Source organism: Crinia signifera, chromosome 6 (assembly GCF_055691185.1).
Source record: "Crinia signifera chromosome 6, ASM5569118v1, whole genome shotgun sequence".
NCBI lineage: Eukaryota > Metazoa > Chordata > Amphibia > Anura > Myobatrachidae > Crinia > Crinia signifera.
In genome coordinates, this window is record NC_139222.1 from 89528626 (window position 1) to 89600714 (window position 72089).

Below are 72089 nucleotides of genomic sequence, written 5' to 3' on the forward strand. Positions count from 1 at the left end.
CGCCCCCTCTATTTGTTTTAGAGATATATATATATACATACACACACATATACATATATACATACGTATATACACACACACACACACAGACACATTTAGGGCAGACATAAGCCCGATTGTGAAAAGTGATAAAAAAAAATTAGAGAATCTCAAATTACCCCAAAAGAACTATAACCAATAGAAAAATCTTTCCCTACTACCCATTGCAAATCTCCAACCTCTTCTTTTTTACATCTCAATGATACGGGAACAGCACTGGACACTCTTCCAATGTCTTGTCAGTAGCAAACCATGTCCCTCCCCAAAGGAAGTCCCATGTTGGTAACAAGAGGTAGAGAGAATGGGGAAAGCCAAAATATATATATATATATATATATATATATATATATATATATATATATATATCCGATGCAAAAGGTATTTCCTCCATACACTACTTTAGTGATTACCATTTGCAATAGAAATATAATAAAGTTTGCATGAAAACGCCACCTTGCCCTAAAACACAGGAAGGGTTTATAGTATCACCAAACATCTGACATCACAATTCTGACATTTATTCTGACCTTTTTCTGTTGTTATCATGCAGCCATTTGTATTATTGTGAAAAAATAATGAGATGTGGCCTAATTAGTACTGACTGGAGAATTCTGTGTGTGTGTAAGGCAGGCATTCCCAACCACGGTCCTCAAGGCACACCAACAGTGCAGGTTTTGTAGATATCCAGGCTTGAGCACAGGTGACTTAATTAGTATCTGAGGGATTCTGATTAAACCATCTGTGCTGAAGCCTGGATATCACTAAAACCTGCACTGTTGGTGTGCCTTGAGGACCGTGGTTGGGAATGCCTGGTGTAAGTGTTTCTCTATCATCCTAATGGAGATGGTTTGGAACCAGAGAGTGGATAATAAAGACCCTCTATCTACAGACTTTTTATTCCTTACCATAGTCATCAAAAGGCTATTCCACCGCTGGGTGTGCAGCCAAGTGGATTTTACCTTTACAAAGACTCAACTGGAGGACTACCGTATAGATCAGTGATTTTCAACCTTTTTACTTTGCGGCACACTAAATAAGATTTTAAAATTGCCAAGGCACACCATGAGATCCCCACAGGGCAAAACACATTGGCCCCCACAGAAAAAACCAAACCTATTGGCCCCCATATAAAAAACAATCACACTGGTCCCCACAGGTAACACAAATAAAATACATTGGCCCTTTAAATGAAAAGAAGAGACCAGTAAATAACAGTTGAACTGGTGGTGGCTGTAAACTAGTTTGGGCATCCCTAGATCTGGAGGCACACTTGAGAACAGCGGTTGAAAAACACTGGTATAGATACTACAGTCCACCATTAAAGCTTTATTGATTTACCACCTGATTAAAGCATAATATTTAACAACAATATGATACATTATATCTTACATAGAAAAATTTACATAGCATTTCATACATTTCTCATTATTTCAAAATGTATACATCCAGGAGAGTTTGTCTGCCATCAACAACTTCAAAATCCAGAACATCACACAGTTTTATAGATAATTCGCTTTAAAAATTATAGATAATTTATCTGAGAAAATAAATAATTTAGACATTTGAAACAGAAGGAAAACATATATACTGTATATATCTCATTTGTAGAGGGAGATACTGGGGAGGGCTGCATGTATATCTTGCAATTGCATCTGCTGCAATATTATTACCAAGGGAAGTAGCAGAGCAATGAACCTACTTACAGTATATGCAAAAAGTACATCTCATTAATAATAGCAGATTAAGTCTCATATTACTAGTACTTTGGATGCACTGAATACTGACATAAGTAACAGAATTATCAGTCACAGATTCCTTGCAGTGAAAGCAATCCAACAGTATTTGCTCTGGAACCTCCAGAACATACTCCTCTATTCTCCCTTCTGAAATGAAGATCATAGTCCAGATGCTGTGAGGAATAAATCTGGGGAACGTACTGTAGGTTGCATATAAACACTGATCAAACACATGCAGCTATACCTTATGTTAAATTTAATAGGATGAGAGAATCAGAAAGTGAGAGATTTGGTAAGAAATTGCCAGGGTTTTTAAAGCGGCAATCATTTACACTACAATATCAGTTTGATTTGCAGTGTAAATGATTGCCGCTTTAAAAAACCTGGAGATTTCTTACCAAGCTTTCTGATTCTCTCATCCTATAAAATGTCACCCTCTCTGTAAAAACAGAGTGGCATTATGCCTATGCATGAATCCTTTACATAAACGTAAACATAGTGCTCTGTGGCATTACATCAGTATAGACTAAGAACACTCCTGTAATATCAGGGATAACACTCTCTCTTACTATGGCCTAAAAGGATATTATTAACAGATGCATCAGCGCACTGGCTCCATGTATAAATGTAATCAACATTAGTATCACCCCAATACAATATTAGGACTGATACTTATTAGGTTTCGGAACCATCTGATAGTATTCTCTGTTTATTCAGTTCTACATTATTTTTCTCACCGCTGCTGATGACTTCTAATACCCATCACATAGGAGTACTTAGCCTGGGTATTATATAAACGAAAAATGTTTGCCAGTTGACATTTTCTAATAATGAAAATGATCGTACCAGTTTTTTTCTCAACAACCAGAAGTTATGTCATCGTTATGTCGTCACCCTATGTATGTCGTCACCCTATGTATGATAACATCACAACACAGCCATATACCTTACATTTTTATAGGTCTTCTACTCGTTGGACTAGATTTGTACACTGTACTTGTATAATTATTTGCTAACCTTATAAGGTTTACAGTGAATATTTAGCAGATTGGAAATCATGAGAGAAAAAAAAGTAACATTTGTAACACGTCCAACTCTCTCCATTAAGTAAATGAGGAGGTTCATTGATAAATAGATTTACAAATGTTGCAAGTGTTTTCAATACAGTGAAATGACTAAGAAATTGAAGGCAGTCATCAGAATGTTACATTGTTGCACCAGCTAACACAGGTTGGCAAAATGAGAATCTGTGTTATAATAAGATTAACAAATCTGATCATATACCAGGGCAACTTACAAAGTTTGTATGTAATGGAGGTGGAGCTATTGCTCTCAGTTATCAGCCACACTAAACTGAGCAACCCGTGAATACGAACAATCTGAGGAGCATAGACAAAAAATTAAACCTGATCTTTTTTCTTATTTTTGCAAATCCTGGCGGTTTTACAATGGGTACGGGTCATAGCTTCAAATTGGTCGACAATCAAAAGGTTGCCACATAGAAAAGGTCGACATGCATTAGGTAGATCTGGTTAAAAGGTCGACACTAACAATAGGTCAACATGAAAAGAGGTCGACATGAGTTTATCATGTTTTTTCGGGTGCCCATGTCAACACAAGTCAACATGGACTCCATACAAGTGCACTATCAAATTCTCCCTCTATGGTCATATGGATAGTTAAAAATGAAAAAATAATAAAAAATAATAATAATAATAATAATAATATGTGGAAACGCACCTTTTTTTGCATGTCCACCTTTTGACCATGTTAACCTAATGCATGTCGATATTTTCACTGTCGACCTATCGGCAGCACCGTTTACAATCTATCATTGAAATACTTTATGGAAGTGTTATTTTTAAGTTTCAATCCCCTCTAATAAAATGAATCTGATTAAAGTTAATAAATACTTTGTTGTGTATCTCTATTTCTCTCATTGAAAAATCACAGAGTAAGATCTCGAAAAGGCGTCTGTGTGCCGAAAAATCTAATTTGTTGAAGTGTTCAAGGCCAGTTCTTCAAGTCAATGCTAAGCCACTTACAACATAAGTGAGTTGCAATCCAAAGCATATGGCATGCCAATACAGCTTCCACTAGCATATGGCATGCCAGTACAGCTTCCACTAGATATGTAAAACAGTATTTGTGATGTGACCGGCCCAGAACATTATACAGGACATTCTGATCCATTACTCATTATTTTCCCCCTAAACCAACTAAGTTTTTTTTTTTTTTTTTACCCGGTGCAGCAGCATAAAATGCAGAGAGCAGGAACCGACCATAAAATAGATGAGAAATTATAAAATATATGGAGACTATCAAAAGCTTCAGCCCAAGTAGCAAAAATAAAAATATAGAATGTGTCTCATCCTTCTAAAAACTAAAATAAATCCAAACTCTGCAGCCAATCAATACATTAAGGAAAACAAAGACACGACAGCAGAGCCTTTAATTTAACATGTTGCAATGCTGACAAACCTACACAACGATGTGGGGTCATCTGGCAGGGGGCGGAGAAGACTTCTGCTGTTCTGACGCAGATTACTGGGATCAGAACCGACGAGTAACAAAGTCCTGGATGGTAAAGTCAGGACAGTCATTTAACCAGGGTTCTAAAGAATAAAGTGTTACTTATAATTGTCAACATTCCTCCATCAGGACAGGAAGAGCCCCCCTCTGGTCCGTATTCAGCAGCCTGCTGGCAGGACAGGTTATGTAGAAGGATGTGTACTGTCCAGTGATGTCTGCTCTTCTGGCATCCAGATCTTATATACAATCCCAATACGCAAGAAAAACTTTCTCAGCACAGCACGGAGCTCCGGAATCAGGTCAAACTGCATGATCTCACACAGGTGTGGGTAATACTTAGAGGCGTGCGCTTTAAACTGTGGAGAGAAGAAAAACACGATTACAGTATAACAAAAGATACTTCATTATTAGACATAGTGGGGCAGATGTATGAAGCAGAGATAAGGGAGGGAGAAGTGATAAAGCACCTGGTACTTTATCACCAGCCAATCAACTCCTGACTGTTAAGTTACAAGCTGGGTTTAAAAAGGGACAGGAGCTGATTGGCCGGTGATAAAGTACCAGGCGCTTTATCACTTCTCCATACATCTACCCCTGTGTACCATGGGAAAAGATATGCACTTTAACCTTTTTGGTCATCCATTGGGGTAACACTGATTAGTCTACATAGCCCACTGTTCCAGAGGTCAGCGAGACCCCTGCTAACTCGCTGTGCTTCATGTGTGTAGAATTTGTGGTCCCTCCTCTAAATGTTAACTATCACTAACTCTTGCACCTAGGTTAATAGTGACAACACTTATCATTTACCAGCACTAAATTTGACCAGACAGAGCTGGTCATACCAATGCCATGATTCTACAAGCCCAGGCTAGTTCTATTAGCTCTCTCCATGAGAATAAATGGGTGCGAGCATATATGTCAGATTATGGAAACTGCAACAAACAGACAGCCCTACCTATTCTTATGAAGAGTGCATGAAAGTGAGTTCTCATTAGCAATTGGGTCTGGAGAGGTGCAGAACAAGTCGTGTCATTGATATGGGCAGATAAGATAATACTCTGCCAGAGAAGGTTGTGATTACAGATTCAATTGATACGTTCAAAAAGGTTTAGACAAAAATAAAAAGCATCCAGGGTTATAAATCATTATTTATGTACTATATTGGATATCTGGTTTATAACATATAGGTAAGTAACTTCATTACAGATTGAAGGGACTGGCAGGGCAGGAGAAGTTGGAAAGGTAATTTATGAGAGTGCTGGAAAAGTGGTTTAAGTGAGTCTGGTGTAAATAACTATACTGGAAGTAAACAAGTGGTCTACCACAGTCTACTGCAAAGTATATCTGGTTGAGAAAGAGGGCAAAGTGGAGCTTTTCCAGACTATAGGACCAAGAAGTAAAGAAATAGGTAATGAGGGTAAAGTGTGGCTGGTTCTACCCAGAGGATTGCCAGGAAAGGCCAATGTAGGGTTGTTTCGGAGTGATGGACTGCAAGAAAACGAGAGATAATGCAGTGTTACTAGTTCTTGTAGAGCTGGATTAAGGTCAATATGGCTGTAAATAGGAGGACTGAAAGTAAAACAGAAGATAAAGCAGATCTGAATCTTATTTGGGGACACAGGACAAACACAGATGGAACTGGTTCTGATGGACTTTGTTGATCCTCTATTTAACGGTCAATGCAGAAACATTATTGCACAGAACTGTGGAAGGCCAATACTGCTAGAAGTAACATACCTTTGCATCACTAACTTTAAGGGTTTTGGTCAGAAGTAACAGTAACAGATTGGTCCAAGCCTCTCGATGGCTCTCAGAATTTACAGTAATAAAGTAGGAAAGGGCTTCGCTGCATACACTAAAATGACAAAAAGATTAACTCAAACACACATTGGTTATAATTCCAAAAATTAGCTTAATGTCATTGCAATGGGTTTAATTTCATAGTGCTGATCTCATTCTTCATGTTGAAATGATGTCTTGGCTTTCTATCCGTTATGAAAATTTTTTGGGGAATAATATCAAACCTTCTAAAGAGGACAAGTATAGACATTGTTCATAACCAATCAAATTCAAGCTACAATTTTTCTGGTACAGTGTTGCTCAAACCCAGTTCTCATGGAATCTAGAGGTGGTACTATTTATTTCTCAGGACACCAGACTTCGAGAAACACTGATCTAGTACATCTTTAGTCTTCATTTTAGCACCCTGCTCCTTGTAAAATCCTTGCAGTCCCTCCTTCCTGCCTGGGGTGTCACTCTCTGCTGTGGTGTTTCTACAACAGTCTGATTTGTATGTCAACATTGAGATACAAACCAAACTGTTCTTGAAGTACCACAGCAGACTGCGACACCCCAGGCAGGAAGGAAGAAGGAACTGCAAGGATTTTACAAGGAGCAGGGTGCTAGAATGAACACTACATCTTACAAAAAGAGAACAGGTCTGTGATTGGTTACTATGGGCAACTTTTCACTTGACACCTTTAGATGGTTTGCTGAAACTCTATTGCAAATACTACTTTAAAAAGGTATATTTTTAATTTCACATAATGTTTAGATGATGAGAGCGGTGGTTCAGACAAATATTAACAGTAAAGGACTTTATTGCTGCTTACCATAACAGTCTCTTCTCTATGTCCTCCCAAGAGGCTCTGCGCTGCTCATCTGTGTACATCCGGAAGAGAATGCGTAAACAACAGGCGAGACTGCTGGTCTCTTGCTTCAATAGATTGGGCTTGGATTTTCCTTTAAATCCTGATAAAGTGTGCAGAAAGTTCACATGAAAGACGTTAGCGCTATATGTTAAAACTTTCAGTGGGCAATAGAGTACATCGGTTTTGGAGTGTACAAGTTACTCATAGGAATAAAAAATGTAACCTACAGAAATCCGTTCAATCTGTATGGACAGAAAACAGACTAAAGGTCCCCATAGACGGTCCGTTTAACGGATCCGTTTGGGACTTAAATAGTACACATCGCATGGCATGCCTTGTGCATGCAATGTGATCCGATGTGATTGTAGCTAGTACAAAAAGTATGAGAAGCACATACTTTTTGTACCGTACTATGTGATGCGCGGGAGCGCGCATCGCATAGTACAGAACGGAGCCGGACACAACGGAGCGTGTATGCGCTCCTTAACTGCTAGATACAGTAGGCATAACAATGTCTGTAAGGCAGCAGGCCATTTTGGAAGAAAACCGGGCCCACACATTACAACTGGTAATGCGAGGGCCCCACCTGTTATAGGAATAAGCTTTGTTTAAAAAACAGCAAAGGGAGCAATGTTGTAAAAGACAAGATAAACAGACATAATGAGATATGTACGAGAATGGGATTTTTTAACTTATCTTAAAATAATTTCTACAATCAAATGGGAAACATTGAGTGTCCCAGCTGGAGTATGTGCACCAAATATGTAACATGTACAATTCAATTCAACTGCATGTAACACCGAACAAGGCTTGGCTGGGCACTTATCTACCACACACCTTGCCCTGCACATATTTGTATGTAGAAAACTTTTTTTGCTGGCTGCAATGTGCCGTTTCCGAATAGGAAGGTTTCGCTGACTAAAATCTCCTCCTAAATCCCGAAAAAGCACTACTTCTAATGCCCTACCATCATATGGGATGCTTCAATTTCTAGCAAAGCCTCAATTCACCAACACAAATAAGAACCATTATTACAGGAAAAAAGGTTCTTCAACCAAAGTAATGGTTACCAAGAGCTTTACAGATGGGCATGTGGTGTATCCCAAAGAACATTTGATTTTTCAGCCACAGGAAACATCCCAAATTTTCTCAAAGGGAAGTACACCCAGAATTAGTTTCAGCCAGCAACTGGAATACTTCTAAGCAGTTTATGAATCTGTAGGATTGGGAAATTTGCATTCTGACCATGTGGCAGCACTGTAATATAGTGTACAACACAAACTGACTGAAATCAGCAGTTTCATTGGCTACATTTCAATATTCTGCCATTGTACCTGCTCTCCACAGCGCCGTCCTCTGTTCATTGTTAGAATTAAATGCCTTGGCGAATGAGTGAGATTCCTGTAGACAATCCAGCAATTTAAAGAGATGCGGTGTGGACATAAACCTGTACATTCCTTGGTGCTCCGATTCAATGTGGATATCATCCTCCAACGTGTCTCTCTGTATACAGAATGTACTGCACAGTTATATACAGTGATATTTATGAGAATGTAAGTATTTATAATATCTCTCTCATACATCTATATATATAACACCTAAGACTTTAAAGCTAATTATAATTCCCCTGTGTGAAATGGCCAGCGGTTAGGTGAAGGGGGTGCTTGCACTTCTATTTTTGTAACCTCTGGGAGACATTGCCAGTATAAAACACATTTAGGCTCCATCGCCACTGTTGGGGGCCGAGCCTACTCAGAGTGGGACCAGCGACTTCCTGGAGCCTTTTCTCTGCATCTCAGCCCTGCAGCAGAACGCCAGCTCCTCCTGAGATGCCCCAGATCATCTTCAAAAGCTGGTATAGGGGTGTATATAGGGGAAGAGCCACTTTGAGACCTCTTTGGGGGGCTCTCTTTAGCACCTGTACTACTTACATATATTAAATAAACTAAAGCAAAAATATTATACTAAGCAACCCCAGTATCCCTTATGAACGAAGAGAAAAGGATTTACAGGTAGGTAATTAAAATCCCATTATCTCCAACATGCACACACAATACACTACCACCCAGACCTGTGCAGCTGCCAGATGCTCGGCGTCTTCTTTCTTGCTGGTAGCCGGGAAAAAGACAATGTTATCGATGGTCTGGATTAATTCAAGCTGCACAACACACTTTATGAGGAGACCGGCAAACAGCTTCTGGTCAGCTAGCCCTGGATAGAGGTAGGAGGTTATAATCAGTAGCTAGATATTACACTGGACACAGATAGGAGGTGGAGAAGGCAGACTCACTCTCACTGGGCTTCCCCTTCCAGTTCTCCTCTGTAGTATTAGACTGCTGGCTGTGCGCCCTCTCAGAGGGGTTTCTGTCCAGACTGCTAAGCGACTGACGATCAATATCTAAATCCTGCACAGGGACAGAGGGAAATACTGTATGGCGCGAATGGCAAGCTCCCAAACCAAATCTAAAGTGTTAATTCCAAACAACATTTAACATTTTCAGCACAGAACATAACTCACAAAGCGTTTATCTGAAGCGTCATCGTCAATCCTTGATGGCCTCCAAGTTAATAATCTGGAAGATAATTAACAATCTTTACTCATTTTTCTTTCAAAGCAGAAAATACAAATAGATCACCCCAATACTTCATAGAATCTCTGAGTGCTGGGACATAAGTGTCCTCTGAAACTAGCATGTAATTAAGGGTATGAAATAGGACATGACTACAAAATACCAGAACCTACCAAATCAGCAATGGATATCTATACCAGGTTGAACTAGATGGACGCAAGTCTTTTTTCAGCCTTACCTACTATGTAACTATGTAACTATGTCCATCTCACATCCACCCCATCACTATGAGTGCCTATATTGTAGCTCAGAATAGAGTCTGTAGTTCTGATAAAGAGAACACACAGAAAGACCACTTCATAATGAACTGACAGGACTTACACACTTGGTATTGTGGTTTTAAAGATATCCAACATGCAGTTACACGTCTGGTCCCAAACCTCAGGACTAAACTTCTCCCCGTTGAGAATTACCAGGTTCTCCAGACAGTTTGTGCCGGATCGAGCTAGCTGCTCATTGTCTGTAATACGCAAATAGAGGATTAGAGGATTAGACCATGAAACAGTATGATATATACAGGTGCACAGTAATTCTCACAGAAAAGCATGCTAGTTTGTAGGGGGATGCCAAAAACCCTACCACTGGCCCTGTCTCTGCCTAATAGAGGGATGGTAGGGGGGTTATTTAGGTGGAATAGGGAAATAATTTCCCCCACCTCTGCATGACCACTTTAAGCCCTGGATACAGATAGATAGATAGAGATAACTGGTGTGGGAAGAAACACTGCTTGTTTAGTTTGGTATTACCACCCAGGAAGGCTAATGGACTATAATCTAAGAAAATAAAAATTACACACCTAGAACTGTTACAACATGGGTACACTTGTCTAACTTCTTGGAACGGTTGGGAAATACCAAGAGAATTCTCATTTTTCATGCCGTATTGACTACTCCACCTACTAGATAGGTTTATTTAGCAATCTGCATTTATTTTAACACACAATTTTTGGAAAGTATTTGGAGCTGCATTATTAAAAATGCCAGAAATTGAATTGTGATTATGAAATACACAACACAGTACGACTGGTGTAATGGCTAGCATTACTGCCTCACAGCGCTGAGGTCATGGGTTTGATTCACACCATGGTCCTAACTGTGCGAAGTTTGTATATGTTACCTGTACTTGCATGGGATTCCTCTGGGTACTACAGTTTCCTCCCACAAAAATATACTGGTAGGTTATTTGGCTCCTAACAAAATTAACCCTAGAATGTCTGTGTGTGCGTGTACATGTGGTAAGGAATATTGATTGTAAGCTCCACTGCAGCAGGGACTGATGTGAATGATCAAATATTCTATGTAAAGTGCTCCGGAATATGTGTAGTGTTCACGCTAGGCTGTTTCAGCGGGCCGCTGCGCCATGCCCGATTTTTTTAAGGGCAGAATGCGCCCTGCCCCTCTAGCAGCGCCCCGATAAAACAGCCTGCTGCTTGTCCCGCCGGAGTGCACCGGTGAAGCCCAGCGCCGCCGTAGATTGCGATGCATGGCGCTTTCCTGGCAGATCAGGGACGTAGTCAGTGCCGGACAAGCCCCATTCAGTGATGCGGCGGCCTGGGCACGCCCTCATTTGTGCCACGCCGGCCCAGGCATGCCCCCATTTGTGACACGGCGGCCCGGGCACGCCCCCATTTGTTACACGGCGGCCCGGGCACGCCCCCCTTTAGTGACGTCGGCATGCCCGGTCCGCCCCTCCAGCGCCCTGCCTCGTTTGGTTCCTATAAGGAACACTAATGTGTGTGCTATATAAGAAACTGTTAATAAACAAATAAAATAAATAAGTACACAGCTTTGATGTTCATGAGACCACAAACAACTTCTACTGAATGCAGTTTATGACAGACCTTACAGATGCCATATTAAACCAGTCCAAATAAAGCTGGGGTGTAGAAAATTAAGGTTTAATTTGGGACAAAAGGATCCTTCTGTTTGTTACAAAGAATATATTTGAACCAAATCCCAATTCCCCATAAACGTAAGGAACTGGAATCACCACATAGGAATGCTCTGCCAGATCAGTTTAGCCTAGTTACTAGGAAAGATGGCAGCTAGCAAAAAACACCGCCCCATTAATAAGTGAGCCTAAAAAGACGATGTGTACATATTGTTAGCCTGCCTAAACTCCTGGCTCAACAATGATAACATCAAGAGAGGGATGGGGGAAGGAGAGTCGATAATTCGCACACAAAAGACTTGGATCCCACTTATTTTAAGGGATTCTAAGTGGCTGCCTGTTTATTCAATGGTTGTTTGGCGGGGGTGCTATCCGGGCAAATTGGGTACAATATAAAGAAAGAAGAAAAAGATTTGCACTATGGACGCACTTCTTAGGAGAGAGTAATTATCTGGTTGGGTAAGGGGGGAGGGGGTTTCCGTATTCGTTTAGCTTATAGGTGACCTATAAAGTTCCAGTGTCCGAAAGAGTAAAATAGAAAATTGGGCTTGGTGAACCTCTGCCATCACACAATCTTTCAGACATCACTGATACAAAGGCATACACCGATTCACAGAGACAACCATACCTTGTTTAACACACCAGTGTAATTGGGCAAAGATATCGGAGAGCAGAACACTGTTCAGGGCCTCATAGAACTGAGTGAAGACATCACAGATTGCGTAAAGTGCATGGTTACAGGTAGTAGTCATCCATTCAGATTTCTAGAAAGGTAGGAAAATAGCATAGCACAGATCAAAACAAAAATTACAATACAACAATACTACATCATTAATTTGAATAAAGTAAAAAAACAAACAAAAAAAAAACATTATTTATCTATAAATGAAAAAATCTGTTTGTCTGTCATTTTCCCAGAGAGGTTTTAGACTAAGGGGGGAATATTCAATATGTTACCGATATTTTCTGACAGGGGATATTTCGGCACTCACCTTTTCAATGCTGCCTTTAAATTACAGCATTGAAGGCTGTCAGATCTGACTTTTTTTTCGTATCAGTCGGATCTGTATTGTTGGAAACCAGCAGATTGTCAAATGTGCGGCCATTTTCGCCGATCAACAGACTTTCCGATACTCAACAGTTGAAACATTAATTTTCCGACTGCCCGAACCCATATTGAGTGCTCCCCTAAATATTAACACAATTGGTAATTTAGGAGACTGTGTGTAGAGCTCCGCAAGGAGCTGTGCGCTGCTCTAGGCAAGTAGGCAGCATCAGGTGCATTTGGCTCAATAGCAACTGATCAGTCATCAGGGAGCTGTGAGTGGCGCTCCAGGGGAAGGTGTCCCCTGCACTACTCTCAGCAAGTCAGCAGCAAAACCTTAAACCTATTTTTGGAACATACAATCATATTATTACCTAATGTCATGGCATCGCACACCCTATAAAAATCGCATGCAATATACTGGTGTACAATGCCCATAGAAAAAAGACATAAAAAAAAAAAAAACGCATGCAATGCGATTTCCCTATGGTGCCATACGTAGGAAATCTGGGTGCCGTGCTAGGAATGGAAGGGAAAAGAAGAAAAAAAGGTTTGTATTGGATGCACTCCTTACAGTGATAGAGTATTTCTTGGCAAAATTCCTTTTTGTTTAAAAAGTGGGGGCTCCTTTTATCTTTATTGGGTATATGCAGGATAAGGAGACAGCCACATGAAGCGAAAATAAGGGGTTAAAAAATACACATTGGCAAACAAACAATGGTGTTTTTGAAAGAGAAAAGATCTGTGATTTAAAGATTTAAAATGTAGGTAGAGAGAGCCAAAGACTGCCGGTGCCTAGATATATACAGGGGTATATTCCCCACCAGGGTGTGTTCCTAACAGTGTTATAAGATCACACTTATAATCTTCAACAATTTAATGTGTAAAAAAATGCTCATTGTGTCCGATATTACACTTCAGATAATGGTCGCATTTATAGTATCTACTGATGTATATCAGGAGTTGGGAGGGTAGAACAAAAGTGTCCTCTGCTGGACGGGGCAATTGATAACACTCAATTAATTATATGTATTGCCACGACAAGATCACCCCTTTAGAATGGGTGATATACGGTGTACCCTCAACTTATATCGGGTATACTCACTCCTGTTATGCTTATATACTGTCAGTTATTAGAACAGTGATTTAGATATTATATTGGTGATCTTAGCCGAATCACACATCAAATAGTTGCCTTTAATTGGCTTTTACTAGTGTAGAGCGGCTCCCTTTCTGGGATAGGCACTGTATGTTTATCAAAATACAGTCTCAGGTTGTTGCCTGAATTCACCACATACAATGCTTGTGTCTATTTAACCCCATTATCACTGTGACTGGAGGTTAAAACATACACCTTTATTGTATAATATCTCAAGAGATTTCAGTATGGAGCAGCAGTGCCCTCCGGTGGACACATTAAATATGACACCTCATCTGTCATATATGGCTACACCAATCTGATATTTATGATATAACTGGTATGGGGTATAACCTGAGGTTCACAGGTCAGGTATGCCCTGTATTGGTAGGTACGCCACGTGTGAGTTGCTCAGGTGGGAACACACAAACATCTGGTATCACAATATTACATATGGAAAATGAATCTCCTAGGCTAAGCACCAAACAGTCTATTCTCTGACCCTACAGACAGACAGGACACGTGTTTCGCTGAGTTTAGCTTCTTCAAGCGGTTAAAAAATTGGGCGCCGTGCTAGGAAACAAGTACCAAAAAAAGTTGAAATGCAAATAGCCGGATACTCACACTGTGCTAAAATTGCAAAATTAGATTTTTTTTTTTTTTTTAACAAAAAAATTTGCAGGATACCATGCAAGGTGGAATGGTCTCCGAAATCTTTTATCTTGCTATGTGTGTAACATGGATATCTTCCAACACATAATAAATACAGTTTTCAAATTGTTGAATTGCTGACATGGGGCAGATCCTTGGAGAGTGATAAGCTACCAGCCAATCAGCTCCTAACAGTCATACCTGTTACATGGCATTTAGGAGCAGATTAGCTTCTACTTCTACTCCGCTCACATTATCTTTCTGTACGGCTTAGTACATCTCCCCCTAACACAGATACTAGCATTGCAAAGTTTACAACATTTTGTTCTAAACATTATACTGTAACACTAATTGTTTGGTGCCAAAGACGTGCGGAATAACATCTTTACAATAGTATTTCCATTTGGGACATGGATAATTATGAAACAATCACAATTGGGGAAAGCCTTCCTCTGATCTTTAGAATTCCTTATGGTTTGATTTTAAATGTGCTATTTGCTTGGTACAATATATCTTGTATTGTTATCATGGGTCTTATTCTGCGTTATTCTACAAGTTTATGAAGTTCATGGTTTATAAAAGAAGCGGTTCATTTGATTATCAATTTTTGACAACTCTGCTTATATTCGCTCCATCAATATACTGAAAGACCCATAGGAATCAGAAGCAGCCTTTCTAAGTGCTTCATTTAGAGCATTCAGTTGGGACCCAAGTCATTTTAGAGGTGCTCAAGAGTTTGCCAGAAGTTTAGTCAAGGTTCCAAGAACACGTAAAGTGTCTGTATTCATATGGAATTTAGAATTTCCATTGGAGCAGTCTATAAAACAAATGGTAGCATGGATGGTGGTGGGTGACACATATATGAAGACACTAGGTGAATAGTAATCTCTGGTAGCCAGTCAAAGTATATACAAGGATCCAACAACATTTTCTATCTCATTAAATAATTTCTCACCTCCGTTTGCTGTTCTGGAAGTTTCATATTGTCAAATATCCGGAACACGATACGGAACAAGTCATGCCACCAGTGGTTTTCAAAGGTGTGGCCGTAACTTTTCATAATTTCAAACATTACAGTGAGGCCTCTGCAGGGGAATAATATTGACCATGAAAACAAGAACATTATCTTATCAGCAACATGGGTATCTTTATATCAAAGGTGCCCCAGTATTCAGTTGAGATACAGATCCACTAGTCCCAACATAAAAAAAAAAAAGTCCATAAAAGGTGAAATAAATCTTTCCAACTGAGAGCGGCATCTGAACAGAAACTGTATTATGGACATGCTGATGACACATGGGAGGTATTCAATTTTGCAGATCCACGGCAAGACAAAAAAAGAAAAAGAAAAAGGGGGTCGCGGATCCACATCTTTTTCTGCGGAAACCAACGCTAATTCTGCAGACGCGAATCCCATCCGGTTTCCTGTCAAAAACTGCCGGGATTGAATACTCATTGAATACCTAGATATGTCCTATAAAAGACTAAATGGGAGTATTAAACTATAAACAGCCTATAGAAACGACAGGACAAAATTGGTTGCTATGGCCCACTTCTCAGGAAAGGCTGCACGGCCGTAGATTTGACGGCAAGTTTTCTTATTAAGGGTGCTGTGATATGAAGAATGTATACAGTATGCAGTGTAGCCCAAAACATTCTGCTAAGACAGATACCAGCTAAGTACTAAGAAATACCTTGTTCGTATGTCCAGTTTGCATCTGTTGATGATGCAGGAAAGCTCAAATAAAATAGGAAACCAACCACGGACCCAAACTCTGTCCCCAGGAGCCACATTCATATCATCGCTGGTGTACTCCCTCAGTGCCTGCAAGAGACCATCACTATTAATGGCTAATTACAGTAAAGAAAACTACAAACCTCTTTATGGACAAACTATTTTCAGATAGCGACCACTCCTAAAATTTTCATTAGTTATTTACAGACTACTTTGTGGTTTTAGGTTTTTTTATGACAACCCTAGACGCATTACATTCTTCATACACAAGGAACACATTATACAAAACTCTTCTCATTGCAATGACACTTTCCATCTCGCAACTAAGTGTAAACCTACAAATAACATAGAAGAGCGTGGGTGTGTGGTGCTATACAAACAGTAAACAGGACCTTGTGTAACTTTAAACAAAGATTTTGAGGGGTAAAAGAAAGCTCATAAGGTGCCCATGCATGCACCGATCCCAGCGGTTGTTCTGGGCTAAACTAGCATCCATCGCATGCCTAGTGCATGCAATGTGATGCGATAAAAAGACAGTACAAAAAGTATGTGCAGCACATACTTTTTGTACTGTGCGGGATCGGTGCGTGTATGGGCACCTTAAGAAACCCCTAATACAAAGTGCGACATAATTCTCAATTAGAAATTAAAGTTGTTTTAACACAGTGCGATTTTGCTTGCGATTTGATACCAATTTGGATTATATATTACATTACAAAGTCTATTTTCCAGTTCGTTTTACAATAAACAGGAGTGCGCATGGGGTTCGAATCGGCATCGAATGAGGCTGAAAACCATTCAACGTCCACTGGATTTCGATTTGATTTTGACTATATAGTCATGAGCTTCACTGTATGAAGTCTAAAATCCCTCTTCCACATGTCTCCCAAATTACTAATAATCTGAGAGGCTTATGCCGGCAATACATTGACGAACAGATTCCCAGTTTTGCGGAGATGACTATCAGCATTCCGTTGGATTGTTAGCAAAAATTTTTTTAAAGATCCCAAACTCACCTATCCCAATCATTGTTTTCGGAATCAATGAACTGAAAAATTCCAACATATTGATTTTCCACGATCCCTGGACAGAGTCATTGGCAATACACCCAATACTTGCCAAAAATATGGGACCTAAAACATCTATCATCATCATCAATAATTTTAACTCAATTATCGGCCGGTATTCATTGCCCCATCTTGTTGAGAAGGTAGAGATTTTCTTTATCAACACCTTCATTTGTTTGTTTATTTCCGCAGGTGTTTATCAAATTTGCTCAACCAGAACATCTCCTAAACCACAAATAAAAGGTGTAACCCGCATTACCAACCTGCGGCTTCTCAGAGGCGTACTTTGCACAGTATCGGATCAATCGGATGGCCTCCATGCTGGTGTCTGGAAAAGCAGCGTTGCAAGCAAACTCAGAAAGACATTTTACTGCGTCCTGGAAAGAGTCGATGGCCGATGAGAAGTGATGTTGAAAAACATTTGCTGAGAAAAAAAAAAAACATTTATTACAAGAATAGATTACATGAAAATGAGTAGGAAGAATTACATGAAATACACAAGTATTTGATGCATATTCTGCTCTATAAACATAAGAGGAAAGTAGATGTCCTTGGTGTTACACAAATAGAACACAGCAGCAGTAATGCGGTGTGCTATGACTAAATAAATTAATCACATTAAAGTGAGTCCTGACACACACCAAAACTACAGCTGACAATTTAATCACATATTTTCTATTAGACAGTTCTACATCATTTTTAATCAACTCTGCCAATGATATTCATAACCTGCTCTTTATTAAAGAGTATTATGTTTAAAATATTTGTACACCAAAGACAATATATTTCCACTTCTTTTGTATATAAGCCATTTAGATTGTTGTGGAATCAGAACCCCTTAGTACTTATGAAAAGTATTTAAAAAATAGAGGGGACATAATGCATAATAAGAGGATAACTATTGCGGAGGAACCTTTCGCCCCTTTAGATCTACCAGTAACTTAGTCTATTAATGCAGTTACCACCTACTACTACAGACTAACTTAAAAATCCACATGGGAGGGAGGACAGAACACTGCTGTATACAAGACTCACATCCCTTAGCCCATACAGTGTGTGAGATGGCGCAGATCTTGTGAAGAGCGGAGAGGTCGGTGGGGATATATTTTGAGATAAGTGAAGAGATATAAGTCGGTGTAGAGAGAGCAATGGCTTTGTTTGTGATTGGAAGTATTTATATTGATTGCGGTAATATGCATACTGAATACAGGAGAATAGCCCCCACCCCCCCCTCAACAAACACACACACACACACACACACACACCTAATGTAACTGTAAACAGGGGGTAGTCCATCAACACACATCTCTATCCACTGACAATGTGGCTGCATAGAGGAGGGCTACTTCCCCTAACACATACACACAATGTAACAATGTAGCCGTAAACTGGGGGTAGTCCCCCCATCAACACACACCTCTACCCACTGAGAATGTAGCTGCATAGAGGGCTAATCTCTAACCCCCCCCAGCCTCAAACTTCTGAACGTTGTACACATATGCACACGCAAATACTTACTGACAATGTGGCTAGCGGTTTGGAAGGTTAGCTCTACAATATTTCTGTTACTGTCAGAGGCCGCCTGGTAAAATACAGCAAATATATTTTTCCATCCTGAGCGAATGTTCCCTGCCTGCATATTAACCATCTGGGCAATGCAGCGTATCACCATGTCCCGGATCGTGGGGGATCTGGGAAAAAGGAATGAATGAAAATAAAGTAGGTTAGACATGGGAAACAGGACACCCAGATATGCAACATCTCTCCAGTTTCAATCACACACCTATTCTTCTTCATAATGTGCTCAAAAGGACGCAGGAAATCCTTTTGGAAGCGGAAATTAGCGAGTTCATCCTTTTCCAGAAACTTCATGGATAACTGTCTCAGGGAATCCACAGCAAAAATAGCCACGTCTTCATTAGGATTGCAGCCAACCTGTACAAAACACAGCCATAGCCTTTTCTTTACAGGTAAAGAAGTAGATCAGGGTTACAGGACAGTGTATAGTAAGGGCCACGCCTGTACTATAAAATCAGCAATCTCGGAAAATGTAGTGGTTTAACTACAAACATAAAAGTCGCTACAATTCAGGGAGAGATGCTTCTAGAAGTTAGAGCCGTTTACTCCACAGGGAAAAGCTCCAACCTGCAGACTTAAAGCAGTAATAATGTCTTCAAGTACACAATGGAAGAAAAAAAAAAAAAGACCTAAAAAACACAATGCAGCTCTCTCACCACCAGAGCGGCTTTTATTCTTTGGGTTGACCAATCTGGCATTTTGCAGAAATCTCTTCTCCGATGTTCCAGCTTCAAACTATTACTGTCCATTGTTTTTTATTTCCCCCCCCCCCCCCATATTTCTGAATGAGAAATAGCTGAGACACCCACTTTCAGCCTCCATACACACAGTAATAGGTCCTTATATGCCACCATTGGCCGCATCATATAACCTTGCACCACTCTATGACAGGAACTTTATGGCCTCCTATATGGCCTATATGCCTGCGAGACACTAATAACCGGTACGTAGGAGGGACCATCACTCTGGCAACACCCAGACACACTCCATACATTCTAGAATATACAAAAAGAGGAAAGGGACTGTTTTCGGGAACGCACAAGAAGAGGTTTCTTTAAAATTTAACTTTTAATGTAATATTCTAAGACTCCCTTATACATTTTTTATGGGCGGTAACAGTGTAAAAAATAAACATATAGACGTACATACACAGATTGTGTATCAAGGTGATAATAAAGAAAGAAAATTGTGTATTAAAATATTAATGTCACTCTGAAAAATGTCTAATTTATTCAGCATAGATTGGTGTCGGTAATGGAGGGTTTACCAGCCCTGGATTATATCTTTATTATTATATAATGAATCCGGACTAGTAGTTTCCACATGAGATACTATGAAGTTTGTTACACAGCCCTGATATTCTGTTATTATCCCCACCTATCAGGGGCAGAATATCCAGTACTTAGTGGGACATGTGTCAGTGTTCAATTGGTCCAATTAAAATTGTGTTTCAGACCACACCATATACTGTGCATGAGGCAAGCATATGGCTTAACTGCCACCTATCAAATATTCTTGTTCCTGTGTGTATCACACCATCTATAGTATATTCCTGTGTGTCTCACACTTCATAAAATATACATAGGGGCTTTGCTGTCTATTGGGTATTCCTGTTGTTATTGTAGCAGGAAGACCCAAAACACTTAAATATCACCTTTTTTCTTTTTTTTTTTTTTAAATGCCACCTGCTAGGCGTTTCAACTCCTATAGATCTCCTAACATGAACAGCATCTCATATCCAACATAACATAACTCCTATTTGTGAGTATTTGCTGCCTTCTGCTGGAAAAAAAAAATCAATATTTCACTTTGGAAATTTTATGCAATTTTTCTCCTATGCTGACACACAATCAACATTTAGCTGACAGACATTTCAGTTGACATTTAACCGACACGTGTTTCACTGGTTACCCAGCTTTCTCAAGGCCCCTACATTCACCTGGAATGACAACTGCAACTCTGCTACACATGCATCCCAATTGCATCTGTACAAATAATCAGTAGTGCACCCACCAGTAAATCAGGACAAATATCTCCACAAAAACATGCTATCAGACATGAAACTGCGAATGAGTACCTTGTTGAAATGGTCGCCGATCACTTGCCATATCCTTGACCACTGCAGCCGGATGCGGTTCATGTTGTAATAAGAAATCTCCACTATTTTCTGTAAGCTGAACATGCGCGGCTGGTGGATTGAGGCCAGTTCATCCATTGAGACGGCACATAGCCAGCGGACAAAGTCAACTGTACAATAAGACAGAGAGGGTCAGATTCTACCACCTCAACCAGCCTCATTATAATGCTGTACAAAGGGGATGTCTAGCAGCAAAGCACATGAAGATGAACCTTACACAGTAAGTCATCTTATAGTATTATACTATACAGTAGATCCATAGCAAGCAAGTACATACCTATAGCATTTCCATCTAGCCGTGTCGATCCAGTAAATATCCTGCAAAAAATTATTACATGGTATTACCTAAAGTAGAGGTTTAACTGTAGGCTAGCTGCAGCAAGAGCAGATTACTGGGGCCAATACCATAAATATTACTTACACAGCAAACACAGGGAGAAAACCAAATGCTTATAAAGACTAACATTTACATGCTGTGCATCCTAATTTGCTGTGAAAGTCTATCAGAAAGAAAAATGTTTAATGGCTCGGAGCATAGGTTTAAACAATGGCTGAAAATACCTTATTCTTCAGAAGGGATGCAGTTCAAATCCCAATGGTCAGAATCCCGGGGTTCAAGATTCCAACGTCGGAATCCTGACCGCCTAAATCCCAACACTTTCTCACTCCGTGGGTGTCCACGACACCCATAGAGGGAGAATAAATTAGTGCGTGGCGAGCCCGCAAGGGAGGGCGATCCACGTCGCCCCCTTGTCGGGATTTCTGCGTCGGGATTTCATATCAATCCCCTTCAGAAACATGGCTTCAACAGTTACAACGTTAAAGGTGCATACACACGTTACGATTTATGTTACGTATGATATTATATACTATTTCCAAGGAACGTCTAGGTGGTCGAAAGCATAAGATTTGTGCTTAAAATAACATACAATGTGCATAAGATATCATACAATATGAAGTCACAGCTGTACTACACTATACTATCTTATGCTTTCTAGACAGAATTGAGTTGCATGTTCATCCGAGCAGCTCCCTCCCATACGACGGTAAGATATAGTGCACTATCTAACATACTATTAAAAACTGGCTAGATTGTTCACTATCTAGCACACTAAATCTTACCGTGTTTACGCCCTGCACACATGGTGAGATATAGGCTAATGGCCAATTTTGACTAAGCAATTGACATCACGAACTGTAGCGCATACTTGCCTACCTGACCCTCTCCATGCGGGAGAAAATGCTCTGTTCCTGGGCTTCCCTGGTAATGTATGATTGCCATCACCTGTGGTGAAACACCTTTACCTAGCTCCCCACAGGTGATGACAATCATACATTACCAGGGAAGTTCATAAACAGAGCATTTTCTCCCGCATGGAGAGGGTCAGGTAGGCAAGTGAGCTGTAGCAGCCAAAGGCAGACGGATGAACACAGTTGGGGAGACACAGCAGAAAGAGGGCGGAGAAAGAGTGGATGATAGCTGCCAGCTGGCTGCGCAGCATGATCTCTAACATTACGCTACACAGCCGCACATGTTTTCCGGCAGCATCTGAGCCAAGTGCTGCTGGTGCTCAGTGCTGACCAGCAGAATGGGATGAAATGCGCATGCACATTTCAATCCTGAAATCCCAGGCGAGAGTTGGCCTAAATCCCAGGATCCCACTGATTATGATCTCAGATTTGATAACCCTAGTTGCTTGCTTATTTTCTGAATTCGTACCAGGTGAATTATCAGGGGTGTAAATAGGGTCTTTATACAGCAATGTAGAACTTCTCTGAGACGAGATGTTCCAATCAGCTAGAAGTAAGTTACGGTTTAGAATGACTCCTTACAATGCACATTCCCTTTCATTATTATGGATCGGGGAAACTTGCCAAATGATGCATTTATCATGTAAATTGCTAACAGCCCACGGAAGGGACAAGACCGTGTTTGACTCTAAGTGCCAATAAAATGACATGTTCTTGGGAGAACTGGTAATTACAGCATCTGCAACCAATCAGTACAATCAGAGTGGAGTTCTATCGCATCCCAGGAATACTGTAAGATCTATCCTAGGAATGGCAATTAACTTACCACTTACTGTGATATGAGTGTACTGTTTTGTAATCTTTAGGGAAAAAAATACAACATTGCATTCCCTGCTGCCTTGTACTTCCATAGGAGAAGTCACATGCAGTGCTCCCTTGTGCCGCACAGGACCTTCCCAGCCAAGCTGGCCCAGCTCAGAATGAATCAGAGAGATTGCTTCTGCAGCAGGGGCGAGTCGGAGGGTCTGGTGCGATGTGCACGGGACCATGCATTGAATCAGACCTGCTGTTATTCACCTTTGGTTCTTTTCCTATGATTGATTGCTGTAATCACAGGGAAAGAACCCAAACTGCAGGTAATTCACCCAGTGTATGGGGGCCTTAATACTCTGTTACTTCACTTAGCTATGGTTAACACATTGGTGAAAATTCAGTAACATATGGGGTACATATCCTAAAGCTTCTAAAAATGAAGAACTGATGTTGCGGCTAGTAACCAATTAGATTCTATCATTTCTTTAATGCATCCTACAAAATTATAGAAAGTATCTGATTGGTTGCTATGGGCAACATCACCTCTTTTAGTAACTTCACCCCAATGTTTTTGCTTTCATGCCAGAAAAAAAAAAAAAAAATGACAACGGAGCCATCCTTGAAAACAAACACACACACACACACACACACACACACACACACACACACACACACACACACACACACGTGTATTAGCAGTTACTGGAAAGAGCTTTGAATTAACATACAAATCCTTATCAAGTTGTATGTTCTCACCTATCTACAGCTACAACCACACTCTGTGAGCTGGTCTCTCCGACAGATTCTTGAATGCTGGCCATCTGTTTCTTATCAACTCCACCACCAACCAGATTGCCTATGAAGAAGCATGTTAGCAATTGAAAGACATGCAGAAAGGTCAATGCCGTCACCACGGAATGTATGTAATAAAACATTAACGGTTATTTATTTGACACTGGAAGCTCCATAAAAGTCATCTTATTTTAACATAAATTTAATAGAAAAAAAAAAAACTCACTGAGTCCAATCCCCATGAACTCCTCTCCTCCAGATGTGTAACTCTTAATAATCCCTTCGCGTTCCCGCCCGGTTCCAGAGATGTAACGCGTTTTAACTCCTGTCCCAATCAGCTGGGCAAGCTCCAACTGGCTGATGCACTTCAATATCTAGGATACAGGACAAAATTACATCTCTAAACATGGGGACTTAATATAGTTCACAAACCAGACCAAGGACAGCATCCAATCACCGTTGATGGGGCTATCCAATTAGCCCGATGCTTATCTGGGATTTGAGGATTTTTCAAATGCCTGGAATATAGCTTTCCTTTTCAGTGATCTCGGTTGCGAAAAAACATAGGTCAGTGATTTCACAGATCTTATGTATTTTCGCTAGATAACGGTAAAAGGTCTCTGACACAAAAAATCATCGAAAAAAAAATGCACAAATAAGATACCCCTATAATGAAAGAACAATAGGTCCAGCACTGATGTTAATGGTGGACAATCAAATAATTTGTGGGAAATAGTCATAGAATCAAGTGATATGAGAATTGAGATTTTGTAAAAATAAGAATTTTTTTTATTAGCGGATTCATTATTATAGTATAATAACATAATAATAAAGCAAATGTGCAATATAATATAAATGACTTGCTTCTAAAAATATGAAAGTGACAAATCTATTAATGAACAAATAAAGAACATAAAAGTAACAGAAAATTGAAATGAATGTAAAAATGATTCATTTAAAATTCAGAGGTGCATGGTATTGTATTCATCGAATGACGGGATGCTGTACAAACCTCATGCCAGGAATTGCCCAGGTAATTGCCATCAGTGTGAGCCACAGTGATGAGTGTCTTGATGGTGTCAATGTTCTTCTGCTTCATTTCTGTGATACTTGAGCTGGCGGTCAGCAGAGAGAAGCGAGCGAGGGCCTGAACATACGCATCTTTCTCCAGCTTCCAAGGGGAAAAGGGAAACCGGTTACTTTTATGTATCTAGGAGTAGCTCTTAAGAAAGAATTAGTATTTGTAAAGAACCAGTTAACAGACAAATGATATATAAAATCTATGCTAATGCTAATGACGGGCATCTTTTTGTGGGTCAAAAAGCAATGAGACTAGGATACAGGAGTAGACTGTTTGGATTCATTGAGTCTGCAAAAAGAACTTTTATTGAAAAAAGCTGTGGTTGCTACATTGCAGTCTCCTGGTGCATCCAATCCCGGGTGCAAATTAGGTCACAGACAATGGTCCTTTTGATGGTTGATTTGCAAGGCTTGAATTTCGTAGCCTTGCGAATCCCCCAGATGCAGCACCCATGAAACACTGGGTGTTCCCATAGGCAATTTCCCCGGCCCGTTTCCCCTCGCCCCTCCACACCCCCCGCCCGGACTTGTGTGCGAGTGCTGGCCCACAGCGGCTGCACATGCGCATTAAACCCTAAACGCAGTCACAAACAATCGCTCCCCTATGAGAACGTGCGGGGGACAGATTGATTTAGAAGAGCCCCCAATGTCTAGCTAGATAATAAATAGGTTGGCCTTACAAAAGGTTGCCACCAGCAAAAAAGGTCAACTTAGCTCTTCAGGCTTTTTTTTTTTTTTTTATTATTTGGTGTCCAACTGAGCATGTGGACCCCCGATCAGTGTAGTGCATGTGCTTACCATGCTTTGGTACTGAGGGTACTGCTGTGAAAAAGTAACAACTAGGTGATGGGTGTACCGCAAGATACATAGAACTCAACCATCAGGTGATTACACATATTGTGCTCAGGGCAGGAGAACATGTGCAGGATTTCTGCAGAACTTTGCATCAGAACCACAGAAATGGTTCCTGAACAATACAGCCACTAAATGCTTATGTACTGTATACAAGCGCTGGAGTCATTCACCTGCATGCCGAAGATACAGGAAACCCTGATTGCACAGCGTATCCCCTCCAAACACAGATTAGCCACTTCAGTATCATCACAGTCCTGGAGTCCAATGCTGTAGGCAGCCAAAAGTGGGGTCCAAACAAGCTACAGAGAAAAATATATATGTCACAGCATTGCAATACTTTCATTAGCTGTACGGCATAAAATTACCTCAGCCACCAGCGTCATATCTTTTAGCAGGCTAATGTGTTTTCTCTAAATGCATTTATAAAAGAATTGGCTACTTACTTTAAACATTGGTCTCACATGCTCCAGGTGGGTGGCACTGGTGAACGGTGCCTTTGCGTGGCTCACGGCTTCCATTAGAGCCTTAGCCGTTTTTGCCATTTGCTCCATCTCCATATTGTATAATAACCTTCGCTCCTTCTCACTGGCTGCACCTGAACGGGGAACACACACATAATAAATCAAGGAAGGGTTTTATCCCCCTGAACATGGTTCCACCCCATGAAAGGGGCTGTGTGATATATAGATGCCTTACAGAGGGTACACACTGTGAGATTTCTACTATATTGCTATTCAAATTTAAAATTTGCCGCCAGGGGCAAAGAGCCCCTGAGGCGTTGAATAGGGCGGAGGGGTGACTGCCGGGCAAATTTTCCCGAAGGGAAAATTGCGGTGAAAGTGCAGCGAATCCTACCCAGGATTCGCTGCCAGCCGCGATTCTACCCATTGAATATCTGCCTTAGCGTAAATAAAAAAGAAAAATAGCCTTGCCGGGCAGGACTATATAGTAGAAATCAAAAACAAATTAAATTCCAGATCTAACAGTGTGTACCCACGTCTACCCTCAGCATAGACTTAATACATCTATTCAGTGCTAGCCATTACGATAGCACCAGTTAATGGGAATAGGTTACAAATCTAATGAAGCTGTCCCTACGGTAATATTACATGTAAAATACTTGTGAAATTGACATAATATTGTGTATGGTATTAAACACTAACTTGGCTTTGTGGACTTGTTGTTCGAGGAGGTTGGATTGTGCAACTCAGGAAGGGTTGGGGGGGGGGGGTGTCGGTGGTAAGTGAGAGGGTGGATAAAATTAAATGAGGTCAGTAAGACAGAGGAAGGTGTGCAATGGTGGGTTTATCTTGAACAATAAAAATGACTCCTCCAAGGAGGATTGGTGGGGGGTGGGGATAGTCAATTGGGCTCACAGGTGGGATACCTCCGCGTCTCTCACTTGGGTACTGTGTGAGGAGGGGGTCCTGACCATGTGGTCCTGAAGTCAAGGTGTAATGTCTTGATAGGTGTGGGACCTTTGCTGTGTGCAGGGAGAGCCCTTGCGGGGATGGGGGTGATCAACAGATCCCTTTCTACCATAAGTGGCAATTGCTGCTTTTGTCTCCCCCTGTGTTCAGCTAGGTCAATAGTCTGATCTGTTCAGGCTGTGTCCCGGTGGTGTCCGGTGCCTGTCAGGTGGCTATAAGTGTAGTGAGGGTGTATTGGTGGGGCAAGGAGCGGCGTCCCACTCCTTGCCTCTTACCCTTTGTGGACTTGTTAGCAATTGTATGTTCCTTTGACTCCTTCATGGCAATCTTCTTATCCTCAATTTCATCAAAAATTGCAGATAGGTACTCCTCCGGGAGATCCTTGCTGTCATTTATACCTCGGTTCATTTTAATGTATTGTTCTTTCGTCATTTTATTTTTCACCTGTGACAGACACAAAGGATTCTGGGTTTCCTGGTCTTATGTGGACAGAAACATGTATAGGGAGATCTTCCTGAGATACGTACCTGGGGGCTGTGCAGATCTGTAGTCAGCATTATAATGGAAAAGGCCAAGACATAGGCAGTGTCTGCACTGGCAAATAAAGTCTGTCTGCAGAAGGAAACACAATACGGTTTTATGAAGCATAGTTCATTTACATCTAAACTGATACACAGAGTAGACCACGTGAGAAGTCAAAGTAAAACTCATAAGGAAGCCTTATACTTTGACATGTGCTAGTACTTCAAAGTATAATTCCAATAAAATTTAGCTTTGGGAGGAACTAAGGGAACCCTCACTAGTTCTCCATATGGGTGTGGATCGTATTGTCGACTAGACTTAGGTCAACGAGGTTCTAGGTCGACATGTTTTTTTTCACCGTTTTTTTACCCGAATGTCGACACAGTCGACATGGACACAGTTGGAAGTAAACTGCAGCCCCTCGCATCGCTCGCAATGCTTCGGGCACAGTTGGAGGTGAACTCGTTGCGCTCGGCATACTATTTTATTCTCCCATCACGCCCTAGTGGATGGTAGGGCATGAAATAACGCCTGTCGGCACGTCTGCTCAAAAAACAGTGAAAAAACCCATGTTGGCCTTGCGACCGGTTGACCTAACCCATTTGGACCTAGACACCTGTCGACCTTCATCCATGTCGACCTAGAACCCTGTCAACCTTGTTGCATGTCGACCTAAGTCGGGTCGATAATACGACCGTATCCCCTCCATATGCAAGCAGGTCCCACACTCTCTCTAATGGACTATAGCACTGTGGGGTAGATGTATGAAGTAGTGATAAGGTAGGAGAAGTGATAAAGTGCCTGCTGCTTGATCACCAGCCAATCAGATCCTAACATCCCTTTTTAAACCCAGCCTGTAACTTAACAGTCAGGAGTTTATTTTGATAAAGTATTAAGCACTTTATCACTGGTTCATAAATCTACCCACAGTCCTTTCTGCTAGTGGGGCTCATTTGTCCATCAAACTATAGTAGTAGTCAACCAGATGGATTTATTCTTAGTACACTAGCCCTACTTAACAATATAAAAATGAACTCAATTCTATGACTTAAAGCTTACGTGTACTGTAGTAAAGATAAAACGGTTTTCAAGGAAGTGTGCATATAAAAACCCAAACTAAAATTTGGACACTTTTGGAGGTTACCCTTACTCCATACACAAACTTTCTGAAAGATAGCTTTTACTTTATCTTCTAGTGTGTACACTTGATGTCGTTAACGATAAGCACCGTTAACGACCCCCTCCCTCGTCCAGCATGTCTGGACAAGGGAGGTCCTCATCAATGATGGCCATGCTGCAGTGGCAGCACAGCCATCGCTACCCATGCCATCGCTTACCTAGGAGCCGGAATCGGCAAGTGTGTATGCACTTGCCAATGACGGCACCTCCCGCCGACCTTGGCGGGGTCACCTAATGTTTATGGGGCTTCAGTAATGTGCAGATATTGCACATGGAGGCAAATCACAAATATTAGCATGATTTTGGTCATGGATGATCATACCCCTGGTTACACTCCAGGTATCGTGCAGCAAATTTTTCCATAAGACGATCGATTTTCTGGGCTTCACCAGGCAGACGGAACCCTTCTAGGAAGAGGCGCAGAGCGGAGACAAAGTCCTTATCACAGAAATCCAGTTGGTCCACATAGGAATACATCACTTCTCTGTTAAATCGGCTGTTTTCCCCCAGAAACTCCCCTATCATAGTCTGGAGCAGAAAAGATGGTGATAAAACAGTTTATAAAAATAGAACACATCACAAAGCATTTAATACAATAGAGCATGTACAGCAAAAATACCACCTTTAGGTAGTTTAAAATTGCCCATGCATTACAGCATTTGTATACGGTTTGCCACAGACACAGATTACCACAGTGGTAACATTATACCACAATCAAATGCCTGAGGCACCCAACTACCAATATACATCCTTCAAAAACATTCATGTAAAAGGTTACATATGAAAGCTCAAACGGCCTTAGCACCTGTGTGTCAACTGTTTTTGTCGACTGAATATTAACCAACACTGCAGCCTGAAAGGAAGAGGGATTGGCTCTGAAACGTGTACCCCACTGCTTAGGTATAGTGACTGGGGGGGGGGGGGGGGGGGAAATAAATTGACTTTTCACCCGGTAGACCGGACAATGATGGTATAGCGTTCCGGGCCAAGCAGAACTCCTGCACCAAATATAAGAGCTTTCAACTAACATTTTGTTTCAGCATCCACTGATCAAGCATGAAGCCACAATGCTCTACAAGCTGAGACCCCTGCAGCAGCCTAAGTCCACGTCGATTCCACAGGAACACATGCAGCAACCACTGGTGACAATGCCCGGCGTGACAACCAACACACAATGCCCCAGAGTCCACATGTAAATGGTAACACCCATTGTCTTTGGAGGCTTAGATTTGTCAGTCATAAAACCTTTAAGCACACCTGAGAGCCACGTGCTTGCATGGCGGTCCCATTTTAAGTTTTCAATTCTGACAGCAGTCTCACTATATCTACAAAAGTCAGAAAATCTTTGACCTTTAATTTACACAAATTACAGATGTCATTGCAGTCTATGGGTTACAGGAGCGCTGATGAGAGATCTTACAACCAATCTCTAGTAGCTGCAGTTATTTGGGAGCCTTTTGCTGCATGTTACCACAACGGATGTGGTACCACTATAGGACAGCCTACTTTCAGTGGTGCTATTATTGCAAACAAGCATTGTTAAAAATAGATCCAATTACCTGGAGCGAATCCGTGCAATATAAATGGTTATTTACTGTGGAACAAATCTAGATAAGACAATATATAAATAGGCCAGAGGTTCCTAATCATGGTCCTCAAGACCCCAATGGTCGATTGGCACAGGTTCTATTCTCCTTTTGGAGGGGACCCCCTCAAGGGAGAATAGCCCCCATCAGTCGGGATCCCCCCTGTCGGAGCACCGTCAGTCGGAATTCCGACATCTGGACTGTTAGGGTGCCTTGAGGACCGCGATTAAAAACCTTTGCCCTTATAATTTTGCTTTAGATACACGACATACACTCAATAATCATAGGGCCTGATTCAGACCTGTTAGTTAGGCTGCTTACGAACAGGTAAACACCGCCCACCCCTCGCTTGCAAATTCCAGAACTTGCATGCGAGGGGATATGTACGCTTGCACATACGCTCGCATGCGTCCGCACAGGCGAAAATTCATTTGATGGTCAATGACCATCGAATTAGTTTTTTCTAGACTGACTTATCTTGACCGGAGACATCTTGAAGTCAGCCGCCCGCCCCGCGCAGGCATGGTCAAGCCTGCGTGTGCAGGAGGAACGCCCATAAAATGATGGGTGTTTCCCTGCTTGCCCCCTTACCTCCCACTATGGAGCTAACGGTCCGGAAAGTGTGAAACTCGCTGAAGCCGTTTCCGCATGTGAAAAACCGACCATCGGGGACGAATTCGGAATCAGCCCCATAGTTTCAAATGTCAACGACATAAAATAAAAAAATAAAAAGATACTTACAAAGTCCAGCCGATCCTCCTGGTGCAGGAACTGTGCAATGTCCTGGGGAGTAGAGCCCAACATCGTCTGCTCTTGAAGATATTGAATTCCTCTTTTTGGTTTCTTGTTGAATCTAAGTGTAAGAACATTAGCTCAGTATCCAACTATAGTTGGAACGTAAAGGGATGCGCAGTACATGATCAGTAATACAGCACTCATCTACTTCCCATGATCCATTGAACCATACATTAGTCAATCGTACGAAGCAGTAATAAAACCGCTATAATAGAACTTGTACTCACAACTCAATTCCATGCTCAATAATCTCCTTCTGTTGTTTGATCACTTCAAACTGTTCCGGGTCATCAGGGACAGAGGTTTGGGTACTGGTGCTGCCAATCCCAGAGGACACCGTTGAGTCCAGTGAGCTAGCGCTGCTTCTGCGTGCTGAGATTTCTGGGGTTTTATTTTCACTACTCTCAAAATCAGAGGATTTCTCTTGACCTGAACATAATCAGTATATGGCAGGATTCATAGAGAGTCAACAACTGGATGAAGACATATTTGCAGAGACAAGAGGTAACATCTAACAGGGTTCGGGTTTGCCAGAAGTGCAGGATGGCAGCTGAACCTGGAATTTTTTTTGAAAGCGGCAATCATTTACAAAGCAAAGCCACGTCTTGTAAATGATTGCTCCTTTAGAAAAACCCCAGTGTGCGGCCAGCATCTGACATCTCTCACAAACTTGGACCCTATTTAATTTGCTGTTTATGTAATACACCCAAACACACAAATACTGAACCCCAAGTAATAAAGTTTCTCTGTGTCAAGCTACCCATTATTATGTCAAATAGGTCATTAGAAAAAGCATTTGAAACTACCCACATTAGTCAATATTAACCTTTTGAGTGCCAACATCTGAGAGAGAGATGTGCAAAATATCTGCTAAAAATGCCAGCGTCGCTCACATTGGTTATATAAATAAAAAAAAAAAAAAAAAAGGATTATGGCCGAGATTTAATGCCGCCTGAGTTCAGGGCAGTGTGAGATGTCCGCTAAACTCAGACCTTTTTTTTAAAGGGGAATTAACTTACAAGGCAAAACCATATTTCTTATATAAGGAACCTTAAAGGGTTAAGCTTCATATGATAAAATGATAGCTTATGGATTATGGATTCCCAATGCCCAATAGCCTGGCCTGAAGGGAGAGCCAACAACACTTTTCTCTTACCAAGGATGGACTGGTGGTTAGGATTTACGTAAAGGTCCTTGCTCCACTCTACCATACACTTCAGTATGGACACCAGACACTCCAAGCCCTTCTTCCGAAGACTGAGCTCCTGAGGTCAGACACAAACCAAAAATTTACATTAAAAGTGTGGAAGAAAAAAAAAAAAATCCACTCTTTGAACTTCCAATATACAACACATCATTAAGCTTGTTGCCTCTCATCTACCGCTAGGATGTCGACCAGGATACCATATAATTCCTTCCTGCAGCCACATACAATGCACATCCGTATCAGGCTCGCTCTTCCATTCCACTGGTGCTTCAGTACACACACACACACACACACGTATTCCGGCAACAAACATTGCACATATCTGGACAGTAACCTCACACAGCAACATATAACCAAGCAGGTCCAGAGAACACACAGTAATGTAACACAGCAACATGTACCAAGTACAGAGAACACACAATGTATAGATGTCTCCTCATACATCTAGATTCAATATGCCACACAGCCATTTTTTCTTGCTATTTACGCTGCTTTTTTTCTCGCTATTTATGCTGTTTTTACTGAAATATAAATGAACTTTTGTAAACTGTTTTTTTTTTTTATTATTTCTCTCATTGGGGGCAGATGTATTAAGCCTTAACAAGAGATAAATGCAAGGGTGATAAGGAGATAAATGTACAGCCAATCAGCTCCTTACTGACTTTTTTCAAACACAGGCTGTAACATGGCAGTTAGCAGGTTATTGGCTGGGCGTTTATCTCTACTTATCACCCCCTGGATTTATTTCTTGTTAAAGCTTAATAAAGCCACACAGCCTGTAACATGGCAGATAGCAGGTGATTGGCTGGGCGTTTATCTCTCTATGGGGTACAGATGGGGCAGGGTATGGCGACGCCAGCCGCCATCCCCCACCAGCGCCATATCTATAGTGAGAAGGGGACGCGAGCGAGCGCGCGCGTCCCCTTCCGACTGCGCTTCCAGCCGCTCCCTCGGGTAACCCTGGGTCCCCGCTGACGGACGTGCGTCAGACGCACGCGCGTCTCAGTCGGATGGTTAGGCAGGCCGCTGGCGGATCGCCAGCGCTGACGTTCTGGCGATTCGCCAGCAAGGAAAAGGCCTGCCCCATCTGTATATTCAATTAGTGTCGAAACTGCCGTCTTGCCGAAAAGACGGCAGTTTTCGACATGAATACATCGGAAGGGGTACCGATGTATTCAATTTTAGCTTTTTTTTTGCCGAAAAGCAGGTGGATTGACGGAAGAGCCTCCAATTCACCTGCTTTTGATGGAAACACAGCCAAAACTGCTGTTTCTCTGTCATTTTCAATCCGGCATAACAAAATGCCGGATTGAGGCAAGGAGGACGGCACCGGGTGAGCAGCAGTAGTTTACACTGCGCCGTCCTCCTGTCCCCCGCTGCCCGCACCCTCCCGTACATATCCACCGCCGAGCTGGGTCAGAGCAGCTCACCCGGCTCCATCCAGGCTCCCTTGCTGTCTCCCGTTGCCGCGCTCACCCGGTCCGAGCGCCGGCCGAGTGAGTGTCAATCATCGGCCAAATGCGACATCAGGATTTGGACGATGAATTGAATAATGGATGCCGGATCCCTTCCAGCAAAATGGATCCGGCATCAATTGAATATATCTTTTTATCACCCTTGCATTTATCTATTGTTAAGGCTTAATACATTTGCCCCATTGTTTGTAATAAATATTATATATTTTTTATATATATAATTTTATTTCTGGTATCTATTTATATTTATTCACTATTTATACCAGTCTCATAACATATATACACATGAAACATAGGTCGCAGGTCCAGATAAGATTATTCCCATTCATTTAATTCGCCCACCACCGCCTACTCTGGACTATGCAGATGCCCCTTAGATAAGTGGGGAGTCTGTTATCAGAGACCTTCATTTGAGATCCTTACCGTTTGCCTTATAACTTAGCACTGATATCCATCTCTTTGTACCCATATCTGATCCATTGTTTAAGTTAGCAAGAAGTATTCAAACAAAGCATATATTGTATTCTGACCAAACAATCACACTAATATCAGATACAAGGCGGTGTCATTACATGCTTTTACCTCACTTTTCCTACTAACCAGCTTTCAATGCTACACACCACTGATCTGCCAACACCATCTGGCCATCTACCTCCGCTCTTGGATTACTTCGATTACCTCCTCCTGCCCTCCCCCTTTACTGACCTGCCGATCCTCCATCCTCTTAAGTACTCACCTGTAAAGGGGTCATTCCAAGCTCATGGCCACTCCTTCCCTGAGCGATTTTAGACAAATCATTTACAAGTCGTTCAAATATATTAGCAGCATTTAAGTCACAGTCATAATTCACGTAAATGTCCACCACACACTGAGCATCTAAATCAAGAGAAAACATCACATTAATAACAGATTTATCATATAGGTACTGTCTATTAATTTCAAACATTACCTGGCAGTCTGCAGCCATATCTGCCTTAAAATAGTGAAGTCAAGCATAGTCTTTATCATTATTCTTACATAGGGCTATTTTTTTTTTTTTTTAAAGTATAAATCAAATGCTATATTTACTGAGTAAATAGGAGACAAATGATAAAGGGCCTCGTCTCCAGCAAAGAGATCACTAAGCATTATTACGGTCTCTCTAGGTGACAGTGGGAAGGTGAATTATAGCAAAATAACAGTAGTGCCAACTGTAATATTGGGCACAAAGTATGCCTGGTGGAGCCACCAATTACTAGATACCTGCACAAATCCTTGTCAGCGTCTGTATCACCATCCACTTGTGCTCAAATGAACTGGTTGAAGTCTCCAATATATTTAAAAAGATTTCTTTAAAAAACACCTAAAATAAAAAAACAGGATCAAATATTAGAAAACAATTTTTTATGACATATGTCATCTCACTACAGTGGTCCTTGAGACACCCTAACAATACAGGTTTTAAGGATATCCATGTTAACCTACCGGTGACAACCAGCAGCACAGTCAGTTTGATATAACAATTTGTGCACAAGCAGGGATATACTTAACACATGGACTGTTATGGGACCTTGAGGACTGAGTTTGGAAAACCCGTGTCCGCACTACCATTCCACTACTTACCTCTACTTGCATTTTTAAGTGCATCTTAAAATTGGACAGCAGACTGAGGAATATGGCTAGGGAGAGTTCAAAGACGTCAGGAACGGAGGACACCCCATTTTTAGATAAGGCTACACAGAGGTATTGCTTGATTGCATTGATAAACATTTCATGAGTCCTAAATACAGGGCCGGCATTCTGCAATACTGACAGGAGGAGCTGGAGGGAGATAATCTTGGAACGCAGCTCATGTGACCTGGATGTGTAATAATAGAATGAATCATACCTTCATACCATGCATAATTAACATGTAACATACTGCAACAGATGGCCTACATTTAAAAAATGCTGAATGTGAGCAAATTAGTAGAATATAATCATATTATGTAACAAGAGAAAAGGGGTCAATGGACAATTTTATACGCATACATTTTGAATTACCCAAGCATTTAGAACTGCCCAATAGAATGTGCCATATGAGTATTTCAGCCAGCACTGGGCAGTACGGATGGTGTAATGGTTAGTATTTCTGACTCACAGCCCTGAGGTCATGGGTTTGATTCCCACCATGGCTCTAACTGTGCGGCGTTTGTATATTCTCCCCGTACTTGCATGGGTTTTCCTCCCACAACCCAAAAACTATACTGGTAGGTTAATTGGCTCCTAACAAAATTAACCCTAGACGGTCTGTGTGTGTGCACTAGGGAATAAAGATTGTAAGCTACACTGGGGCAGGCACTGATGTAAAGTGCTGCGGAATATGCGTGCGCTATAGAAGAAACTCTTAATAAATAAAGAAAGAAATAAATAAAAGGAGGCATCGAGGGATAGTCAATGTGGGACGATATTATAGACAGTTGGAAAAATCGGTACACATAAATTCAAATTATTGGCCACTAAATTGTGGAATCTGCGGCCATTTTCACAGAGCCACTTGTTTTCTGACTGTCGCTTAATTTCTGACAGTTGGATAGATTAAAAAGGTTGAATGTAAATTTGACCTGCTTTTGTCGAAGTGACGATATTTCCAACTATCAAAAATATCGGCACACATTGGATACCCCCATAAACAGTTAATCACATCCAATCCCTCTCGCAGAATTCATTGGATGTTACTGGGGATAAAGAAACTCAGTCAGGATATGGCACATTCATTGTTAGCTACTCAATCTCCTATAATACCATACTGCTGGACACACACTTGTTTTTCAAACAAAGATCTGCAGGACAGAACCATAGTAGAACAAAGAGAAAGTGGAGAGAAAAAAAGGGCTAAAATCACTGAAAGATAGGATTATAAAAATGCTTGTGCCAAGAACATTGGTGTAAAGAAACACTGAAGTGCTTTGTTATTTATTTTCAAATATGGTGCCAAAAAGTCAGGTAAAGTCCTGTCATGGGACCTCAATCGGATATAGTATGATAGCCTTTAGCAGTCTGCAGATAAAGTAAAGAATTACACTGGCTTGCTCAAGTGCCATCCGTAAATAAAGCAGAGGAATGGAGCAGGATTGTGCAACAGTAGTATGGTAACATCTTTTCTCTTTAACACTTATACATTCATAGAGCCACAAGTGCAACTTCTAGGACCACCAATGCAGAGTTGCTTAACTCACCTGGGGTCTGGTGGTCCATCCCCTAGGGGTTTCATGGAAAGCTTACAGAGGGAACGGAACACAAGAAAGGCGTCTTTCTGCAGGATGTGCGAGAACCTAGCACCAGAGTGTTGACCATGGAGAGAATCAGTTTCCTTAAATACAGCGAAAAAAGAAAATGTATACTGGACGCCTCACTACTTTTCAATCTTTTATAATATATAAATTATATTACTTTCAGACACACTTATTTAAAGTTACAGACTAGAGAAGGCAAGAGCGTACACACTTAATATGACGCTTCAATTTCCCTGGCCAAACAAATATAGGTCCAGGACATCTCCACCCCAGATATACAGATATAGATAGAGGAAAGTACCAGGTAATCAGTTGAAGACACCGACCGCCCGTCATCCGCTATTCCATTAGTCTGGATGTTCTCAGGAGGAGAGAACTCAGTCGGTTTTGGATTAGGCATAACATTTTCTGAAACGTTCCCTTTCTCTTCCAGCTCTGTGGAGTAAACGTGCACATTTCATAAGAGCAGCTGCAAAGGGTTAATAAGATAACACGTAAAGAGGTGCATCAAGGTAACCATGTATATTTTTTATAGAACGCACTTGGATGCCATGACACACTGTTACTCCCTTATAACTGCTTCATACATCTTTCCGGGTGCCAGTCGGGGTCCCCACAGTCATTTACCAGACGTTGGGATCCCGACTGTTAAAATACAGACGCACGGGTTCCCGACGGCCACCGGCTATTCTCCCTCGTGGGGGTCCACAAGGGGCTTTGTTGCGCTGACCCAGTACCACACCCATCTTTCCTCCCCCCTTGCTTTGGTCTGTTCTTTCCCACACATATATTTAATTATAGATCTGCACTTTGGGCCTTATGAGAAGATGTACAAAAAACGAGCAAGCACAGAAACTGAAAATTTGTACAGCGTATGCAAACAAAATAAACTATATATATACTTGCTCGGACATCAGCACAGTACACAACTGGTCACATTGTGATCATACATATTTACCACTTCTAGTCAGTGACATATGTGTATATACACATCCATGCAAGCTCTTTTCTAACTATTCTTCTCTGCTAAAGTTTCTCTCTAATGGTTTGGATGGTTTCTCACTGTTCTTCTCTTCTAAATATTCCCATCTTTTGTGTGTCTGATCTGTATGAATAGTTTACCCACTTTTACTTCTCTGCTAAATTTTTTCCTCCCTTATCTAGCCATGGACTGCATACACAGTACATGATTCACTTGGCTGTTAATCCGGATACACTATGGCCCGTATATACTGTAGCCTTAGTACTGACAGTCAGAGACCATGACATATTTATTTTCTAACTTTGCTTCTCTACTAAATATTCCTTTTTTTTTTCTCCAGGTGTGCATGGTTTCCTACTTTTCTTCTCTGCTATATACTCTGATCTTTCAAATATATGTGGTCTGGATGTGTGGTATTTTCTAGTCTATACCTTCTCTGCTACATACATCCTACTTTATACACTTGTTGGTGTATTATTGTACTTTTATATTTTATGCATATATATGTACCATTTTCTGTATCTTTCCATGATCAAGTGGCTTTATTTGAATATTATTGTACCATTATAATTACTGTGCTTGTGCCATTTATCTATCATCTTCTCTTGTATGCATGATTTTCCTCCTATTCTTCTCTGCTAAACACTCTGACCTTTTTTGAATGCCTGTGTTCTGTATGTGTATGTGTATTTCCCCCATCTAATAACTTCTCTGCTATATATATCCTACTTTCCTGATACTGCCGCTATGCTCACTATTGCTCTACATGCTATTTATGCCAGAGCCTGTATGCAGTAGCGATGTTAGCATCCATATGTCATTGTGACAGTTACTGTTATCGTTATAGCCGCGCACGCAATGGTGCGCTTTCCTGTTTACTGGTTGCCATGGTGACGGGAGCACAGACAGGACGTACACGTTGGTGACGTCATCACACAGCGCCGACCGGACGGGCGTGCGATCCCGATTTCGGAAGACGCTGTACCACACCTGGGTTTATAGAAGGTAGGACATGTATACTGTTTATTCTTGATGCCATGACCTGAAGAAATTGCTGAATAAAAGCAATGAAACGTTCTCCACATAGGATGGCCTGATCGTGATTTATTGACAAGACGCCTGGAGTGCTGCTTTTCCTCCCCCCTGCCCTCTATTTATCTATTGGAGCGGGCACCCGGCGCAGACATCCAATATACAGGGAGAGCCGGATATATACACACACTGGTCGCATCTCACACTTGAAACTGCAAATACAGATTCAGACCTGTACAAGTACCTATATACTATTAGTAGCCTTATCAGCTGCAGGAGCCTGTGGCCTGCTCGTGCAAAAAAAAATTCTAAGCTACTTCCACCCCAGGAGACGGCAGAAAAGCAGTGTGTGGAGTATGCAATGGGCAGCAAACAGCACATTCTTCAGTTCCTCTTATCCATTCTAAGTAATTGTGATATATTGGTCTACTGATTGTGTGCTATAAAGTTATGTACCTTTACTCTTAAGCTCAGTTGTGCCCTGAACTTCATCTGTCCCACGAAAGCCATCCACATTATCTGGCATCTCACGAGCATCTAAAGGACCAGATGTCTCCTGAACTGCATCCACAGGACCAGACGTCTCCTGAACACCATCTACAGGATTTGAAACCTCACGAACACCATCCACATTATCAGACATCTCCTGGATTCCATCAGGACAACCCAATGTCTCCCGAGCTTCCACTGTGCGACCCAACGTGTCCTCAACCCCATCCACAGGACCAGATTTATCTGGATTTCCATCTAAGTCACCCAATGGCTCCCGAATTCTATCCATATGACCCAATGTTTCTTCTGGAAGTACACAGAAAAAAACATTGATCAATGATAATATAAATGGTTATGAAATTAAGCAGAAGAATTTGTTAAGAAAAAAATAGTCAAATGTACTTTATTACATGACAACACATTATCAAGGTCATTGCTCTTACCTGCTGCACTTGTCCTGACATCGGTTTCTGTTCGGCTATCTCTGTTCTGACCCCCATTTATTTTATCACCAGTAATAGGTATGGAGGGCTCACTCTGCTGAAGTATATGTATTCTTGGTCCAATAAGGGGGGACCCAGATAATTTGTGAGCTGCAGGGGAATGCAGTTTCTGTTGTTGCTTTTCATAATCTCGAAGTTCTTGTACCTGAGGGGGAAAAGCAAGCATATAAGGCTCCAGGTATAACCGTAATGTCCACATATATTTATTTAAGAGGCTTCTCAGCAAGAGAGTAAAAATAAAGCTACAGTATATGGGGTGTGACAAGAACACTGGAATAGTGTTGGAAGGGGTGTGGTATAGCACACCGACAGATGGGATTCCGACAGTCATTAGCCCGATGTCGAAATCCCGACTGCCCGGACTCAGATAGCAGGGCAAGCGCAACGAAGCCCCTTGCGGGCACAGTGGCTCGCTGCACTCACCACCTATTCTATTCTCCCTCTATGGGGATAGTGGACCCCCAGGGCAGAGAATAGTCGCTGCCCATCTGTCGGTGTATTAGCAGTTTGGATTCTGACGTTGGTGTAATGACTGTCAGAATCCTGACTGCCGGTCAGTCATTTGGCAACCATTGGAAGGCAGGTGTATTTGCCAATGGTTTCTTACCAATGTGGTTTAAAAAAAACCTAGAAAGGTTGCCTGGTGGAAAATGAGCTGGCTATTAGAAACAGGTGAGCTATGCTTGATGAAAATATTTTTCTGTAGTTAGGAATGACCTGTGCTTACTTAGTACCAGACAGCAAGGCATTTTATTTTGTTTTACTGCTTAATAAAATAAACCATGGCAAGTAGCACTAGAAACCTTGGATTTATGCAATCTCTTGTAAGCAGTGTACTGCCCTTAACCCCAGGATATGTACCTGTTCTCCTAATACTGTTACACTGTGTATAATGGCAGAAGATAAGGGGAATCCACTTTATCCTTAGGAACAATGGTATAGTGTAAGTAGACTATACCATTGTTCCTAAGGATTTACTGGATTCCCCTTATCTTTTGGAGGCCACACACACTGGTTACCATTACATTAAGGAGAGGCCCAGATCACACATTTCTACTTCCTCTGGAGAAAAAAGCCCCCAAAAGCAGATAGGGTGCATAACCACTCCTAACCTTGAAGGCTGGCATTCGTAGGGATACCACTGGGTATAGCCTGGAGAGGAGAGAGTCTTTATTTAGTTGCTCATGTTTTGGTCTATCCACAGTTTGGACCTTGTTTACTGTGGCCAGTTGTTGGCTGTGGTTGCTCTCTGGGGCATCAGATATGTATTCCGAGCAATTTCTAGAAGCATTAACCTTTGTTGGGTCAATCCTTTTTTAACCTAAATTTGGTAAAATAAGTCATCACGCTACTAGGGAAGAAGTTATTATCTTCCTGTTAATAACCCTAAGCCATGGTGTCCTAAGTTTCAGTCAGGTCAGTCCTTGGTTAGAAGCAATAAATCCTCCTCTAGGGGAAAGTACCCAAAGGGGAAATCATCTGTGATGAGAAAAACTCCCAGGATCAAAACCTTCTGATAAGACCTTATAATTACAGAGGAAAATTGCAGTGGACACCCATCTTCGATGGTTCTGGAAACACCTCCACTACAAAGGCTCTTGGAAAGATCCTTTCAGAAAGTTAGACTGCATAAGAACAAACTATGGGCCTTATGGGTTCACTCTTAGAGGCAAATTCCTTCTTAGCTGGACAAAACCATGTGCACTGCAGGGGGGGCAGATGTAACAGGTGCATAGAGCATTAAATTCGGTGAGTTATTTTGTTTCTGTGCAGGGAAAATACTGACTGCTTTATTTTTACACTGCGATTTACATCTCACCTTGAAGTAAACCCCCACCCAAATCTAATTCTCTCTGCACAAGTTACATCTGCCCCACCTGCAGTGTACATGGTTTTGTCCAGCTAAGAAGGAATTTGCCTCTAAGAGTGAACCAGAATAAGGCTCTATATTAGGTCAGGAGAGGTGATGTTTTTCCACTTAAAAAAGAAACAGAAACCTCCCAGCTGCTAGTCTCACCTTTTCCTAGTCGAAATGCCGACATGACTTACAATAAGTCTCATATTCACTTATGGGTGAGATTTTTGCACAGAATCTGTCAGATCGGTGTTGAATTCGATGGAACAGGCATGTCCAAAGTCCGGCCCGGGGGCCAATTGCAGCCTGTGCTGTTTTTAAGCGGCCCGCAGCCTCAAGCCAGAAGTGGGTGGAGCATCAGTTGCGGGACAGACCGCACTTAAGGTGGGGCCCCGGCAAGCGTGCCTTTACCTTGCTGTCTGCAGCAGTGAGGAGGTGCCAGCCGCCACAGTGAGATGTGTTTGGTGTCTTTCGGGTGAGTATGCATCCAACTCCTGCAGCTGCAATTGTATATCACCCTCCTCCGCAGCCACAGTGACAGCAGTGTGTGGGGAGGGGGTGCAGCAAGGGGGAAGCTTGCTCCCGTAACATGCAGAGAGGAGGAGAGCAGCAGCGGGAGCCCAAGCATCTCCTGTCCTTGCAGTTCCTGCTTTGCCTCTCCCTCCTTTGGCTCACACAAGGGGCTGGGAAACATACAGAGAAGGGAGGGGGCAGGCAGGGGGGACATACAGGCAATGTGGGCAGAGTGGGAGACATACAGTGAAGGAGGGTCAGGCTGGGGGACATACAGTGAATGGAGGCAGTGATGGACATTCAGAGAAGGGGGGGCAGGCGTTGGGACATAGTGAATGGAAGTCATACAGTGAATGGGGGCAGATTGGGGGACACACAGTGAAGGAGGGTCAGGCATTAGTACATACAGTGAATGGAAGGTCAGGCTTTGGGACATACAGTCAATGGGGGCAGAGTAGGGGACATACAGTGAAGAAGGGTCAGGCTGGGGGACATACAGTGATTGGAGGCAGTGATGGACATTCAGAGAAGGGAGGACAGGCTGGGGGACAGAGTGAATGGGTGCAGAGTGGGGAACATACAGTGAATGGTGGACATACAGAGAAAGCTGGTCAGGCAGGGGAATATACAGTGAAGGGGGCAGAGTGGGGAACATACAGTGAATGGTGGACATACAGAGAAAGCTGGTCAGGCAGGGGAATATACAGTGAAGGGGGCAGAGTGGGGGACATACAGTGAATGGGGGGAAGGCTGGAGGAAATATAGAGAGGGGGGGCAGTCTACGGAATATACAATGAAGGCTGGCTGGGGCAGGCTGGGGAACATAAAGTGAATGAGGGCAGAGTGGGGGACCATTCTGATGCGATTAATGATTCAAAGAATGTCAGGCTGAATGGTCGGCCCCCCACATTTTCACCTCACCAAAACTGGCCCTCGTCACAAAAAGTTTGGACACCCCTGCTTTAAATCCTTTACTCTGTGTCTACTGTGGGTATTTGCAGGCATGTAGAATTTTGCCTGATTTTCTTTCTAGTACCTCTTCAACCCCTCTCCTAGCATCCATGAGCGTAGGTGGTTACTATGAGTAAAGATGGTCATACATTCATCATCAAAGCTATATGAGCAGCAAGAGAGATACATATGGATGACCTGCAGACAGGATGCCAGCATCTCAATGGAGGGATTCTGAACTATGTACCATGTGCAGAGAGAACTACAGTTAAGTGAGTTATTTGGTTTCTGTGCAGGGTAAATACTGGCTGCATTATTTTTAAAACTGAAATCTAAATTGCAGTGTAACACACCCCACCAAAATCTAACTCGCTCTGCAAAGATTACACGTGATTTTGTGCATTTGAGAAGGATTTTGCTTTTGTCATCAACTCTGGACCCTAACTGAACAGGACTGCAGCCAGTAAATAAAAACTTTACTGCCTGACATGCGCGTGCACGCGAGCACATACACACACTTTGGCACAGCTGGGCAGCAGAGGCACAGCTAAGTAGAAGTACAATTCAAGAACAGAAGTGTGAGCTTAATATCAGTCATAAAAGCACGTCTTACAGCTTGAGTCTCCATCCGGATGAAGATGACATTCAGCATCTGAGTGAGTGTGGCTTTAGCAGTTGTCTGATTCACTAGATTTTTGCTTGCCAGATATATGTTGTAACACGTTCGAACAGTTTGCAGGACTGTGGCTTCATGGATCTCAACATAAGGGGACGTGACCACAGTCAGGAGAGCCTGAAGAGCAAAACCAGCATTACTTATAGGTCATCATAGCAGAAGCCCATGCCACCATTTACAGTCAAGAGACACTTTTCCAAGATCACCAATATTGAATAAAATAGATGAAAAAAGCACCTACAAACTGTAGTACTTCATTGTATTATTCTATAAATGTACAAGGAATATTGTACACAAATAAACCAAATAGCAACATGCGAGGATGGCGTCCGACTATCAGACAAGGAGTCAGGTACTTGTTATGAAGGTCAATCATTAAAAACATCTTCGTAGAACACTGCATTACCTTAATTATTTGGAGTTGCACCCCTTCATCCGTTTGGGGTCCTTGGAAACAATTGCAGATTGTATCTACTATACGATCGATGAGACGTTTCCCGGCAATTCCTTTATCTGGAGCATTGCCAGTAATGTGTCCATAAGCAATTAGTTTCTATAAGACACCACCACAAAATCACTTGAAACCCAGATATTATTTTAAACATATAGACAAAACCTGACAACCCCATCTGGAGCTAGACCGATCCCTTTGCACTGTATATTCTGCCAAGGAATTCTTGTTACCTGAAGCCAAGAACAGTCTCAGTTTTCCGTTTTGAACATCTAAAAGTCACAATAGCTTTGTATATGAACAATTTGCAGTACACAACTTTGCAGTCATTGAAAAGTTGTGTGATTCCACGCAACAGCAATTCTGGTACAGGTAACAGAGTTTGGGTCCTTAGCGACATTATATTTTAAAAAGTCTTTAACATCTGTACAACAAGAGCACAAAAGAAATTGCTATGTTTCTGTCCTCAAGGCACCCTTGCATTCCAAGTTTTAAGGATATCCGTTCTTGAGAATGGACGTTTAAATCAAAATGAAAGAACACAAAGAAAGTACCTGCAGGCAGTCCAGGGAGGTGCTGACAACACGAGGGGACTTTAATTGACAGGCCAACTCAAATGGAAGGAAGTACTTGTCGGCTTCAATGAATTTAGCTTTGGAGGGTACAGCTGATCCATCCCTAAAAGAGAGGGAAATAGAGGAACAGCTCCCGATAAACATCCCAAATTCAGGTGATATAAAGGTGATGCGTGTTTGGGAAGCAGTCTAATATTTGCACTAGTACGCATCCTATTACATGCCATATTTGCAGAGCCCTATTAATAAATAGACATTTCTTACACAAACAAATAAACCTGGTTATGAACCGCACTTCAAAAGAGTACATGTTCTACAAAGCCGCACAAAATGACATGTAAAGAGAAAATAATGGTGATATGTAAACCATATCAGGCCAGGTTCCTTTGTAGGAACTGCAGCCACTAAATAAGCTGACTTGCTAAATAAATTCACACCCAGCTAGACAAACACAGCTATCAGCTGCACAACACACACAACATTCAGTCCTATTATAACAAGAAATACTATGCTGTTGGCTCATAAGGAGTTCAAGGGCCACATCGGTACTAGGAGGGCCATATTGGGCTATGCTAATCCTGCATTAGATAACATTAGAAGGACCATCCTTTTTCTGATGGAGTTATCAATACCATACCTCCCAACATGACCCTGTCCAGGAGGGACACAATGCTCTTCTCCTGCACTTCCCTCTTAATGTATGATTGCCATCACCTGTGTTGAAGCGCCTTTCTTATCGATTAACCTGTTTAACACACATGAAGGTAATCATGCATCTAGAAGAAAGTGCAGGAGCAGAGCTTTGTGTCCCTCCTGGAGAGGGTCATGTTGGGATGTATGCAATACAGTACATAAGCCTAATAAGCACATGCGGGTAAGCCGAATAAGCACATGCTGGAAACACCCAGTTCCATCTATCCCCTCTCTCTAGACCAGTGGTTCTCAACCTTAGGACCCCCAAACATTGCACGTTCTCCATGTCTCCACAAAGAATCGCAAATGAAATAATTAGCTCCACTTGTGGATCTTTTAAAATGTGTCAGTGAGTAATGAGTGCATCTGCTCGGTGACCTAGAAAACGTGAACTGTGTGGGGGCCATGAAGACTGAGGTTGAGAACCACTGCTCTAGACTGTACACTGTAAACTCTACCAAAGTGAGGACTGAGGCAAATGGCCAATTATTTTCTTAGTGTTGCGGAATATGTGTGAGCTATACAAGTAATTGGTAATAAATACACAGCTTTATCTGCAGTTCATAGTAGTATTGCATACCCTCCAACATGACCCATTCCATTCGGTACACAATGCTCTGTTCCTGGACGTCCCTGGTAATGTAGGATTGCCAGCACCTGTGTGGAACTAGGTAATTGAAGAGAAGGGTGTTTCAACACAGGTGATGGCAATCATACATTACAAGGGACGTCCAGGAACAGAGCATTGTGTACCGAATAGAATGGGTCATGTTGGAGGGTATGGTATTGATGTGTCCATAGTCAGTATGTGGCATCTTAGACACATGCGGCAGTACGGATGATGTAATTTATTTAGTTTCTTATATAGTGCAGCAGATTCCGTTGCGCTTTACAATTGTCGACAGTGATAAAACAAACTGTGTAACAACAGACAGACTTGGGGGTAAGAGGGCCCTGCTGCAAGCTTACAATCTATGGTTATCATTACTGCCTCACATCGCTGATGTCATGGGCTCGATTCCCACCATGGCCCTAACTGTGCGGAGTTTGTATATTCTCCCTGTGTTTGCAGGGGTTTCCTCCAGGTACTCCGGTTTCCTCCCACAATCCAAAAATATACTGTTAGGTCATTTGTCTCGTAACAAAATTAACCCTAATTAATGCGGTAGGGAATATAGAATGTAAGCTCCACTGGGGCAGGGACTGATGTGAATGTTCAAATATTCTCTGTAAAGCGCTGCGGAATGTGTGTGCGCTATATAAGATACTGTTAATAAATAAATAATTAATTAGACACATCAAGACAAATGGAGCTGTACAATGAATGAGATGAAGCAGGGCCTTCCTCCAGTGTCAACATCATGAACAAGAAGCCTGTGTGTTTTGCCACTTACTTCGGCTGTTCCAATTCAGATTTAATTTCATCTGTAAAACATAAAAAATGAAAGCGACTGTTAGTGAAATTATTACGTAATTACTGCCTGCCATTCACAGGTTGTTTTACTCGTTTACACAGACATCAGTATCATGTTTTACCAGACCCTTGTTGACAATGGTAAAAGTCCATGGACAGGACAATACGTGTGGATGAGCACGTATTTCCTGAAGGACTCGTGTCTCTATGCTTTTGAAGTCAGCACAATGGGGAGAGATAAACACAAACCATGAAAGGATTATTACTAGAGGTAAAGGCGCTACATAAAATCACCTCAGGCCGCACTGAGACACGTGACCGCACAGCATTCTCACCAACGCCTATGAGATCGGTTACATATACCTTCCAACAGATGGCTTACACACAGGCAGAGACACTTTATACAGGTAACCACAGGGTGAGGAGAGACGCTGGAAAATCATTAACTAGGCTTTTCAGGCATTTCCTTTCACAGTAGCAGGTTAAGAACAATGACATCTCACAGCCTTGGTAAAACAAAAAAGATTAGATAACTTTAGGCAAAAAAGAAAGTCCCAGGACTCATACTAGACTAGTTTGGAAATATTGAAGCACCTTGCACTGTGAATTTCCTCTTGTCACACACAGGGCCTTATTCTAGTTCATTCTTAGAGGCAAATTCCTTCTCAGATGGACAAAACCATGTGCACTGCAGGTGGGCAGATGTAACAGGTGCAGACAGAATTAGATTTGGATGCGTTATTTTGTTTCTGTGCAGGGAAAATACTGGTTGCTTTATTTTTACACTGCAATATGATCTCACTTTGAAGAAAAACCCCACCCAAAACTTACTTTCTCTGCACATGTTATATCTGCCCCACCTGCAGTGCACATGGTTTTGTCCATTTGAGAAGGAATTTTCCTCTAAGCGTGAACTAGAATAAGGCCCACAGCCACTAATACTGTGAACTCCCAAGCCAGGAATCACACATACTGAAGAAATAGCTGCTACTGTATATGGAAACATTCTGTTATTATGGGAGAGATGTACTAAGGATTCAAGAGTGAGAACCAGCCAGTCAGCTCCTAACTGCCACAGCACACGCTATGTGTAAAAAAATTGCCAGTTTGGAGCCAATTGGTTTCTATTTTTCCCCTCTCCGCTGTATCACTCTTCAAGGCTTAGTACATCTGCCCCGTAACTTTTACAGCAGGTCTTAAGAAGATACCTTACATGTGTTACACCAGACATGAGCCTGAACTCCGACCTCACAAGAGTGAGACCAGGAAGAAATAGCTCCAAGTATCGTAAAACCATAATACAGAGTCACATGTATCACTAGGTAATTATCAATCACATAAGGAATAGGATGAACAGATCTGGCAGACGGAACTCAGGCTTTATTCTCACTTATACAGCACATCCGCTATCTGTAAGCCAGAATTGCTGCTAGCTAGTAATAAGTGAGCATGTCCATGCCTGAGGAAGAGACCTAAGTAGTCTCGAAAGCTTGCATTATAACAACATTTATTTTTGTTAGCCATTAAAAGGTATCATATTTGCTAGATTGCTATTTTGTTTTTCTCACTGAGGAACAATAAAACTTTTCTGTCCATGTATGTACTAGGTAAAAAAGAAATGCCTGCTACCAATTCTCCCTACCTTGCAGTTCTGTCCACTATTTCTCTCTGAACTTTTCCTATGTGAAAATGAAAACACAGCCTTAGGGCTATTTCACACGCTCCGGCTCCTGCCGGACAGCGAAACTCCACACTGCCAGGAAGCCGTGCCACACACAGTAGTTTATAATGGACACGTGTCCATTCACACGGGACGGCCACGGCCCGGCCGCCGGATCCCACCACTGGAAGGGACAGCTGCCGGGCTGTGGCCATCCCCTCCATTTTAAACTACTGTTTGCGGCACGGCTTCCTGGCAGTGCGGGATTTCGCCCCCCGGCAGGAAGCCGGAGCGTGTGAAATAGCCCTTACTACTCAAGAAATGCATCTTAAAGTCCCATACATTCTAGATGATATGGTTTAGAATGAGCGATATTCTGAACATTGCCTAATGTGTACACTTCATATAGTTAACGGTTCGCGCTCCCGCATGTCGTTAACGACGCAGCATGACCATCACTCCCCCAGCTGTCAGCCCCCTTGCACCTGGCATCGGTGAGTGTGTACGCACTTGCCGATGCCAGCACCCCGCCGCCTCCAATATCGGCTTTAACCATATACACATGAAAGGATATTGTAAACGATATCCCTTAAAGTGGCTTCTGATACCCCATTCACACCAGCTTAAATTCCCGGGTTGAGTCCGGGAACAACCCGGTACTACCTCTGGTGTGAAAGGTACCCAGGACAAATTACCGGGCTAATTTGCCGGAAATCCAATATTTCAATATTGGCCATCCCAGGCCGATATTATTAACTATATCGGCTACTGCCAGGGTTGCCTATTGTGGTAGGGGCCTAAGCATCTTTCGTATTGTGTACACTCAATATTTGTAAGTCTGCGCATTGGGAAAGAACACAATATACACTGCTAACAGCATCAGCCCCCAAACGTCTATGTTCTGTTTCACATAATACTTTTAAATACAGGTATTTCTGCTTACAGCCTACACACATTTATCTGAGAAAATGGTAGAATTTCAAATACAAGCGAGTCACAGGAATGTCAGATAACCACACAATTGCAGAACACACTGAAAATCAGGTTCAGCTGGATTCTCCAGAACTGATATTTTCCACCTTATCTCACGGCCCCTTTACGTTAGCCATTGCTGGGTCTAGTGTCACATACTGTACATGTATGTTATTGAACAACATTGTCTGCTGGAATTATCAGATAAAACCAGTGGTGATCTTAATTTTGTTGTACAAGTTAATTATTTCTTCTTACAAATGAATATCAATGCTAGAAGGCATATACTAACAGAATAATAACCCTAACCCTCTCGGTTAGTGACCAATCCTAACTCTCCCTCCTAACACAAGGAAGTGGCTGTACAACACTTTACAACTAAAATTCAAACACAGCAGACGGTGCCTGTTGGATATAGACACTTCCTGCATGCATCTGCTATCCAAGCAAAGCGTCCAAATACTGAAGTCACTCAGACTGCATCGGAAAACCATCTACTCATTTCTACTTTTGATTCCGATGCCGAGGGGCCACGCATTGAGATCGGATGTGCCAAAACACTGATTTGCACTAACTTGCTATCGGTTTTGACTACGTAGTCAAAATCAATAGCCCAAACTGCACCATGTGTCCACAGCTTAAGATCGTGCATACTACAAATTTGGACAGATTAAGCTTTTTTGTGCTCAGGCCAATTAGCAGATCCTACTGAGCACATACAGTACATGTGGAGATATATCAAACCTTCTAAAGAGGACCATGGGAGCCCTGAACTGTAACCAGTAATATGGAAAGTAAAGATATATTCACTGAAATACCACATAACTCTGCCACAATAATCTTATTGCTGGGTTAACCTGGACTGCTGCTTGGCATGAAAGGGTCTCTGAAAAATAACCTGGGTCCAGCAACCAAGAAATCCAACCGAGGTAGCGAGCAGGGTTGGACATGTGAAGGACCTGGGTAACGAGGCAGTGGGAAAGCATGACTCGGGTCATCCAACCAAGTTCCGGTTAACAGCACATGGAAAGCAGGAACATGGGGAAAACAGGGCTGACCGGGGAAAACCCAGGTAGGTTCACAGTTCTCACCTGGGTTGGAACAAATTCCAAATCAAACCCAGGACGTTGCTGTGAAAGGGGTATAAGACACTGATATGCAGAATAATACTATGAACAAATACAGAAGAGTTCAGGTGGAAGACACTGTAGGCTGAAATTATTTATAGAGCAAGAAAATTAAATATACATATTTTTAGTTTCTTATTCTATCTAGTACAATATAAATAACAGCTGCTTGGATTAAATGAGCTGGTATTAAAGGACTGATAAATACTATGCTTTTATGATTAATGAAACCATTTTAACATAGATGTACCTATAACTTTTGAATCAACTGGCGTGATTCATGGGGGTAGTGGACACCAAGCTGTAGCAGCTGCATCTTTTTTTGCAGCCACTACTGCAAAATGATGGTGACGCTGCAGCTGATGGGCTGTCAGTTGAGATGCCCACCAGCTGCAGCTCTGATCTGCCATGGTGTGCATCAAGATGCTCCATCCAGCAGACATTGGCCGCACTATCAGATTTCTGAAGTACCCCAGGACCGCTGTTGCTTCAGGTCACACCACCTTTTTCTTCCCTATAAATGTACTTCTAATCTACAGAAAAAAAAAAAAACACCTACATTTATTTGGGTACTTGTTTCCTAGAACGGCCACATCGTGTACCTTAAAGTTAAGGTACACGATGCCCGCGATGGACCCGATTTCCTTTGAAATCAGGTCCATTTTACCGTCAAAGGCAAAATCGGGGGCATCGCGTCGGTCGCGGCCATTAAAATTGCCCCCGACGCGATGCCCACGATTTTGCCATAGGCTTCAATGTTAAAATATTTTTTAACACTGAAATCGGGAGCATCGCGTCGGTCTTGTGCCATTATAATGGCACAAGATGAGATGGACTTGATTAAGTCCATCTCACATAGAAAACAATGTGAAATGGGCCAATATGACCCATTTCACATTGTATATGGCCCCGTCGTTACCTCACGATTGACGCCAACCCGAAGCGTGGCGAGCGCAGCGAGCCCGCGAGGGGCGGCGGTGCGCGTCCTCCGACCTTTTCATACCCCTACTATCCACGTCGGCGTGGAGTTGAGAATATAAAGTGTGGGGAGCGCAGCGAGCCCGAAGCATGGCGAGCATAGCGAGCCCCGCGAGGGGACGCGTATACCTGTGAAGTTATACGCGTCCGCTCGCCACGCTTCGGGCTCGGTGGCTCACTTTGCTCGCCACACTTTATATTCTCAACTCCACGCCGACGTGGATAGTAGGGGTATGAAAAGGTTACAGGACACGCACCGCCGCCGCTCGCCACGCTTTGAGTTGGCGTCAATCGTAGGGTGGCGGCGTTGAGGGTGTAAAATTGGGGATCTGGGGAATATTTTACATTGAATCCAATGTAAAATCGGGTCGATCGATGCATGCCACGACGCGTTTTTTCCGACACGACCACCCCGATGCAAATCGGTGTGGCCTTGCTAGGAAACAAGTACCTTTATTTGTTAGCTAAACAATTATTTTAGTGTCTTTAGAACCCAAGAACTAATATCTCCACACAAAACAATAATTATTCTGGCCTATTTATTCTTTTTACCAAAGCCTGCTGCCTTTATTTATTACACTACCAAAACATCTACTTCATATGTCTCCTTCCACACATGCAATAAAAAAAAAAAAATGTTATACACAAAAACACATAAAATCAAAGTCCAAGCTATCACCACTTTAGGACTATTGTGTTCAGTAATTAAAGTTTTCTTTCTAAATGAATCCTTAAGGCCCTTTACACACTGAGCTGAAAACAGATCAGTTTAGTTGTTTGAGCTGCTTTTAGCAAAAAAGCCACCCTATGTGTGTGGGCCAGCTATGAGCGGTGCTGCGTGCTCCCGCATCATTGCCAATGGCTGCCACTCATCTGCTGGTATTACCAGCAGATGAGCGATGGGGTGGACGGCTTTCCATAGCATCCTGCTATGGAAAGTCATCCACCCCTGGGAAAATTGCTCTGAAGGGTAAAAATCACTCAGTGTGAATGCATAAAGCGGCCCAGAAAAAACACCCAGTGTGTATGGACCTTAAGAATGAGGAGACACCAGCACTAGTCTATTTCCCAGTTTTTTATTTTTAAAAGATTACTCTAAGTGTGAGTAGATAACTGAAAGCCACAAGAAGTGCAACAAAATAACTGTAAAAAAGAGACTAAATGGGTGAAATGTAATAGGGTGAGAGAATCAGAAAGTGAGGGATTTGGTAAGAAATCTCCATTTTTTTTTTTATAAAGCGGCAATCATTTACATTGCAATACTAGTTTGATTTTGCCGTGTAAATGATTGGCACTTTAAAAACTCGAGATTTCTTACTAATACCCCGTTCACACTGCAGCTCTAAACCAGTATTTAGCCTTTTAAAACAGTTAGAGCTGCAGTGTGAAAGCACCAGTCTGCATTTACCTGTTACAGATAACTGGTATTTCTAAACGGTTATAATGCAGAGTCCTACCCATTTCAGGCCCATTTTTTGCAGTCTGAACAGGTCTGAAACGGTACTCAGGCAGTATTGGTCCCGCTTCGTGCATATCCAATGAGCGGGACACAGCACAGTGCATATTTAATGAGTGGGACCCCTCCCCCTGCATATGTAATGAGCGGGACCCACTCACTTAATATGCACTGCGCTCATTAGAAATGCATGGAGGCAGTGGGGTTTAGCCATGTGGCAACAGCGCAGGGAAGGGATATGGGCAGCAGGATCAGGTTGGTGGTGGGCAGGGGGTCCCTGCGGCATATGTGATATCAGCGGCGGGGTCCCTGCGGCGGATGGGAACTACTAGTTCAGACCTGACTCTGCTGCCTGGATCCCTTCCCTGTGCTGCCCAGGTAGGTGGGGGGGGGGGGATGCTTCTACTTAAACGCTATTTAAATGGTAATATACCCGCTTTACTCTGCAATGTGAAAGGGGTTAGTAGGCTCAGACCAGTTTTAAATACCGCTTAGAAATACAGGGTCTTCACACGTATTAATCTCACTTTCTGATTCCCTCACTATTACATTTCACGCCGAATATCCAGGACAAACTTGTTACACACTAGAAGATATATTGTAATGCATCGTTAAGGGCGTACGGCCGATTAATAGTGCACAGCGGTCATTCATAAGCACATCAGTAGGGGTGATGTAATGAACTACAGCATACAACTACATTAAGTTGTAACATATTGCACAACGGATCGTGGAGCTACCCCTCGCATCCCGTTATACTCATCCAAATGTGCAAAACATCACAAAAGATAATTTGTTCAGCCGTTTAAAGGTTAAGGTCCACACACACACACACACTCTGGGCAATTTTGCACAGCGTGTATGGACAGCGATGACGGGGGAAAGCCGCTCAGTGCATACATGCTGTCAGCGGGCGGACAGCTTTGCATAGTGCAGCGCTAATACAAGCAGATGAATGGCTTTCCGGGAATGATGCGGGAGCGTGCATCACCGCTCATTACCAGGCCATACACACTGGGTGGCTTTGAGCTGAAAGCCGCTCAAAACACCAAGTTTGAGTGGCTTTCAGCTCAAAATCATCCAGTGTGTATGGGCCTTTACCTGTGGAAGAAAATATTTATTTTAACAGTGCTGGAATGTTCCTGAGTGTCTCTTCCCTCACCTTCACAAACATTTACAGAACTGCTCCTTCATAGGAGGCCAATGACATATAGGAGAGACATGAAGGTTGATTTAATACCCAATTCATACTGCCAACCCAGCAATTACCTGGCATTTTTGAGTGTCGGGTCATTTTGCCAGCTCTAGTCTGACCTAAATTCACACCAGAAGCAAAAGCTTTTAAATCCAGAAATTTGCTGAAAAACCTGGGTTTTTCTTCAGTATGAAATGGTCAGCCAGACCCTGGTCCAAAGTAGGGTCGGCGACGCGGATTGACCCATTCACACCAAAAAAAAGTTTGGGTGTTTCAGCAAATACCTGGGTTGAAAATCTTTAACCCAGTAAATTGCTTCTGGTGTGAATGGGGTATAATTATGGCCACAAGCCACTGCTGGGCTACTCCTACATCACTGATGGGCACCCATTAATTAGCACTGCTAATTAAACTGTCCCAGAGAAAAAGTGCATAAACTGAGGTAGAATTGGGAGTTCCAGGCTATCTTCTCCCACTTTCCTACAGCAAAGAGGTCTACCTGTATATACTGTAGGTGTTAAGGTGCCCGCACACGGTACGTTTTGTACTAGATCGCATCTAGTTCAAATCGCATGCGATGCACTACAACAGCGTGCAGTTTGAACTAGATGCAATGGGATCTAGTACAGAAAGTAAGGCTGCACATACTTTTTGTAAATTACGGGAGCACGCATCGCATACCTACAGCAACACAGAGCAATGTGAACTAAAAGGTTCAAAACACATCCGGCAATTTCACTTTGTTAAATTCTTAACTACATAAAACACACGCAGACAGTATACATCCGACCTGTCTGTTAAACCTGACAAACTAGTGTAACTTGTACAATGAGCATAGTAAGAGGATTTAAATTCTTCTTTCACAATTAATTTTATTTGTAAACTAATGTACAGCCCATCAGTAAGATGGAACAACATAACAGTATTGTCATCGCCCTTGGCTGTGCCAGGCTGATCAAAGCAACACTTGCTCCTTCAGGCATCATCTAGTGCAGGCATGTCCAAAGTCCGGCCCGGGGGCCAATTGCGGTCCGTGCCATCATTTCCAGTGGCCCGCAGCCTCCAGCCAGAAGCAGGCAGAGCATCAGATGCAGGATGCACAGCACAAGACACTAAAGGTGGGGTCCCAGCGAGCGCGCCTTTACCTTGCTGTCTGCAGCAGTGAGGAGGTGCAGTGCCGCCACAGTGAGATGTGTTTGGCGGCTTTCGGGTGAGTGTGCGCCCAACCCCTGGACATTCAGAGAAGGGAGGGCAAGCTATGGGACAGAGTGAATGGGTGCAAAGTGGGGAACATACAGTAAAGGAGGGGCAGGCTGTGGGACATACAGAGAAGGATGGTCAGGCAGGGGAATATACAGTGAAGGGGCAGGCTGGGGGACATACAGTGAATGGGGGCAGAGTAGGGGACCATTCTGATGTGATTAATGATTCAAAGAATGTCAGGCTGAATGGTCGGCCCCCACACATTTACACCTCACCAAATCTGGCCCTCGTTGCAAAAAGTTTGGACACCCCTGATCTAGTGGCTGCTGACATGCAAAACATTCGAATTACCCCCATAAAGATGAGGGGGAGCATGCATTGGCCTTTTATTATATGGGAATTTCCTCAGTATATTTATTTAGTTTCTTATATAGCGCAGCATATTCCGCTTTACAATTGGAAACAACAGTGATTACACTAACTGGGTAGAAACAAACCAACAGAGGTAGGAGGGCCCTGCTCGCAAGCTTGCAATCTATATGAAATAATATTGTGAGATAAGTCATCTACAATATTACAATTGGACAGATCCTGCCTATCTAAACTTTATGCAGCCTCAGGAATTGTGAGAAAAATACAATTTGTATTAAAATGCACCCAATGAGATTTCCTGCACGTGCAGACTTATAGATTCCTGCACATCCCGCCTTATCTGGGGGGTTACTGTGCAGAGAAATTGGCAATTAATTGCATAGCAGCAGGCGCAAAACCTGGAACTTTACCAATCTGGCAAATGGTAAATGAATATGCCCCTGAGAGTCTACATAACAGATTCGTTTTTGTTAAATTAATAGATAGCATATATTACTCTGAGAGCACTCCATAAGCAATTAGGGGACCTTTTATAAAGAAAATACACAAATGATTGACAGATATAGATCTATATAGTATACATGTAGTAGGTCAAGTACTTTGCTCCTGACAAATAATCCGTATGACAGATCATCCCCCCACCACCTGGTAATATGACAAATTCTCCGATGTGGCAGCACCCGTCTAACTGATGCTCAGTGCGATACTCTAACCCTCACCCTACGGTGATGCTGATCCCCGCAGTGTGAGAGACAGGTTCCCCCCATCTGACAGATGCCCCCAGAATCACAGCTCCTCCCCACCCAGCCTCTCACCTAAGGCCACCTCACACGCCTTCCTCAGCTGCGCGTTCTGGGCCTTCCTGACATCCTTGTCGGCCAGGATCTTCTCCAGGGCCCGGGACAGGAACATGGTCTTGGTTTTGTGCCCCTTCCCCGGCTCCTGCATGTCCCAGCTGCGCTATCACAGACACTGGGGGGGGGACTCTGCCCCGTCAGGTAGTCAGCACTGCGCCGCCATCTTGGAGCCCGTCACATGACCCTCTCCCAGCCACGCCCCTTCCATGTTGGCAAACCGACGATCTGCGCCCAAGCCTCAGGTGAAGCCGACTGGGGGCGTAACTGCGCCTGTCAGCTTGGGGTGAGTGGGCGGCGGCAACTGTCAGAGAGCAGCCAGAGCTGTTCCGGGGCCGCCGTATGCTGAGTGTCCGTTGTTTCCGTGTTACAGGTGTGCGGCCATTTTCCCGGAGCCTCGCATGCAGCTAACCGACTTATCTTATCCCTGTCTGCAGCATTGTGTGCGGGGATCACTCATACAGCTAGGCGTATACTGTTGTCACTAAATCTATTACAATAATAATAATTATTATTATTATTACCACTGCCACCATAGATTAATAGGGAAATATCTAGTTACCCGCTATCAACAGCTTATTAAATGGAGTAGGGCAGTCAGTGAAGCAGGATAAACATATACTGAGTCCTTTATAAAACTACACAGATGAACAAAAAATTTAGTTTTAGTGGAGCCCTAAAGCTATTTAAGGCCACAGTTCGCAAGGCAGGGTTTGGTGGACTCACAAGGCTGCGAATAACCCCCATTGTATAGTGTGTCCAGAGCATAGACTTGTCATGTATGGAAGTCAAATAACTTTGCTAACACTTGTAACACTTGTTTCTAAAACTTTTTCACTTTGTATTAATTTTAGTAGCGCTGCTTTCACATTGCAAACCTGCTTCCAACCCATTTTTATAAATGTTTCTTAAAACGGGTCTAAAGCCAGTTAAACCCCTTTCACACATTGCATGTTGTAACCGGTATATTACCCTTTCAATACTGTTTTTGTACCATTCACATTCAACCCATTTCACCCATAGAAAACAGTGGATACTGGGATGGGTGGGGGAACACTGTAAAAATAGGGGTACTGTGCAGGATGGGAAAGGGAGCAGTGAGATAGTGATAGGAGATACAGATGGCTGCAGTAGTGGTGACAATGGAGTGAATGAGGGGGGAGGGGCAATGTGACTGGACTGGCTGGTGGTTTATAGGTAGGTGGGAAGTGAAATGGGCACAGTGGGTGGTGTTTGGGGAAAGAATATACTGGGTTGGGGGAAGGGGGGGGGGTGACTGTAAAGATAGAGGACACTGGATTGGTGATTACATTCCTGTGCCTGGTCCCTGCACATGGCACAGTCACTGCAGCAGCATGCACAGTCACACTGCAACATCTTTAGTGGCCCTTCAACTCCGGCTGCTGGTGTCTGGTATGTCTTAAGGCCCCCATACACTAGGGCGACTTGTCCTTAGGACAAGTCGCCCCCGACTTCCCCCTGAGCTTCCCCGGCTGCTCCCCGGGGGAGCTTGATTAGATTGGCACTTGATGTGCCATTTTTTACATGTGATAAATCGTCTCGATTTATCACATGTAAAAAACCCGGGGAGCAGGGGGGGGGGCTAAGAGGTGGGAGCTGGTGGGAGCAGGGGGGCTGGGGACGCTGCGGGGGACACATCTGTGTCCCCCGCTGCTGGGGACACATCTATGTCCCCCGCTGCTGGGGACGCTGCGGGGGACAGCGTCTGTGCGGCGAGAAGGTAGAGGGAGCAGGGGGGGCTGGAGACGCTGCGGGGGACACAGGCTGCATAGAGCCGGGCAAGGGGAGCCGGCCGGGAGCTGTCAGTAATGAATAAAAAAAAAAAGCCCATACAATGAATGGGCAGCCTGTGATTGGCTGCTGAGCGCTCTCTCAGCCAATTGCTGACTGGCTGAGAGAGCGCTCAGCCAATCACAGGCCGCCCATTCATTGTATGGGCTTTTTTTTTTTATTCATTACTGACAGCTCCCGGCCGGCTCCCCCTGCCCGGCTCTATGCAGCCTGTGTCCCCTGCAGCGTCTCCAGCCCCCCCTGCTCCCTCTACCTTCTCGCCGCACAGACGCTGTCCCCCGCAGCGTCCCCAGCAGCGGGGGACACAGACGTGTCCCCCGCAGCGTCCCCAGCCCCCCCTGCTCCCTCCACCGCCGCCCCACTAGGTCCCAAGTCGGGTGGTCGGACGTGCAGCAGGTCCGACCACCCGACGCAGATCCGATGCGCACGGGACCGCGCATCGGATCTGAGGGGACATCAAAACTAGCTGATTTTGGTCCGATTTTGGCCAGATCAGTCGGATCTGGCCAAAATCGGACCAAAATCGGCTAGTGTATGGGGGCCTTTAGAGGTGCTGCCGCTGCTGCTTCAACAGAATTAATGGGGCAGATGTATTAAGCCTGGTGAAGAGATAAACTGGAGATAAAGTGGAAGGAGATAACGCACCAGCCAATCAGATCCCAACTGTCATATTTCAAACACAGCTGATTGGCTGGTGCGTTAAAGCTGGCCATACATCAGAAAGATATTGTACCCAATCATACAATCTCAATTGATTGTAAGATGGATTGTATGCAGATTGTGTGCACATCTTGTGTACACAATCATACAATCAATCATAAGATGGATTGTATGACTGATTGTATGATGGATTGTATGCAGATTGTGTGTCCAAAAACCACCAAGGACTGCTGGGGATTTCAAGGGAAATTGTACACACTCATGAGTGCAATCGATCTTAAGATCGATCTTTCTGATGTATGGCCAGCTTAACTCTTCGAAGTTATCTCCAGTTTATCGCTTCTCCAGGCTTAATACATCTGCCCCATGTTCCTGAGCCGGGTGTGCCGCTAGTAATATCAATATACAAAGCAGCGGGCACCCGGCAAACAGAAATTGCGGCTGCAGCCGCGTAATGACTGATCCTCCAGTCTCCTTAGTGCCACACAGCGGCGGGGTCCCTGCGGAGGATGGGAACTAGGCCCTCATTCTGGTTTGCTCGCAAAGCAGTGTTAGTTTGCTGCAGCGCCGCTCGCCGTGCGTCCAAATGCCCGCCCCCCACTATTCGCCGATTTTCCCCGCAGCATTGCGAATGGATGTTTTGCATAAACATCCATTCGCAGCCTTGAATGGGTGGCTGATATAATTCGATGGTTGCCAACCATCAAATGGTTTTTGAAGCGCTCAGAACCGCAAGGTTGTGTGTGTTCGACATGGCCACACACACCAAGTGCATGCACATGTGCAAACCGCAAACAGCGGCCCCGTGCGAATGCACGTGGTCCTACGAACATACCAGAATAAGGTCCCTAGTCAGATCGCTTATAAATGGGGCTGCAATCGCCCTGTATGTTTGCCCCTGTACACCAAGCAACTTTGTTACATCTATTACATATATATATATATATATATATATTGTATAAATAAAGAGGCCAAATCAACGTAACAAAAACAAAGTACTATATTATTAAAACATTGTAAATAATTTTTTTTGCTGTGTTAAGACAATTTAAAATATTAAATGGATACAGAAATATTAATTAGTAACGCAAATCAATAACAAATAACAGGAATTTGACAGTATGTATGGAACTATGGGAGACATTATGTATATTGGATAAGTACTGACGATCACTTGACCTACATTGTTATGCCGACAGGGTGTAAATACCAATGATCAATATACTGACATGCACATAAAACCGACAGTTGAAATGCCGACACGCAATATACCAACATGATCATAATGCCAAACATGTTAAAATGCTGACACAGTTGTAATATCAACATGGACACCATATTAGTGTTCTGCGCCCCCCTATCGCATGGCTCACTGTGCTCACCATGCTTCCATCTATGCCCACTGGGTTGGTAAAGTATGGACAAGTTGGTTTTTGTTAAAAAAAAAATCATGAAAAACTATTCTGTTTTGTTTGTGTCAATATTTTGGCTGTCAGAATTGTGGTTCTTCGGTGTTATGTACCTGTCTGCGTTTTAGTTGTTGGTATTTTTATGTTGTCAGTATTTCCAGTGTTGGTGTTCTGTACATGTCGGTATTGTGTCCGTCGGCATTTAGTGGGGATTCTCTCAATTGGTATTTTGTCCATCGGCAAATTAACTACATACCATATATATATATGGCACTATGAGGGGCATTAAGTATAAGGGACTATGGTATATACTATGTATATGGCAGTATGTATATGAAACTAGGGGGCATTATAGGAAGGATACGGTCATTAGGTCTACAACAACTAGGTCGACAAGCATTGGGTCAACACCACTAGTTCGGCATGCAGCAAGGTCGACATGGGTCAAGGTCAACATGGATCTAGGTCGACATGCCATTAGGTCGACACAAGCATTAGGTGGACGTGGGCTAGGTCGACAGTCAAAAGGTCGACATGGGGTTCTTCACTGTTTATTGAGCCGACATGTGCTGATAGGCGGTATATTATGCCCTACCATCCACTAGGGCGTGGTGGGAGAAGCATGGTGAGCGAAGCGAGGGGATGCGGTGCACTTCAAACTATGTCCATGTCGACTGTGTCAACATTCGGGTAAAAAAACAGTGAAAAACCCCATGTCCACCTTTTGACTGTCGACCTAGCACATGTCGACCTAATGCTTGTGTCAACCTAATATCATGTCGACCTAGACCCATGTCGACCTTAGCCCATGTCGACCATAACCCATGTCGACCTAGTGGTGTCAACCCGATGCTTGTCGACCAATTTCTTGTAGACCAAACAATTCACACCCTTATAAAATGGCATTTGGTCTCATTCTGTGTGTAAAAAGCACTACTGAAAGCATTCTGTGTGTAAAAAGCACTATTGGAGACATTATGGGGGAAATTTACCAATATGAAAAACCTAGTTTTTCGTATTGGTATTTTCCCTACGACTGCATACGACTGTTTAAGTCGTATGCAAAGTCGTGTTCCGGAGGATCAGTTACAAAGCAGTCATATACGACTGCTTTGTAACCCTCCGATGGTGTAATGATTCGTATTAGCGGCCGTATATACGGCTGCTAATACGAATTATTTCTAGCAGTCTGCACGGATCAGTCAGATCCGTGCAGGCTGCATGGTGTAAAAAAAATAGAAAAAAAAATAAATTAAAAAAAAAAAACGGCGTGGGGTCCCCCCCACAGCCGAAACCAGCACCAGGCTGACAGAGCCTGGAGCCGGTAATTAAAAATCAGGGAACCCGACAAATAGGGGTTCCCCGATTTTTAACAACCAGCCCCAGGCTCCTGCTCTGGGGCTGGTTCCCAAAATACGGGGGACAAAATGACTAGGGGTCCCCCGTATTTCAAGAACCAGCCCCAGGCAAAACCAGCCAGCGGGTAATGCCACAGCCGGGGGGAGACTTTTTATGCAAGTCCCCCCGGCCAAAGCATTAACCCTACCGACCAGTCAGCCTGGCCAGGGGCCCTGGGGGAGTGGGGACCCCCCCAATAAAGGGGTCCCCCCCCTCCAGGACTTACCTGACCAGGCTGAAGCCTGGTGCTGTCCTCGATGCCCCTGGGCGGTGGGCATCGAGCTGATGGTTTTGTGTAAAAAATAGAATAAAAACCATTGTTTTTTACTGTGGCACTACAAGTGCCAGCAAGCCTCCCCAGCAAGCTGGGACTTGGATAACCACAAGTCCCAGCCTGCTGGGCATTAAAGGGCCCGCTGGGTCTTGTAGTGCCACCTTAAAAAAAATAGTTAAATAAAACACACTGACACCCGTTTTAAATAAAAGTTTAATACACACATTACATACATACTGATACTTACCTTTCTTGATCCCGTAGGTAGCCCTGGTCCTGATGTCCTGTGTCGTCCTCCAGGTCCATGTCGGCTGTCTGCGTCGTCCTCCAGGTCCATGTCGACGGTCCGTGTCGTCCTCCAGGTCCATGGCGGTGTCCGGGTCCGAAGAAATCCATGTTGGAGCTGTGGAAGGAAATCCTACTCACCTGTTCCTGCGCTGAAGAAGTCCTCTCTTGATCCGACGTAGTCCAGGTAATCTTCCTGCTGTCGCCGGTCCCCGCTGTCTCCGCTGTCCGTGCATCGCGCTGAGGAGAGATGCTGAAGTTTCATATTCGGCGCCTCTCCTCAGACTGAATTCTATTGGCCGCCTAGCAGGCCAATCAGGAGCCGACTTTCTCGGCTCCTGATTGGCCTGCTAGGCGGCCAATAGAATTCAGTCTGAGGAGAGGCGCCGAATATGAAACTTCAGCATCTCTCCTCAGCGCGATGCACGGACAGCGGAGACAGCGGGGACCGGCGACAGCAGGAAGATTACCTGGACTACGTCGGATCAAGAGAAGACTTCTTCAGCGCAGGAACAGGTGAGTAGGATTTCCTTCCACAGCTCCAACATGGATTTCTTCGGACCCGGACACCGCCATGGACCTGGAGGACGACACGGACCGTCGACATGGACCTGGAGGACGACGCAGACAGCCGACATGGACCTGGAGGACGACACAGGACATCAGGACCAGGGCTACCTACGGGATCAAGAAAGGTAAGTATCAGTATGTATGTAATGTGTGTATTAAACTTTTATTTAAAACGGGTGTCAGTGTGTTTTATTTAACTATTTTTTTTACGGTGGCACTACAAGACCCAGCGGGCCCTTTAATGCCCAGCAGGCTGGGACTTGTGGTTATCCAAGTCCCAGCTTGCTGGGGAGGCTTGCTGGCACTTGTAGTGCCACAGTAAAAAACAATGGTTTTTATTCTATTTTTTACACAAAACCATCAGCTCGATGCCCACCGCCCAGGGGCATCGAGGACAGCACCAGGCTTCAGCCTGGTCAGGTAAGTCCTGGAGGGGGGGGACCCCTTTATTGGGGGGGTCCCCACTCCCCCAGGGCCCCTGGCCAGGCTGACTGGTCGGTAGGGTTAATGCTTTGGCCGGGGGGACTTGCATAAAAAGTCTCCCCCCGGCTGTGGCATTACCCGCTGGCTGGTTTTGCCTGGGGCTGGTTCTTGAAATACGGGGGACCCCTAGTCATTTTGTCCCCCGTATTTTGGGAACCAGCCCCAGAGCAGGAGCCTGGGGCTGGTTGTTAAAAATCGGGGAACCCCTATTTGTCGGGTTCCCTGATTTTTAATTACCGGCTCCAGGCTCTGTCAGCCTGGTGCTGGTTTCGGCTGTGGGGGGGACCCCACGCCGTTTTTTTTTTTAATTTATTTTTTTTTCTATTTTTTTACACCGAAGCCTGCACGGATCTGACTGATCCGTGCAGGCAAAAACGCAAATACGACATGAAAATGGTGTTCTATTTTCCTGTCGTATTTGCGTGGGTGTTTTACACCACTAAGCAGCCGTATTATCCATACGGCTGCTTAGTAAATCAGAAACCACCATTCTTTTGAATGGTGATTTCTGTCGTATTCTATCGATGGTGTAGACATTCGTATTTGTAACTACAAATACGAATGTTCCATCTTTAGGACTACGAATTGTTGTATTTTTGGGATTGTAAATCCCGAAAATACAAATTCGTAAAAAAAAGGTGTATTTCTCCCTACGAATACACCTTTTTTCTACGAATCCATTTTGGTAAATGTCCCCCTATGTGTGTAAATGTAAATGGCACTAATGGGGAATTCTGTAGGTAAATGGCACTACTGGGGAAATTATGTTTGTAAATGTCACTACTGCGGGCATTGTGTAAACAGCACTAAAATTCCATGGCTGGGGGAGACGGAAAGATGCAGGGTGGAAGGAGGACATATTGGGGAGAGGGGCAGAGGAGGACGCAGGATGGAAGGAGGACATATTGAAGAGGAGGACAAATGAAGAGGGGGGTCACAGGGTTAGAGGGGGAACACAGGGTCAGAGGAGGGACGCAAGGTGAGAGTGAGATATAGGGTGAGAGGGCGGATGGTGGGGGGCGGGGGGATTGCAGTGAGGGGGGGGAGCCAGGGTGAGAGGGAGGATGCAGGGTGAGAGGAGGACATATTGGGAAGAGAGACAGAGGGAGGATGCAGGATAAGATGGGGCTAAGGGTGAGAGGGGAGATGCAAAGAGAGAGGTGGCACAGGGAGAGAGGGTGACACAGGGTGAAGGGGAAGGGGGGAAGAGAGGGTGCAGGCAGGGCCAGATTTGTCATTAGGCCCCACGGGCCTAGGGGCGGCACCTGTTACGGACGGCAGACAGTGGTGTAAATATAGAGGTTGCAGCTTCTCATTGTTGTCTTAGAATTGTACTAACTAGTGCTGCGCGGCGCCGCTGTCTCCTGCAACTTCAGCTGGAGCAGGAGACCAGCAGCAGTGGGTGCAGCAGACCAGCGACAAAGATGGGAGCTGGAGACCCGAGGTGGGAGCAAGGGACCCAGCAACCACGGATCATTGCTGGTACTACCAGCTCACGTTGGGTATGTGAAGGGTTAATCAGCCATCTTGTCTTAATGTACTTCTTGAGTTTCATTTCTCCTGTACATTCTTAAGTGTGTCCCTGAGTTTCGTTTCTCCTACACACTCTGTAAGTTTCTTTTCCTGCATGTCACGTGTTGCTACTTCCCCATCCTTTCCCAGTTTACTCTGGATGGTGTATTTTTCAGATAACTGTATGTTTTGTGATTTGTCCAAAATTGCTGTATTCTACACTATGGCCCTATATGGTAACTTGTACTCACCCCTCCCTAGACACTGTACCCACCTACCTATATGCCAGCCTATTAGCTTGTCGAGCCTATATTCTATGTATTGTTATAAATATGCTGTAAGCCCCCATTAAAAGCAGAGTTGTACCCTGCATTACGTGGTCTCCGATTACTGATCATTTCTATACAGGGTCCCTCTCTCACGGAATTCTAAGGAGTGATTACATTGAGGTCTATCAGGTAAGGGGGAGATAAGAATATATTCCCCAAGAGCTGGGGGCTGCGAGTCCGGGATTCTGGGTCTGTCCCTAGACTGACAGAGAACTAATCTTTTTGTCATTTTGGGATTGCAGACAGTCAGAATTTGAACCCGTGTATATCTGTTCCGGGAACAGAAGAACACTTTTACGAAGTCTGGGACTTCTGAAGTCAGGGACTTCACTTCAATGTGCGCACACAGATCTGGGATCTGAACATTGACATTTGTGTCTGGGACACATAGACAGGACCTGGGGTCCGATTTAGTGACCTCAATTTGATCACTCATCTCCTTATGGCCATTCTTTTCTGTCTTCATTTATTGTATGTTTAAAACTGTCTGTTCTATTGAATATCTTTTGTGTGGTTGGTAAGTGAACACACAATTGATATCTGTATAACTATTGTAAGTGCGGTTGGTAAGTTCACGCACCATAACATCAGGAAAATATTGTTTACTGTATGCCAACAGACTAGCGGCCTTGATGCTTCCTTACCTCTAAGGATAACGCTACGTGAGGCTTCATATACAGTATTCACATAACAACAAGACTCTGTCCACCGTCACGTAGACGGTCTGTTGTTTCACTAACATTTTGTACTTTTATATTAATGGGATGTACTTAGAGGAAATATAGTTCATATAATATTCAGATAAAGACCAACCCTCACAGTCTGCTGCCACAGGTCCCGACCTGCCTGACTGAGACGGCGCCCCTGGTCTGAGTATTAAGAACTTTCCACGCTCCCATTCACAGTCAGAAATATTGATACACAATCATACCCCGACATGGGTGGAAATAATAGTAAGAATAAAACAGTCTATCCACCCCCATTACCTAGTGAAACATGTAAGGAATATGTTGCCCGTAATTCATCCACGGATTACTTCTTAGTTAACCCATGGGTAGACAATTTAGCAGGGTGGACAGAAGCAGTAAGTCCCAACCCCTTTCCCCGTGATGGATCAAACTACCCTTTCTTTATGGATATGGTCAAAGGTCTTTGTCTAGAGGACAAAGAAGCCTGGCCATATTACACAGCAGATCCCAAGTGGGATATGAAATACATGCGTGCAGGAGGAGAACAATGGCTCATCATCGCTCCCTCCTGGTACGACACAAACTTATCTAAGAAACAGAGAAAGATAAAATCTGTCACAACAAAATTACACAAAATAGAAGAATTAAGGAGTAATAAGACCCTTAAAAATCTGTCACCTCCTCCCTATAGTCCAGTATATCCCTCACTCACAGATGTTGAATTAATGGCTGTCGGACATCATGTCTTAAAACCCACAGCCCCACCATCTGGCCGAGATGAGGAGGATCTCCTCAAATCAGAAACCAGTGAGGATGAGGAAAAAGAAGAGAAAGAACGAATAACACCTTTAAAAATCCAACTCACCAGTAAAAAGAGATTAACCGCAGATCAATCTTTAATAACTGATGATCTTGGCGCCAAAACTGTCAGATCTGGTGCTACTTATGATGCCCCTACCGCGTCACATACACCATTTATGACTATTGGAGACCAACTTCTCATAAAATCTATTGAGATAGAAGACCTAAATAGGATAATCAAACACTGCCCTAAGCCCACGGTCACAGCAACAGGATGCATTGCATATCTAAAAAAGGCATGTAAAGGCCGAAATTACACACAGGATGATATCAGACTAATTGTCGATAATGTCATAGATCACCATCATGCCTGGAATTGGGAAAAGGTCACAACTATTAGTGAAAGAGTTACCGATTCTAGAGCTAATAGATATCCTTTGAACCACCCAGATGGAATAAAAGCAATGTGGGCTCAATTAGAAGCATATATGGTCGAAGTATTTAAGACTCGATCATCCTTACCCATTGCTGTAGCGTGTAGACAAAAGGCCACTGAAACAGTCACTGAATTTTGGAAGAGATTTAAGAAATGTTGGACCGAGGAAGCTGGCCTCTCCCTCGACATGCACCACTTACTCATTTCCACCTTTATCAGTAATCTGCACTTTTCCATCTCCACCGCAGTAAAACAGAGCGTCTCTTCCTGGACCTCTGATACTGTTGAAAACTTTGAAACACACCTATATGAAAAAGAGGCCGCAGGCTGTTTCGACATTAAAAAACCCATGGCCCCAACCCACAGTTACCAGCAAAACAACAGGGGCCCACCAAATAGACAGAACAGGGCGCCCCAATACGGTCAAAGGAAACCCTTCAGACCACCACAGGGCCCACCCCAAATACACCATAGGGCCCCTCCTTACAATAGGGATAATAACACTGGCGCAATACACAAACAGACAACCTGTTACAATTGTGGCCAAGATACACACTGGGCTAGGGAATGCCCATTCCCACCCCAAAGACCACAACAACCATACCGACCTCCACAAGGCCCACACAGGTCTCAACAACCACCTTTCACACAAGGGCCACCCAGACCATCCCGTGGCCCCACACCGGTCCAAGACCATGTACGTTTTAGGGTTGACTGGTCCGACCCCACCCTGTGACGGGGCCCGGAGGAGGGTATCCTATCTTTTGTCCAATTAACCACCCACTGGGAAGATGCACCCCTTGTCACATTATATGTGAATGGGAAGAAACTACCTTTTCTGGTAGACAGCGGTGCCACAACCAGTGTCCTGTGTTCCTTACACTATGATGGTGAATTACAAAAGACTACTCCTTCAATGGGAATCAACGGGATACCCACTGACACTTACCTGACTGACGAACTGACCATACAATCTGAAAACGGACGTTATCTAGGTGAACATCAATTCAGGGTCATCGCAGAATGCCCTGTCAACTTATTGGGAAGGGACCTTTTCAATAAATTCCGCATCTCCATCACACCTTCACCCAAGGGAAGTGGACTTCACGTCACTTCACCACACTTCTTAATGTCCCAAGACTCACTAAACACTTCAATTGACAAAATCAACGCAGGAATCTGGGCCAACGGTCCCTATGACACAGGCTTCATACCCTGTACGCCATACAAAGCCAAACTCAAACCAGATTCAAGCCACGTGTACAGTAAACAGTACCCATTATCACCAGAGAAGATTGAAGGTCTTAGACCAATGATACAGGAGTTCTTAGAACAAGGCATACTGAGATATGTGATCTCACCATACTGCACACCCATCAACCCGATCGCTAAGGCTGATGGAAGCATTAGATTCGTACAGGACTTGAGGAAAGTAAATGACCTCATAGTACCAATTGCACCAATAGTGCCAGACATTAACACACTCATTTCATCAATCCCTGCAGACGCAGCATTTTTCTCAGTTGTCGATCTGAAGAATGCGTTTTTCAGTATCCCGATTGACGCAGAGACCCAATTACTCTTTGCTTTTTCTTTTGAAGGTAAACAACTCACCTGGTGTCGTTTACCACAAGGCTATATTGACTCCCCTGTAGTCTATAGCATAGTCCTCCAAGCCACATTGGCTCCATGGCACCCCCCCCATAGTTCTGTCCTGCTACAGTATGCAGACGATCTGCTACTCTGTAGTCCAACTGAGGAGGCCAGCCGGGAGGATGGTATATCACTGTTAAACTGGTTATGTGAATGTGGACACAAGGTGTCCAAAACAAAAATGCAATGGTGTCAAAAGCATGTCAATTACTTGGGTTTTGTGCTCTCTGAGGGAGAAAGGAAAATCAGCCCACAACGCATACAGTCTGTACTGGGCCTGGTCACCCCAGCTACCCAGAAGGATATGCTGTCTTTCTTGGGTATGGTAAATTACTGCAGACAGTGGATTTCTGATTGTTCCTATTACGATAATATCTTGAGACAATGCACACTCAAAGACAAACCCAAAGTCATACAATGGTCAAATGAAATGTTTTCTGCATATGAAAAGCTCAAAGCAATGTTAGTTAAAAGCCCCGCGCTTGGTCTCCCCAACTATGTTTTGCCATTTCACCTGTTTGCAAGGGACACCTGTAAAACTATGGCGGGTGTGCTCACTCAAGTTCATGGAGGCAAAATGCGACCTGTCGCATTCTTTTCAAAGGTAATGCCGGTCACTGTACAAGGAATGCCTGCTTGTCTTCGAGCACTGGCTGCCTGTGCAATGGTTGTTGAAATGGCTGCCGCACTCACTTTAGGACACAGTACCGTTCTTCATACTACACATAACGTACTGTCCATCCTCAAAGGCTTACATACACAACACATGTCAGCCCAAAGACTCAGTGGTTACGAGGTACTCCTACTAGGTAACCCATCACTCATTATCAAGTACGCAACAAATTCAGAGGGACCGGTGCCCATACTCAATGCCCTTTTAGGCTTAAAAGGACCTGACGACGAGGCACCTCCTCCACATGACTGTTCTCTGACAATTGACTCAGAAACTTCACCCAGAAGTGACATGTCGACTGTGCCCATACCTGACGCCGACATAATTTTTGTTGACGGATCTTGCAGTCGACCAAATGACAACACGTACCAGGCAGGCTACGCAGTAGTTAAACTTCCTCAAACTGTCCTTGAAGCAAAAGCAGTTCCTCTACAATCAGCACAAGCTGCTGAACTAATTGCTCTCACAAGAGCATGCCACCTATACACTGCAAAGCCTGTCACTATTTACACAGACTCCAAATATGCCTATGGCGTTGTCCACGACCATGGTATGATTTGGCAGCGCCGAGGCTTCACAGGCGCTGATGGAAAAGGCATATCACATGCCCAATTAATCACTGATCTCCTACATGCAATCACACTGCCTTCACACATTGCCATCCTCCACTGCAAAGCACACACCGGAGGAAAGGACGATATTTCGCGGGGCAATGCCCTTGCTGACACTGCTGCAAAACAGGCTGCTACCACATCCACATACAATCTCACACTGGCCGTAATCTCGCCACCGTCATTAGATGACACATACTTACTTACGGAATTACAGGCGGCTGCCTCTAACTCTGATTTATCAGATTGGACATATCCAATTCTGCAGAAGAATCCACGGACTGGATTAATCTGCAAAGAGGGGAAACCGTGTATCCCCCAAACAAGTGCTTCACTGTTCATAGCACACTACCACGGAGTAGGTCACCACAGTAAAGTCACGACAACACTGCTCCTCACCAATGATTTTTACATCACAAATGCAAAAGAACTTGTAAACCAATATGTTAGCAGATGTATTGTGTGTCTTAGAAATAATCCAAACAACCCCAACAAAGCAAGACACCAGCATCTTGAATACCCAACCACCCCGTTTACTCACCTGCAAATAGATTTTACCCATATACCAGGTACAGGAAAACAAGAATACGCTTTGGTCATAGTTGATATGTTCTCGCGATGGCCAGAAGCATTCCCAACAAAGTCCGAAGACGCAAAAACAGTTGCCCGCATTCTCACGCAGGAGATCATTCCGCGATGGGGATGCCCACTACAAATCAATAGTGATAAAGGATCAGCCTTTACTGCAAAAGTCACCGAAGCTCTAGTTAAAGCCTTGCAAATCCAATGGAAATTTCACATTCCCTATCATCCCCAGAGCTCAGGTATCGTGGAACGAATGAATAGGACTTTAAAGGATAAATTGAGAAAAGCAACAGGCGGCACCTTCAGCAAATGGAAGGCAGTCCTTCCCATCATACTGGCTGAAATTAGAATGACGCCACAAAAGACTCTAGGTTACTCCCCCTTCGAAGTGCTAATGGGCAGACCCTTCCCCACGCCCTGGGCGAAGAAACCATTAGTCATAGCGGAAGGGGACTTAGAAGTAATAAGAGAAGAATACATAAGATCCCTAATACAGAAACTAGATGAGATTGAACAAAATGTTATTTTTAAAAATCCTTCTCATCCACAGATACCCACTCACCCATTCCGGGTTGGAGACAAGGTCGTTGTGAAGATCCTGCCAAGGAACAAGAACCCCGGAGACTTCGCATACGGACCAGAGACAGAAGTGGTCGCTGTCACAAGAACGGCTGTTCTTACAGACGAGGGACCAACGTGGATCCACGCATCCAGAGTAAAGAAAATCCCAACTTCAGCTGCTATCGACACAGAGGTCGACACCGATCCAGAGATTGACACAGTCCGGACCAGCGAGGTGCTAACGAGGGTAGACAACCCTGACCTCCACCCTGGAGAAGAACTGCCGGTTGGAGACACCGAGGACGAGGATTTACAAACTCCTGAAG

General features: G+C 43.4%; 1 protein-coding gene across 1 annotated transcript; it reads right to left on the reverse strand.

Annotated features, from left to right (window-relative positions):
* Nucleotides 1-4209: 4209 nt before the first annotated feature.
* On the reverse strand, nucleotides 4210-57261 carry ARFGEF2 (ARF guanine nucleotide exchange factor 2). Its single transcript, XM_083146419.1, has 39 exons — nucleotides 56984-57261; nucleotides 47186-47216; nucleotides 45078-45201; nucleotides 44479-44625; nucleotides 44010-44189; nucleotides 40018-40222; nucleotides 39539-39880; nucleotides 37370-37503; nucleotides 37012-37145; nucleotides 35417-35651; nucleotides 35057-35156; nucleotides 34551-34690; nucleotides 32289-32397; nucleotides 31360-31561; nucleotides 31079-31190; nucleotides 29074-29279; nucleotides 27578-27662; nucleotides 27326-27494; nucleotides 26064-26215; nucleotides 25791-25919; nucleotides 24698-24856; nucleotides 23912-24059; nucleotides 23650-23749; nucleotides 21107-21147; nucleotides 20770-20939; nucleotides 18898-19049; nucleotides 18633-18805; nucleotides 17378-17538; nucleotides 16007-16137; nucleotides 15268-15397; nucleotides 12107-12242; nucleotides 9910-10048; nucleotides 9477-9531; nucleotides 9249-9363; nucleotides 9030-9169; nucleotides 8293-8461; nucleotides 6920-7058; nucleotides 6045-6162; nucleotides 4210-4663 (listed from the first exon to the last, which is right to left on the reverse strand). Exons 1-39 carry the CDS (start codon nucleotides 57114-57116, stop codon nucleotides 4490-4492), a joined length of 5619 nt encoding a protein of 1872 aa, XP_083002545.1. The 5' UTR covers nucleotides 57117-57261; the 3' UTR covers nucleotides 4210-4489.
* Between the last annotated feature and the right edge of the window lie 14828 nt (nucleotides 57262-72089).

Bases quoted from the DNA above. Each gene is read 5' to 3' on its own strand.
- ARFGEF2 (XM_083146419.1), bottom strand. From the start codon at position 57,116: ATGCAGGAGCCGGGGAAGGGGCACAAAACCAAGACCATGTTCCTGTCC. The intron at 34,691-35,056 runs GTATCTAGTAAT...CTCTTGATTTAG, and splicing joins GCTGACAAGGATTTGTGCAG to ATGCTCAGTGTGTGGTGGAC. The intron at 18,806-18,897 runs GTGTGTGATTGA...CCTTTTTCCCAG, and splicing joins CACATTATGAAGAAGAATAG to ATCCCCCACGATCCGGGACA.